The sequence below is a fragment of the Melanostigma gelatinosum genome (genome assembly GCF_949748355.1).
Source record: "Melanostigma gelatinosum genome assembly, chromosome: 23".
Taxonomy (NCBI): Eukaryota; Metazoa; Chordata; class Actinopteri; order Perciformes; family Zoarcidae; genus Melanostigma; species Melanostigma gelatinosum.
Window position 1 is genome coordinate 9,670,480 of NC_136656.1, and position 59,033 is coordinate 9,729,512.

The 59,033-nt window shown below is 45.0% G+C and overlaps 4 protein-coding genes across 5 annotated transcripts; 1 reads left to right on the plus strand and 3 right to left on the minus strand.

Annotated features, from left to right (window-relative positions):
- Positions 1-11,107: 11,107 nt before the first annotated feature.
- plin2 (perilipin 2) lies at positions 11,108-14,543 on the plus strand. The gene is made up of 8 exons (XM_079295473.1): positions 11,108-11,160; positions 11,335-11,383; positions 11,661-11,856; positions 12,237-12,319; positions 12,534-12,774; positions 13,438-13,616; positions 13,726-13,842; positions 13,938-14,543. The coding sequence occupies exons 2-8, from the start codon at positions 11,354-11,356 to the stop codon at positions 14,385-14,387; spliced, it is 1,296 nt and encodes a 431-aa protein (XP_079151599.1). The 5' UTR covers positions 11,108-11,160; positions 11,335-11,353; the 3' UTR covers positions 14,388-14,543.
- Positions 14,544-14,763: 220 nt separating this feature from the next.
- On the minus strand, positions 14,764-16,606 carry cdca9 (cell division cycle associated 9; the record flags this gene model as incomplete). Its single annotated transcript, XM_079295884.1, has 10 exons — positions 14,764-14,831; positions 14,917-15,003; positions 15,229-15,310; positions 15,414-15,482; positions 15,565-15,626; positions 15,779-15,849; positions 15,971-16,022; positions 16,125-16,162; positions 16,274-16,405; positions 16,495-16,606. 10 exons carry the CDS (start codon positions 16,604-16,606, stop codon positions 14,790-14,792), a joined length of 747 nt encoding a protein of 248 aa, XP_079152010.1. The 3' UTR covers positions 14,764-14,789.
- Positions 16,607-18,077: 1,471 nt separating this feature from the next.
- Positions 18,078-42,628, minus strand: dennd4c (DENN/MADD domain containing 4C). Of its 2 annotated transcripts, none has more exons than XM_079295368.1 (33): positions 42,405-42,628; positions 33,069-33,379; positions 30,682-30,934; positions 30,519-30,588; positions 29,571-29,740; positions 29,171-29,412; positions 28,961-29,027; positions 28,764-28,822; positions 27,850-27,994; positions 27,489-27,664; positions 27,235-27,335; positions 26,827-27,039; positions 26,203-26,348; positions 25,541-25,671; positions 25,327-25,459; positions 24,979-25,182; positions 24,747-24,875; positions 24,457-24,595; positions 24,189-24,338; positions 23,911-24,021; positions 23,661-23,792; positions 22,495-23,585; positions 22,167-22,359; positions 21,948-22,045; positions 21,678-21,853; positions 21,412-21,570; positions 21,039-21,237; positions 20,828-20,938; positions 20,582-20,719; positions 20,318-20,435; positions 19,829-19,985; positions 19,617-19,681; positions 18,078-19,433 (listed from the first exon to the last, which is right to left on the minus strand). In XM_079295368.1, the coding sequence occupies exons 2-33, from the start codon at positions 33,365-33,367 to the stop codon at positions 19,297-19,299; spliced, it is 5,712 nt and encodes a 1,903-aa protein (XP_079151494.1). In that variant the 5' UTR covers positions 33,368-33,379; positions 42,405-42,628; the 3' UTR covers positions 18,078-19,296. The 2 variants fall into 2 exon arrangements, with proteins under 2 accessions (XP_079151494.1, XP_079151493.1); XM_079295367.1 differs by having other exon boundaries at positions 24,979-25,185.
- A 1,215-nt stretch (positions 42,629-43,843) lies between these two features.
- haus6 (HAUS augmin-like complex, subunit 6) lies at positions 43,844-49,816 on the minus strand. The gene is made up of 16 exons (XM_079295231.1): positions 49,429-49,816; positions 49,245-49,340; positions 49,073-49,151; positions 48,519-48,651; positions 48,257-48,401; positions 47,400-47,462; positions 47,259-47,316; positions 46,996-47,169; positions 46,702-46,898; positions 46,363-46,492; positions 46,123-46,225; positions 45,959-46,019; positions 45,257-45,398; positions 45,068-45,166; positions 44,774-44,909; positions 43,844-44,580 (listed from the first exon to the last, which is right to left on the minus strand). The coding sequence occupies exons 1-16, from the start codon at positions 49,560-49,562 to the stop codon at positions 43,982-43,984; spliced, it is 2,349 nt and encodes a 782-aa protein (XP_079151357.1). The 5' UTR covers positions 49,563-49,816; the 3' UTR covers positions 43,844-43,981.
- Positions 49,817-59,033: the final 9,217 nt, after the last annotated feature.

Below are 59,033 nucleotides of genomic sequence, written 5' to 3' on the forward strand. Positions count from 1 at the left end.
TCTGGAAGGTTCCCCTTTGCTGCACAAATCAAGGGAATGGAGTGAGAGCAACAAGACCCTCCAAGAATCACTCGAGGTATGTCATTATGTCACCCACAAAGGAAGGCCTATTCCATTTAGGGTTGGAGCCACAGGCCATTTGGCCCACACACACACACACACACGAGTCACACGACTTCCCAACAGCCACGGAAACAAATATAGAGTCAATAGCAATGCAGAGACCCTGACCTGAGAGGGCGAGGATGAAAAGGACATGGCCACCGCATAGCAGAGAGGGCGGTATAGGCGGCAACTGTTGACGGGCCGGTCTCTGGAGCGAAGCACTGGGTCACTCTGGTGTGTGTGTGTGAACAGACAAACGACCAGTGCTGACTCATGCCGCGCAGTCAACGCTTGCACAGATGGGAAAGCTTGTCATGACCCACTTGAGCAAAAAGAAACAAAAAAAGAACGAGCAATTGTTCAGTCTTGATATGTGACAGAGACACGAACCGATCAAACTGAGGTCACTTGATTACACGGTAGTCAGTGAGGGCGTATCACTGTTCAGCTCATGGAGATGATGATAACATGATATATAATGCAGTTTTGGAACAGAAACAAAATCTGTTCATATAGGAGAATTAAGGACTCGTCTACAATCAGTCATTTGTGTTTTTGTAAGGAAAACACAATCAAAAGGTCCTCCATCAGCAGCTTCACACTGATGCTCATGCACATCGGAAGTCCATTAATGTGCCAATTTTGTGATTTTCTTCCCAAGAGGCCTAATTAAAGTGGAACATAATCAAGCCAGCACTGGACAGTGGCCTGGAAAAGAGTTGCAAAGCCTCAAGCGCTTCTCTTGTCACCGACATTCACTGATTGCAGCGTGGACGTGCTCAGCAGGGGGGGGGGGGGGGGGGGGGGGTTGCAGGGTGGCAGCCAGGGTGTCTAAAGCCCAAATCACCTTGAGGTGCCATTTGCACCTGTCGTGGTCATTTACACATGCTGACAGCATGGCATCCCCCGCCCCTCTGTTACAGACCCAGAATCTGTCTTCAGGCCAAACAACTGCTTTGTGTTCCACTCACAAGCTCTCGCCGGGTCGTCACGCAGCACGTGTCGGCTTTTACACAACTTTGTCTGCACGAACTACAAGGCCCTTCAGGAGAGAACCTATTTCGGTGGGAATTAAATGAGTGTGCAGATTTTAGAAGTGTGTTCAATGCTGGACTGATAAGCTGTCGACATTTCAGAGATGACCCTGTCTTATGAAATTTCAGGCATTAAAATGTAAAAGGAAGGACGGTTGCTGTATGTTAATTACGATAGATAAAGACTTTAAATACGCAGAAAATTCACAGTAGTTGAGTGTATTCACACTCACTTTCATAATTTCATAAACCATTTTTATATTTGTAGACAATGCCACACTGTCCCATCACACATCATCTCATCCACTGTGCAGCAGCATTGGACCTGCTTCAGCATCACTGGAGGAAGAGGACGACCACAGAACACTTCAATTCATCCCAAAAGAAAAAGAAAATCAGAATGTGTCCTGTATATATCTGTAATATTAAATCAATCCTGTTTTAATTATAAGCCTTTGCAGTTTGGATATCATACAAATACACACACCCAAAGCACCTTGGTCCCCATTGCTTTACAATAGTAAGGTGTCATTTAGAGTTGAGTAAAAATAATACTACAAATAAAAACATAAAGATAAACAGACAAAATAACAGCGGTTTTGAGGTTCATGGCGCCTTCCTTTCACATGTCCGGTGACTGAACTCAACGTTGTGTGAATGTGAAGCTCACCTTCGCACAGACAGCGAGAAGAAGCAGTCCAGTCGTCCACCAGCAGCCCCCGGTCATCTCTGACGCCGCGAGCGAGATGTTATTTCAAACTGGAGAGACGCAGTAGTGGTTGCCCGCTCTCCGTCCCACTGTCCCACCAGTCTGTCCCAGTCTGTCCCAGTCTGCCCGGTCCCTCAGGGGGAGAAAGAGGTCCGCTCTCGTCTACGCGTTCACAGAGAGAGAGAGAGCGCTGAGAGAGAGAGAGAGCGCGCGCGAGAGAGAGAGAGAGAGAGAGAGAGAGAGAGAGAGAGAGAGACGGCATGACACTTCTCGGTGGCTTCCAGATATTTTGTTTCTCCCCCCCCCCCCCCAGCAAACACGTTGCTGCTAAATTTATGTTTGCATACCAGGCGCGCGCGTCAGGAAAAAGGGGCTCACCCACCTTACATTTCTTAAAGAAACACACTCCCGGTCCCGTTACACACCGACAGGCTACTCGGTGCGCAGGCATGCGGGTGATGCTTGGTGGTTATTCAACAAGTCCACCCGCTGAATTGTGTCCTATTTTTAAAGTCCATGTGAGTTCAGGTGGTTGCATGTCCAATCTTGTTTTTTTTGGGGGGGGGGGGGGGGGGGGGGGAGATAAACAGGGGGATGTCAGGGACAACCTTTTGAACCCATGATCATCTTATTGTGCACAAATACTCTTTTGCTCCATGAGGACTTCATGACAGTTGGAATTTTGCTAAGCTAACCATCCACCTGTAGATTTACAGTACAGACCTCTGACACAACAATAAGTTGAACAGTTATTTTCATGTCAGCTGCTTGTTACAAACAGTTGGCAATAAATATTGTTTCCTTTGTTATGACCCCTCTAAATGTCCAATAATGTGTCAATGTAGATTCAATTCTTTCATTTCAAGCTGCATGTGGTTTCTCTCTTATATCACAATTTAAATCAATCAAAAAAGATGAGCTAAACATTGGCTTGAAACGTTGCTTTGTTAATTATTCGCATACTTACCATACCAGTCGAGGATTTCGCCTACTTTTCACAGCTTTAGATTTGGTCACAAGTATGAAATGCAAGTTATGCGGCCAGCGCTGCCAACCATGTGCCATTTAAGGTCAAGGGGAGTTTTAGCTGAATCAAGCTCTGACTGCTTATGATCAATTGGAATGAAACATTCACACTCTTGGCCTTTGCTGGCGTATGAATGAAATCGGCTGTTGTTTCTGATTTACCTTGATGAGACCCATGTCATTCCGCTCCGGCTCCGGGGGGGAAATAACAGCTCCCTCTGTTTTGGTGAGGATCGTATTTTTCTTGCAACTTAATGAAGGGTCTGCATTGTGTCTTTGGACATGAATGCCTCCCACACCAGCGAGATGCGTTTCGACTGCAGGCCTGACCTGACGTTTTTTCATTTTTCTGAGTACAGTAAATGACTTGTACGAACAGACTGTGACAGAAAAACCTACTTCGCTGTGATTCGATCACATTTCAAATAAATATCTCAGCGATTCAATAAGGAGTACAACATTTTCCACTTCAGCAAGAAAGGAATTCCGTATTCCAGTATAATTGATGGCTGGGGTCGGCAACTCCTCTTCCTTTTGATCCCATGCCTTCATTAAAGTAAGAGACATTAAGTTCTTTGAAGCAGCAGCCCAAAGTGGTCGTGCATTAGGACTTGCGTGTCGCTTTTGAAGCTGTCCAGGGCCACCGTAATAACAATGTCCCGAGAGATTGTCATCTGCCCTCAGCCAAGCTCAAAGGTCTGAGGGCGATGCCCATTGAGAGCCACACAAATAGTACAGGTATGTGTGGTATGAGCCACCTGAATTGCTGCCTGACACGCAGGCCTGAATTCAGCTTAATCTCTATTAACGCGCTGAGCCCAAGAATGTAAATGTTTATTTTCGCCGGGGAAGGAAAATAAATCTTTACCTGAAGCCTGAAGAGGGGGGCTTAGACCGTTTCCTTTCCACCTTGGGGTTAAATTATTGTCTTTAATAGCTCATTGAAATTCAAAGCCAACCCGCTCATGCCACTCATCATGCAAAGGCCACTGTCTTTGAAAGAGCAGGGACTCCGGGAGCCCCCCAGGTTGAACTTTGACCTCCCAAACGGCACCATGACAGCACAACAGACACCCCACAAAGCAGGAGCGAGCGCTGGATAATGCTTGGAGACATGAATAGTTCACATTCACTGCGACTGGCGGCGCATAGCTAAGCCACGTCCTCGTGTTTCAAACGCTGTTGCTCTTATTGATGGACATGTTCAGCTACCATCAGCGGAGTTGCATAATCACTGCCCCGAGCACAAATGTATTTCTAGGGACTCTACCAGCCTAAATAGCGTCTGTCAGTTGTTCGCTCGACAGATCTCATGTGGGAAGACAAATCAGGGGTTTGAGGCAGCAGCTAATGACAGTCTTTGGGCTGACATCTTTTGTTTGAATGCAATGATGGGCTGGATGCTAGATGCTCAATGACACTGTTTCATGCTTCTAGGCCTTATTAGAGGCAGCTGCGTGCGTTTTTTTTACTCTGCAATTTATATGCATGAACACACACGCATGTCGGTATGACTTTACAAGTGCAAAATAGGGCCACGGTATGTACAGTACATGTGTTGGTTTCCTAGCTGAACATACTTGCAGCAGGTCAGTGCCCCCCCATATGAGTAACCTAGTTGTCCCCCTTCGGCTGACACCAAACATAGCTGTTTGATCAGTGATATTTGGCCTGAGAGTCAAAGCGCTGCTTGTCACATGTGTTCAAAGAGAGGGCAGGAATTTGCCGGGTACCAGCGAGAGAAATTGCCCTTCACGGGACACCGGCGGGCTTGTTTTTGCATTAAAGAGGCAGCTAACAGATTTTTTCTTTTTTTTCTCCTGCAAGCAACGGAAACGTCATGATTAAAGAAATACTTTTTGGAAGTACAATTATTCACTCTCCAGCCAAGAGTTAGATGAGAATATCGATAGCAATCATGTGTTTCTGATATGAAGCGACAGCCATGGTGATGGTTCGACTAATTTACCGTGAATACTGGAAACAGGAGGAAACGGTTGGCCTGGTTCCGTCTAAGGGTAATAAAAGTACATCCCAGCAAGTTCACCAATCAACACCTCTTCATGGCAACCTCTCGACACGACTCTTGGAAGTCACTGAGAAGAAATAGTCCTGAATATAACCCTGAAGAAGAAAAAATGAATTGTCGTTTCTACACTTCGGTTTTTGTACGAATCGGGCAAACAGGCTATATCATGCTAACTTGTGAGCTTTAGAGGTGCTAATGAGTGAGTATGTTACCTTTGACAGAGTCAAGCTAGCTCTTCTCCCCTGCTTCCAGTCTTTATGCTAAGCTAAGCTGAGATTTGAGAGTATCATCGATCTTCTCGTCTACTTTCGGGAAGAAAAGCTAACAGTCATGATTCCTCATGTTGTCGAGGCGCCTCGTTATGGCTTCCAGTCCCCCGGCATGCAGTTTACCGCCACTCGGTTACCTTTCCCATCTGCCCCTGATTGCATTGACGGCTCTGTGGAATTTGGCATTTATCAGTATGTGTGTGTGCGTGTGTTTTTTCGTGTGTCTGCTCATGCTTGAGACTCCGGAGGAAACGAAAGCTCCCGCCATTGCTGGGCCACAGTGTCCCGGGCATGCCAGGCTTGCTAAGGGTACAGTAACCTGTGTGTCTGTCAGCGCAGATCGGTTTCAGCTGCAAGCATCGCGATCCATCAGGCATGTCATATCCAGAGCGTGCTGTCTGAGGGCATCATGCCACAAACCACCAGTCAGAAATGTAGACAGTGGGCACAACACTCTTCACATTGTTGCCAACGATCAGTCTGAGAACCCAAGGGCATAATCTGTTCCTTCTTTCTCTCTTTAGGGAAGTATCTAATTACGTACAAATCCCAGCTTGGAGCTAAAACCCCAAAATGCTGCTGGTTGAATATTCATGAATCTGCCTGAACTATCTAGCGACAAATAACTGCCGATGAGTTCCACCAAAGAAGATGAAGGCATCGCACTACACAAATCCACGATTCCCTGTCATCTAATAACAAAGTCAACCTGAGATCTGATGTATCCTCATCAGATCGGATTTGGGTGTCTGTTGTCGAGGGTCATGTAACACTTCACAGTGAATCCTGCTCCTGCCAGTGTGGTTGCCTCAAATTTCAGCATCTTTGTACTGGGCTGCAGACCACTGCCTCCCCATGCAGACCACCTGAGCAGGGGCCTGGTTGGGTGCATGTCGTCTGTTGACAACACATGTGTGTGAAAAAGCAAAAAAAAAAAAAAAGCAGAGAAGGAGAGTGAAATGATAGACAGCTTGGCCCCCGCTGTCAGCTGCCACTCGGTTCCCATGACTCCCTTGGTTCCTCCACACTTCTGCACGCCTCAGGTACTGTTTTGGAGGCTCTATAGCTGAATGTCCGTCTGACAGAGATCGCAAAGGAGAAGGCCGGAGAGAAAGCAGAAAATGAAGCAAGGGCCCATTTCCCACGTTGTTCTTGGCTCCTGTCTGCCCCAGAAGACTTAAGCGAACACTTCCAAAACAAAGAGATTGTCTGTGTAGGTGCCCAAATAGCCAACCCACGCATATATGCACACTTGCACACAGACAGAGACGCACTCACGCTGGGACATAAAAAATGTTATTCTAAATCCTTCTAAGTGCCTATTTAAGCAGCTGTTTTCTGTAAACACTGGCTCCGACAGCAGAGCTCGGACATTTGCTGTTGGATTTCTCTCAATTATATCATAATTACCAGGACTCGGTCTGGTTGTCAGCAACAGCGAGCAGAAAATATAGCTGTGAATTGCTGCCGCTTTGCCAGCACAAACAGCCGGCACCGCTAATCCCAACACGGCTCTGTGGAAATTGCCTGTGGCGGGATGTTGTAGAAACATGACGGGGTCATGCGGGACGGTGTACGACCCACACGACGGATAGCCTTCTGTGGCCGTGGCCTCCCCTCCCATCTGACCCATTCAAAGCATGCGCTTATTGACCCGCCAGACCTTTTTTTTTGTCCGTCCTGAGAAAATCATTACTGAAAATCCTTAAGGTGGAAGTGGGTCAGGGCGTGGTCCCACAGCGAATCTCATTTTAAAGAACATATTGACCCCTTTCTCACACTTTTAACCTTATGGTTGTTGACCCTTGTCTTGATCCTCGCAGTGGGAAATGTAGACGGTTAACTTGGATGTCTTAGCTTATGAGCCGGAGTCATTGTCTGAGGATTACATCCGACAGGTGCACAGAGCCCTGCTTAACAAGGCCCTGCTCTTGTATATTTCTCTATATTGTAGCCATACGTCTGCAGTTACTGGCCTGCTAAAGAACACATAGTCTGCGTAGATCCGTTGTTTGTTGAAGGCTGAAGTAATGGTTATTTCAAGAGGGCAAGCATCATCTTGTTAGTAATTCATTTCTGCATGCACGACCTCTCCAGCTCCGGGGTTGGGCTGAAGCGAAGAAGAAGAATAGCGCCAAATTTAGCAGTGGGGCTACACAACTTTTTGGGGCTATGTTGGTCCCAGATGTTTAAAATTCTGGTGTAAATTCACTCTCACAATAAGAAATCAGCCAATATTTATTGTGCAAATGTAATAAAAATGGTTTAATTCTAAACAGAACAGAAAATGCATCATCTAACTCAACTCAACAGAGATAATCGATAATGAGTGCCTTTCAGCAAACAGCTGCAATCGTGACTGTGTCACCAAAAACATCAGTGACTGTCAATTAAGATGTCCTATTTTGCAAAAAAAACAAAAAGAGATTTTTAAGAATTTGACTATTTTATCATCTTTGATTGGTCCAGCTGATTAACTTTGTTTCAGCATAAAATTAAACAACCAAAGACACTGAACATGTTTGACTGTCTGGCTTTGCTTAAAGCTTACTTTTGGGTGAGAGGGGTCACTGGTAGTGATGATCCCACAGAGAATTATTACAAAACTGCAGCTCCTTTCAGCTGTCTGTGTATCTGTAGTAGTAATAATAATCCCATTGCATCTAAACCACAGCGACTTGTGATGGACAGTCGCAGACGTCGTCGCTCAGGCCACACTGTCTGTTTGAGGGTCGAGTTAACCAAAGCATACCGCTGCTCCAAAGACATGTCACTTTCTTTCTCCTCTGCTCTGAAGCCACATCTTTCTCTCTCTGTCTGTGCTCTTTCTTCACGCAGCGCCTCTGACTGTGTTTAATGCGGAGGTGAGACACTTTCCCAGCAGCCCACAGGTATCCGTTACCCAGCCAGGGGGCCTTGGCATGCTGCCCACAGCCCTACCTGTCTCAGAGGGCACAATAGAGGGATGCCGTGTGAGGATCTCCTCTCCAGTCCTGCCAGACCCGGTAACCCCTTGCTGCCACCTGCATACCAACGGACCCCCTGGGGAGGGAGAGCGCCTCCATGACTGATCTTTCTTTTTATCTTGACTGTATGTAGAATGAGAGAAGCAGTCAAGACTTGGCTCACATCACTGCCGCCTGTGTTCTGTTTGGAACTGTAAATTTGTCTCGAAAAGATGGATTTGCTTTCTCACCTAATTTTCATTTGAGATCGTGTTTGCCCCGCTTGTCGAATATATCAATGTTCCCTTGGATGCATGTCACTTTATTACTTCAATTAAACCAATGCATTCCTAATTGTGCCCAATCATTTTTACCAAAATCAAATAATGAATAATTGTAGCGACTATTTCTTTAATTTCTTGATATATTTGCATGCCTGGCAATATTAGATAGCAGGCAAATAAGTGAACTACAACAAGGGGTGGCATGGAAGGGGAAATCCAGGGAAGATAGGCTGTGAACTTCTTCTACTTTGCTGCCATCTAGTGGCCTAAATCTGCAAATACTAGGAAGTGTGCTTGAACTCAAATACAATGACTTCTGCTCATGGTTGATATCTTCTTATCCACGGAGATCGAGGGACTACAGCTCAGTTAAACAGGTGGTCTTAGATTTGAATACATTTCAGTGTCTGTTCAAATGTAAAAGGAGTATTCATTTTTCTCAGTTCATTGGCACTCTGCTCACACAAAAATGGTCTGTAACTGCGTTCAAAGCAATGAATAAAGAATGAATTCCAATGTGTAGTGCTTTCATTGTGAAATGATCGACTGCAAGATTCTCAGGTGATTTGCAACATCAAGTTAGGACACTGAACTAAAATGACTCTGACTGTGTCACTTTGAAATGTGTTTACTCAGCAGTCAGAGTAGCGCTCAGCCATGTGCACGGACATACTCGACTAAACTTGGTCTCATTTAGCTGTGCTGGTCAAAAAGCTTGGCACTTTGAAATGTTCAAAGTATATTTATTCTTTGAGGGACACATTTAATATGTCTTCACTAAAACTGTTGATTGCTAACCCTTAAAACTGGACATTAAAACACAATCATTTCCACTATTTAAAATATGTTGACCTGACTGTAATCCTTATAAGCCCATCATCATTCATTTAAGAAGGTTTAATATTACATAAAAACTGAAGGCTAATTATTATACCCCTGAAAACCACGGAGTAGAGTTCATCATGTAATCCCAATGAGTCATTATTCTTGATCACGTGGTTGTACTTTGCTTTCCATCACACCACATAAAGCCTGATCAAAGTGATTCAAAGAATATGACGTGGACAATAAAATATGAGCAGATCAATGTCCATTACAACGTGGTATCTCTATGTGTGTGTGTGGGAGAGGCCTATAGTCTGTATGTTACACCATAATACCAACGAACTTAAACTCTTCTTCTGCAGACATTCCTTCAGACAGACTCTTATTAAAAATTAGAGTCTGTGGTTTACTGCAGCCAATATTTTCATATGGGGTCTATTTGAGTCATACAAGGGCTGATAAATGGGCCCAGACGGGTTCATCTACACGCAATCTGATGTGTCAGCCAACTGGAGAATCTGATCTAAGACCATGTTTCCTCATCTGGCGTCCAAATGTGTTGAATAAACGATACTGCCTTAACACTTCATTTACATTTTTAATAACATAGAAATTCTTTGCAGAAATGAAGCACTGGTGCATAGAAAAAAAATAGGGAAGTGCTCTCGAAGTCAAAACAGGGTCACACATCTGGCTCTGATGAGCTACTGGCAAACACAGACCTGTTCATCGGTTCACGCTGATGTATGGTATTTATTCAAGCCGTTAAGTGAAGTCATCAGAAATGTATTAAGTGAGGTGTTAGGTTGGTCACATTTCCTGCATTCATTTAAAAAAGATCATATATGTTCCTCATAAATAGCATGACCTCAAATACACTGGCTGTTTTTGGGGTATTTTCAAAATGCAGGACTTGGTGGCAAACTTTACTGTATGATGTGAATTTCTCAAAGCAGAAAAATATCATCCAAGTCTGACTTCTTTTTAACTTTGAAAATACATGATCCAATTCTAACTAAATCTATCCGATCTAGGATCGTCTATTATCTCTTCCAATGGGTTTTTTTTAAACCATGATGATTGTCTAAGCTATGTAAAGCATATGGCTTCGAGCCATGAAATGAGAGTAAGCCCACATGGGTCCCAAATGATGAGGCCTGTGCCCCACAAAGTCCTCAAAGCTGTGTTTAATAAACAGCAGACATGTCTCCGGGGCTTGTGAATCACAGGGACAATCACAAAGCCCTCAGCTTCACTGTGCTTCACACGTTAGTCGTCTGTGATAAAGTTGATTCATCGCAGATTTGTTTGAGAACACAAACCACTAAAGCACGATATCATCTGAAGTAGAAAGGACCTTCAGCATTGTCTCAGGGCCCTTTTTATGCAGACGGGCCAATTTACCGTTGTTCACAAAAGTTAATAGTGTTTAAAAATGGCAGGAAAACTGAATAAATATGGTCTATTATGTGCACTGTGGCCTCGTGTACACTAGTGCACAGAGAGAAGAAAGCCGGTCCTCTTGTAGCTTATGGAGGTTATGTACTTTCATCAACATAATGTTGTGGTTACTGTAGGACTTTATGTTTTTCAAGTACTGGCCTGTAGCCTACTTGAGCAGACATGAAAAATAATAATGATAATAATCCTCATTTGACCAAAAAAAAAGAAACATGTAGCTGGCTTGTGTAATATTAAGAAATCAGACTTCTGTTGTGTGTCATAGCTTGTGCGCGTGACTGCCGGTCAGAGAGGAATTCCCCCCGACTGAACTTTTACCCGTTCTACCTTTGCCCTAGAAACGTTTCCGTCGCTTACGTCAAAGTGCTGCGCTACATCTCGCGATAATTGCAGAATATAAATACAGCCGCCGTCGTGTTGAAGTTAGTGTCGGTTCAGCTCATTGGCAGTTTGGAAACGCTTGTAAACCACCGGTGAGTCTCTACTTGTCTCTTTAAAGCTACTTTGTAAACGGCGTCACAGCTGTAGTTCATGTTTCTGTAACAAAGCCACGGGACCTGTCATTATACTGTAATAACTACTAATACGGAAGTAATATGCCTTGTTCTTTTGAGTGGAGACGTTAATGTTGTGTTTTATCTCTGTAGGTTTTTGTTTCCAGCAGAAATGGCAGCAGCTACAGTTATCGCAAATCAGGTGAGTTTGCTACGAAGAATCCAATCTAATAAAGGCTATTTAGCCTATTTTGATCATATTTGTTGGAATGTGACAAAAGAAAAAGCTGCTTTTGGCCTTTTAAAAGTAAAGAAACGACTCTAGAAACTAATGTAATTCCATTTATTACATTTTTGAAGTTTGGAAAATTGTCCGGTTTTCTCTATTATTACTCTCATAGAAACAGAAAGCCAGAGCAGCGCAGTAAACGTGTGAATGAGCGTATGTAAGCCTCTTATTCTGTGTTACTCCCTCACAGAACGTGGTGGAGAGGGTGACCAGACTTCCTCTGGTGAGCTCCACCTACGGCTTGGTGTCCAGCGTGTACTCCAACACCAAGGACACCCACCCGTACATCAGGACTGTGTGCGAGGCGGCTGAGCAAGGAGTCCGGACCATCACCTCCGTGGCCCTCACCACCGCTTCACCCATCATCGGCAAGCTGGAGCCTCAGAGTAAGAGCTCTTGTAGTGTGGCTGTTGTTAGATCACCTGCTAAGTCTCCTGTAGACAAACAAGTGTACTGGATGTTAAGACCGAATCTGAAACTGTGAGGGTGATTATGTGCTGACCAGCTGAGTCACAGAGCTTGAAACAGGAAGTTCAGGTCAGACCGCTGGTTCCTACTCATCTTGATCTTTCACCTGTTTTTCCAGTTGTATTCCCAATCATCCTGATTTGAGCCAGCAAAACTTTATGATCCTCAAATCTTTCACTAAAAGGAACATTTATTCACTTTTCTCCATAGTATTTTCAGATTATATTTATCTATTGACATCTTTGTCGCAGCTTGCCTTATTACATCTTGATTTTATTTTTTTTTTGTTTGCCTTCAGTTGCCATTGCCAATGACCTGGCCTGCAAAGGTTTGGACAGGATTGAGAAAACCTTGCCGATACTTCACCAGCCATCTGAGCAGGTATGTTCTGGATTAATGATCAACAGCATGCGCAGTTACATGGTGTCAAAAGTCGCAGCAGTTATAATCAAGCAAAATTGCACAACTTCGGAGCCGAACATTTGATGTGGGTTGATTTCCTGCAGGTTCGGTCACGACCTACGGCCATTTGAACTCGTTCTTCGCCTTTAGTTTAAAAAAAAAAGTATTTGTTCATGATTTCGTCCCTGCCCAGATCGTCTCCAGTGCCAAGGACGTGGTAAACAGCGCTAGGGGCGTTGTGACAGGCACGGTGTCCGGTGCCAGGGACACTCTGACCAGCGTCGTGGACAGGACCAGGGCCGTGGTCAGCGAGAGCGTCAGCACAGTGCTGGAAAGCAGAGTGGGCCGGCTCGTGAGCAGCGGAGTGGGCACGGCCCTCAGCACCTCGGAGAGTCTGGTGGAGCAGTACCTGCCTCTGACAGAGGACGAGCTGGGTGAGACCTTCATCCAGTTTAACCCACAAATCCCATGACTCCATTGTTACTGGTGAACGACAGCCAATGATTTATCTTCCGTTTTAAAAGATTTTTTTTTAAATAGCTTGCCGTTTTGGCTTCAAATGTCCAAATAAGCAAAATATGTAAGGCTCGTGAGAGTAGGCTTGTTTTTCCTGTAACAAGCTGCATCAAAGGTCAGTTATTAACAGGCAGCTGGAGTACATTGTTCAGGGTGGATTTAGTCGAGCTCCCACAAAAACAGGACTTGCTTGCTTAGTAATGCGCTTCTGAGATTCAGAATTTGCATCAGCGGCTTGTTTTTCCTCCATCCTTAAAGGAGCTTTTGTTTAGAGTGACGCAGTGTGCAGAAGTTTATAGCAGACAATCCTGTAAAGCTTTGAGTTTAAATGGATCCGTTTTAAAGGATTGACTGGTGAATATCTCCATTTGTCATGGCGGCAGATACTTTAACATGCAAAACTCAGCAGCAATTCGTAGCAGACAGTCTCGTATTTCATCAATTCAAAAACACGAAGCAGTTATACTTTTACCTGTACCCTTCCAATCTTAAATCAGGATTTTCATAACAAAAACAGAACTCAAAGTAATCCTGTGTTGCATTTTTAATGAGTCATTTGATGTTTCCCTCCCTTGCGACAGAGCTGGAGGCGAAAACTGTGAAAGGCTTCGACGACAAAGAGCCAAGCTACTACGTCCGCCTGGGTTCCCTCTCCACCAAGCTCCGGAAGCGGGCGTACACCAGGGCGGTGGCCAGAGTCAGGGACGGCAAGCAGCAGAGCATGGCATTCATCTCCGAGCTCAACGCCACCGTTGACCTGGTGGGTCTCCTTAGTAAACATAAGGAAGCTGAATATTCATAAACACTCTGAAAGGAAATCTTTTTAAATTGACAGAAAATAAGATTTTTAACATACATATTTTTTTTAGATTGAATATGGCAGAAAGAATATCAACGGGGCTAACCAGATGGTGAATGACAAGCTGACCTCCCTGGCGGCGTGGACGTCCAACGGGCCAAACCAGCAGAACAGTCACAAAGCAGAGGTAAGAAATGTGCAATGAGGTAACATACTTAAGATAAAAAGCACATGCTAATAAGTGCGTCAGGTTATTTATATGGTTTCATCCCCTCCTCTCAGGTTATCGAGTATCGCACCTTGAGCCTGGCCCATTCCCTCACCCAGCAGCTCCAGACCACCTGTCTGGTCCTCGTCTCCAGCCTGCAGGGCGTCCCCAACCACATCCAGCAGGAGGCGCTCTCCCTCAGCCGCTCCGCCACGCAGGTCTACGTCAGTTTCAGCAAGGCCGGCTCACTGGGAGATCTGCCAGACAGCGTGCTGACCACCAGCAGAGTCCAGCTGGGCAAAATGAAAGATTCCCTCGACAACGTCATGGATTATCTGGTCAACAACACGCCGCTCAACTGGCTGGTAGGTCCTTTCTACCCCCGGCTGGCCCCGGAGACGACTCGCGCGCCGGCTTTGCCCTCCAGCGCTCCCTCTGCCCAGTCACACCGAGAGGAGCCCATGGAGGTGGAGATGGACACACTTCATTCCCAGCAGATATCCCAGTCATCCATTACAGCTTGATGTTCAGAGTAATATATTCCTCTTTGTAGGCAAAGGTTTGACTTTACCATTGTTCCATGTCAAACACCACGCTACTTTACTCTTTAATTCTTGCTGAAATCTCGTTTTTATATGCTAGCCAATCTAGCAAAACCTGTAACGCTTTTTCCACATAAACTCTACTGCAATTAAATAAAATACATTTTTTACACTTGTGATAAGCATTGTCATTTTTTAAAGTGGACATACCAGACGCAAATTACACTCACAATGGTAGAATGTTAAGCTTTATTATAGATTAAAAACACTTCTATAAATTAATTGAATTAAAGTAAAACGTTTATAATAATATAAAAATAATAATAAAGTCAATGTTATATAATTAAATAAGAGGAAAGCGTGTTCACAGTGGATCCTTAGTCATCACTGGCAGGGACCTTGCCTTGACAGATGGTTCATCAGACTCTGAAATCCCAAAATCAAAAAAGGTACATATCAAATGTTTAACAAAATACTCGCGTCACATTTAAAAAAAAGGAATGCGTATTACCGAAAGCCTCTGAATCTGGCACCATGCCACGTCATCCAGCACGTCCAAGTTGATATCAGCCTGTGTCTCGTCAGAGAAGCACACACTCTGGGAAGGAAGAGGAGAACACATGCATATTTGGCTAAAATCTAATAATAAGAAATCAGTCTGGCTGGAAGGGTTTCAGTGGTTCATCCAAATGCTTTGAGGAGCATCGTCTCACAAAGCTCGGGGAACCTCCATTGGTTTGAATGAAATAATGAAAAAGCATTGCTTCCTCAAAAGCTGGTACCAAGTGACAGAAATTTTTTTTTAAACTAAAAAAAAAAGTACCTGTCCCTGTGCTGTGGTTACAGTGACGTGTGCAGCAGAGCCCGCCATGGAACAATGCAGATCACCAGCAGAGACGACAGACCTGGGACGCGCACACAAGATCCACACATCACATTTAGTTAAATACATTTGTACATGTGCAACTCTTGACAACAGGTTTTGCTCCACTGAGGGCAGTAACAGACCTGAGTTTAGCTGTGCCATTCGTCTTGGTCAAGACGCTTTGAGTTCTTTTGGCAGAGACTGAAGAGCCCCTGTAGAAAATAAGTGCAGTCTTATATTCCATACTAGTTTACCACACGTAAACACACCAACGCCTTAACCGCCAGTATTTACCTGAGATTTCCAGCGCTGCTACTATTGACTAGTGTTCGAGACCTTTTTGTCCCCTTTCCTCCCTAGAATATAGACAACAATAAAGTAACTAAACCACAATTGGATGCAACTCCAGAAGCTATGCATTTGTTTATATGTTGTGTCGCTCAAAGCACCAAGTTAAAGCCAGTTCACCTCGCTGATGTGTGCGAACATTAGCCGCTACATTGCTTACCTTAGAGGCCTTGGATGAAGGCCTCTGGACTGGTGGGGTGGACTGACCCGGTGAAGAATCTGTTGATTTCACTGTAAAAGAAAGAGAAGATTGGAGTTATAAGAAGAGTTGAATTTCAAAAACAGGATTTTAAACTTTTCACAGTCACAATAAATAGTTACGACCGCTTGGTTTGGAAGGAGGTGGTTTTACCTCTTTTGCTGAGCGCCCTCCTGAGGGGCTGCTGCATCTCCAGGGACTCATTCTGCAACAGGTGATAATCAGGACAGTTATAAATCTAAAAAAAAAAAAAATAAAATAAAAAAAACACCTCGAGATGGCAGCACGCGCGATTTACCGGACTCACCTTCGTGGCAATTGACACCTCACTTGCTGAGATTGCCTCTAATAGAACAGAGAAGGTGGTGAAATAAACAGGACAGGAATGACTCATCATCTTCACTCAATGCTGCTACATAAATGCAATGGACTTGAGTTCTATGAGTGGCGGCTCACCGCTTATTAAATCCCCTATGCGCGTCTTTTGAAGAGAATCGGGTATCTTCATCAGTTCCACTTTGAAGGCCTTGTCCACCGCTGCCAACAGGTTCTCCCTTTTGGCATACAACTCGCTCATACGATCCTGTGCTGTGAGACGGGAGAAATGGCGCCATGTTTAGGACCACGGTGTTGTTTTGATGTGAAACCTGCTATTTGACCTGCAGTCGCTGCCAAACCTTCTTTCTCAAACTGTAGAATGAAGAGATTCAGTCTGCTCTGTCGCATATCCCGGCTCAGCGGTTCATTATGCGGAGTCTTTCCTGCGTTTATCGACCGCTTCTTCGACATCTTGCTGTCCCGTCTTCTCAAAGTTCGCCGTGTGTGTACGACTGCTCCCGGGCCGGTTCGTTAACCCCACACCTGGCTGCACAACGTCCTATTAAGATGTCCATGCGCGTTTCGTCATCACCCTTGAGGTTTTAAGAGCTGCGTGTGTTGCGTGGCGGAAGGATACGCTTCGTTGTTTTTTTTTTATATGAAAAGGGGCCCTTTTGTGTCATCCCTGAGAATTCCTAATGAAGAAGCATTATGACACCAGAAGGATTAGTTTCATTGCATGGGCAAAGTTCATTAACTATCGGGGAAGAAAAATCCAAGAATTAGCTAAATAAAAAGTCATTCATCAACTCTTTTCTTTGTACCCACGGTGAGGATGGGGCCCTACTTTTTGAATACTACATACGCATTTTGGCTATTCCAAGATATTGCACCTTGGCAATTAGTCAACAAGAGCAGCGTCTCAAATGCACCACTAAACAACAGACGCCACAAAATAAAGGCAAACGTAGGCATCTGATTTTCACAGGCTGCAGCCATCACATAAAAATGCCCTGTTGTGGTGTTTGGGATACGGTTTCCATTGCAGTCCTACATGCACTCAAAAAGACAGGAGAAAACAGCTGGCCTTTTGGGAACATCAAAATAATGCTTCTGTAAAGCACTCAGGATGTTCTAGAAAACATCAAGAGTTGAATTTCTAGCTGTAAGATGACTTGATTATCAGACCTGCAGTGACTGCAATATAGATCCTGGGTGACAAGCAAGTGATGGAGGACAAGCTGAAGGAGACTGAGGAAGATGTCATTTAGGAGAGGAAGAGTTGGGAGGATATGAAGGTAGTAAGTACTGACAAACTAAAAGCAGCCTTCAGAAAGATTTTAAAAAATAACGACTCACTGGAGCTTCTCACACGCGGCACTGAACAAAACAAATCCTTATCAGAATAGAGGCAAAAAAATGGATACATTTTGTTTTTCAATCAGTTCACAAACTCGTTTCATTGCAGCATACATGAGTGTAGACATTCAATTCCTTTCCACAGGACGGTAAGAGGTCACCTAAATCTATTGTGACAGAACGGCCTCTTCTGTACATCCTCTGCCATGTGGAGGTCAGATTTACAAAGCCAGTACAGGATGGGATCCCTTGAGACGGATTAAAAGGGGAAGGGAAGGCCGTTAGTCATAGAAACGCTAAATTACACCGTCTGCAATCCAAATGTCAATGATAGAAAAATAAATAATTGAGAATTATGTTTTGTTTCGGAGCAAAAAAACCGACTGCGTGTTAATTGTTTATCTCATCCTCACGCTGGGTTAAGGTCAGGTTGTGATCGATACAGTGCAAATAGAATATTTCACAATATCATCGCTTCTGTACAAAGTCAGTCTCCAATAGGACCATCCACACCCACCTCCCCAACAGCCCATCATAGCACTCTGCTTGCTCCCGTCCATTTTCTGCATTTACTGGAATGTCGTGCTGTGAAATAGTTTCTTTATTAATCAGTGTCAGCAGTACTGAAGAAGCCCCCGTGCAGCATAAAGCTCTAATTGCTACCACTAACCATCAAAGCAATCTCTTCTGCAAAGGGGATACCCAATTAAAAAAAAAACAAAAAAAAAACAGGTTTGTTCTATGCTAGATCAAGGAGCAGCCCCAGTACGTGTGAGTTACAGTTCTAATTCAACATTACAATAAGGCATATTAGCTGAACAAGTGAAGTATATTATTGTTAAAAGACGCAGATATTAAAAACACAAGTTGGATTGAATGCTCGGTCAGCTGTCTGTCCCGGCGTCTTTGTTTTAAAAAGTGTGGGAATCTGTCGCGTCCCGTCAATGCGTTTGTTGTATAATAGCTTCCTTCAATCTGCCGATTTCATTCTGTATGCTGCAGAGATCGCTAATATTTCTTTAAGACCGGTTTTCATTGCAAGGCATCTGGAATGTTGCAGAATCCATTTTTAGTGATTGATAATTCGTGATTGTCCTCAGTCCTCTCCCGTTTACACGTGTGCTTCCAATGCATATTCACACAGACAGAGAGCCGCACTCTGATCCTGTACACTTACAATGAAACAAACGTGAACATTCGTTCAGACTCGGATCACACAAACAGTCAAAGGCATCGAGGAAAAACCCTGCTTTCAGATTTCTCCCCCAAAGTCAACAATATGTACAAAAAGACAGGTGGACATGTGTTGCTGTTATTTCTTTTTCAGAAAGTGCACAAACGAACAATCGGGGTACGTTCACAGTCTCAAACAACTTCGACTGATGTAATGGGGAGACAGCTGGGACAGATTTAGGCAAAGTGGGCAAAAAGGCTACAAGACAGGGAACGATTACACACACACACACACACACACACACACACACGCGATATATTCTGTACAATGATTTATCAATCTATACACCATCTGTAAAGAAGCACACCTCAACTAGTCCCAAATAATTCACTGCAGCTCTCCAAGACATTTACAGAAACAGTCCCTCCTGTAAGTCGCTGCTTAGAGTAGAAAAGAAAAAAAGCAGACGATGGGCATCTTTCAAGACGAGCGGAAGAAGAAGTACCATGTTCGGGCGACTGGAGGCGTTTCAACACTAAATCATTTTGCGCTCACACCCCGGCCCCGCCACCTGTCCTTCCCTCCTGCTGTCGCACTTGACCAGTCAGAATTTTTCTTTTTTTGTGTGTCAGATGACGGGGGTCCCGAAGCATTTAAGGCAGCACTGGACGCTGGGGCTGGGCAGTAGATCGATGCGGTGCAAAGACTTGAGCTGCTCGGCGCTCAGTTCGTCGTAAGCCAAGCGGTACTCCCTGTCGAAGGCCTCTGCAGGTACACGGGGAGATTCACAAAGTCAGAGAAGAGAGAAAGCATAAGACCGTCTGCCTGAAATGTACCTCTTTTACTCTTTGAGGATAGTTCGTAGAGTTTCCTGTATGAAAACCATTAAAAGGCTAAAAGATACAACCTTCAGATGGCGGTGTGATGGAACTGGTTGATTTAACTTACCGACGTCGATGTTCTCCTTCCCCAACGCCACCAGTGAGAGGAACAATATTTCTCTATAGATACTCCTGAGAGAAATACACAGGACACAGAACATGAGGTGTTTTCATGAACAGTACACATATTACATATACATGTCCAAATGCTTGGCGGGAAAAAAAATCTTGAAGAACGGTTAAATTGGACACATTTTTTTAAGGAGGACAAAGACGGACCTCTGCCTCTTGACACCCTCTGGGCGCTGTTTGATCTCTCGGATCAACAGGCTGATTGGCCCGTAGACGTCGTTGGTCTGGATGTTGCGAACAATCGTGTTGAGGAGGGTACGAATCTCCTGGTGGTCCGTCGGAGCCAGCATCCCCTTCTTCTCCACTGGAAAACAACACAAGCGCCATCAGAAAGACTGTTATCCTGTCCTTTTTAGGGAGGAGCCTCTAGTCGTCTGGCCAACAGTGATATTGTGACTTTTATTGCCAAGGTTTCAGCTAATATTAAACCCATAACAGCATACGCCATGTGAAACATTCATATTTAGCTCAATTTGCGACAAATACATCCCCCACACTTCCTTTGTGACATTGCAAATACTTGTCTTTGTCTCCCTCTAGTGGTGTAGGTACGGTAGTTTCTACAAATAAAAAAAGACATTAAGAATCTTCATATAGTGGCATTGAAAGTGTATGATTCTGGATGTCAACACTCACACAAGGTCCTCCAGCGCTGGTAGAGGGGCTCTCCGTGTTCCTGGTGTAGATTGATGTTGTCCCACAGGAGCTGGACGTATACCTGCTTCGTGTCCTGGGACAGTGACGTCAGGGGCAGCTGCAAAGATGAAACCTTTCGTTATATTACGGCAGAAGAGACCACAAATGATCTCAGCGGTCTTGAGTAAATGGTTTAGGACAGGATGTGTTCGATGACTAATAGTGAATGACGAAGAATGACAGATGACCCGTTGAGTCTCTCACCTGTACTCCCTTGTTGCAGTGCTCAGAGGTAAGGATGAGGCCAGGGAGGTGAGTGGGAAGGTCCAGGCGACGGAAATACCAAACCAGGTTCCAGAAGATGATGGGGTGCTGGCTGAGGAACTTGTGGGTGTAGATCACCTGGTTGGACATAGCAGAGTAGCTCAGCAGCTGTGTGGCAAACGTCTGCTGTAAAACCGACTGCAGGATCGCACGCGTGTGTGTGTGTGTGTATGTGGGAACTTTTACCTGATCGCCCTCGTTCTCCAACAGGGTCTCCAGCTCCTTGCGCAGCACCAAGGGGCTGAGGTACGGTACGGACACAGGCTTTGGGTTCGGCCTTTTAGTCCCCATGCCATCCTGACAAACACACACACTGATCATTTTTTCACTGCACTGCAGCTATGGTGGTTTTGGCAAAATATCTGGGGATAGTTTTGTGACAGTAAGGAGGACTGACCGACACCTCTTGGAGGCTGCAGGGCAGGCTGGTGGTGGAGACGCCGTGTCCAGGTCTCTGGGAGTAGTCCAGGCTCTGCAGCGGGCCACCGACACTGTTGCTGCGCGTCAGCGACGTCCCACTGCAGCTCCGCTGCTTCCCCGCTGCCTGGTGCTCCAGGAGACCTAAGGGGTCCGACTGCACCGGCTCTGGAATCGGACTAGAAACACAACAGGCAAAGAGGACTCAGGAAAAGGTTCTGCCACAACAAAGTATTCAGCTTGAGGTTAATACATTTGCATCATCATCATCATCCTGGCCATGGCTTTTTCACATCCGGTGGCAAACTGACTTCACATGTCACAACTTTGAGGGGCTTTCATTTGGAGTGTACCTCTTATGTGCTCCAGGCAGAGTGTCTGGAGTCTCCCGAGGTTCCTCTTCAGGGAAAGCGATGAGGTCTGGTGTCTTTATGTCAGCTGAGCTGCTGGCTGTGGGCTGGGCACTGGTGCTGTGGATGCTGTCTCCTGAGGCACTGGGCTTCATGTAGAACCTGAGCGGGAACATTCTTCAGCCAGTTTGTATGTGACTCTCTCAGTTTTATACCTCATCTTAATATTACTTTCATATAAGTACACGGGAGAAGTGACGGAGTCGTACCCGGTCGTAGTTCGCAAGTCGTGAAACTCGACGTGCAACAAGGGAAGAAAGGCCGTCTGACAGAAGGGACAGTTGGTGTTCAGGTTGGAGTCGTCGGCTGTCCAGCCTGCCATTATCTCCTCGTCGTACACCAGGGCTTCACAAGAGCGGCACTGGGAGCAGCTGGACATCAGCACCTGTCAGCAAGGGAATGTGTCCAACCGGTTAGTTGCGGCCGCGTACGTGCTGGCGTAGAAAGCACAGTCGTGCGGCACAGAGCAGTTCACTGACCTCCAGTGCACAGTTCTGGTAAATGCTCGAGGAGGAAGCGTGATGCGAGGAGCCTTGCTCAGAGACCGGACCCCTGCCTGCTCGTCCAGGAGTTAGATCTGCGGATAGAGACAAAATAAAAAACTTTTTAAAAAACCCGAATTTCACAGGTCAGCGAACATCATCGGGGCCTTTTCTTTCTCTTCCCTCATATACGTGCGCTACAGAATGAGCGCTTACGTGTCTGGTGGGTCCCTCGGCCCGTGTCACTGCTGCCACTGCTGCTGCCCAGGCTGGTGCAGCTCTGGTTGAGACCGTTGGCCACCAAACCCGGGATGACTCCTCTCTCGGGGCTATCATCTGCTTCATGCGCAGCCAGCATGTGTTCATCCAGATGGGACGGGAAGCCGCCGCCACCCTGAGCTTGTTCTTCCTGCGGAGTAAAGTCAGACGGAATTAAAGAGGATTGCTCGAAATCATCAGCGGTGATGAGAAAATCCTGGGGCGAAAAAAAAATGATGCCGCTAATAAAATAAAAAGGAAAAAAACATCCTTTCATAACACTCACCTCGTCATCCGAGTAGGCGTAAGCTGAAGCAACTGCTCCCCACACTTTGCTGGCCACATTTGCCGCCTGTTTCATGCTCGACCGAAGCACATCTATCTTAGGTCCCGACAAGAGGTGGTCCATCTTGATGCCTGAAATGGAGTTGATGACCGAGCCCAACGACCCCCCCTGGGAGGACTTGACCAGCGCCGTCAGCGAGGACGATCTAGGACCGGGGCTACCCGTTGCGCTGCCGGGGGTCTTGGTCTTTGCTGCGAAAGTCTTGGAGCGAGTAACAGTGCTGGGGCTGCGCTTGGGTGTATCGCCTGGGGAGCCAGTTGGAGTTTTGACAGGAGGCACGGGGAGGCTAGACCTGCGCTCCAGAGACTGTTTGGGCTGTGGGGGGTCAGTGGAGTCTCCCTGGGCCTGCTGGAGCTCCATGCTGGAGGACTTCACGCTCAGGGGGCTTCTCAGGCTCATGTACATTTCGATTTCCTCGGCCAGGTTGCGGGACACCACCGCGGGCACGGAGCGCGGCGGCTCCTGGCTGCTGATAGAGGCCGACTCGTCGCTCTCGGTCACCAAGAGGGAAAGTGGGTCAGCACCCACCTCCACGTCCGCCCTCTCCAGGGTCGGCACTCGCAACCCCGGGTCCTCCTCGCTTGTTTCAGTGTGTTTCCTCTCTCCGTTCACCATTTTTAACTCAGTCCCGTCTAGCTCTTCATCCTCTCCCTTCCCTTCTGCTGCTGCTGCTGCTCCCTCTTCCTCTGGCAGTTTCACTAATGTCAAGCCCTGATCGTCTTCAGGCTCTTCCTCCAGGTCTTTAAAAAGTGCTTTGGACACAATATTCGGGGGTGGACTTTGGCCTGCAGAGAGCGCTGCTGCCAGGATTCGGGCATCGGCTCCCATCTGACTGGCCATGTGGTCCACGCCTTTCTCTAGGAGCATCCCGGCGCGGGTTTCAGCGCTGAAGCTACAGCTGCGCTCACCAAAGGACTTCTTCCGCTGCTGTTGAGTCTGGTTAGCCACACCCCCCGATGCCAGCGAGGCATCGTCTTCTGGGAGAGACACGTTATCAGTCTTGCTGTGTCTCCTGAACAGCTTCCCTGTACCTGCAGAAAGCACACAGACATAGTGAGGGTTGTCCTTTCCTTAATTCAACTTAAAGACCTCCTCTTTCTCCTCACCTGCTTCCCTGCCACCATCAAAGCTCCCCGTGCACAGCTTCACAATACTGGGGACAGGCGAGGGGACATCAACAGGACTGGGGGGCTCTGCTACTACTACAGCACTGTCCACCGAGCCAGCAACGTCACCTCCTGGTTATAAACGTACATTGTCAAAAGAACAATGTAAATGTACAAGGAAGAAATGGGCTTTCTATTGCACACACACATTTAAATGCATAAGCACTGGAATGAGAGAAGCTTCCGTTACCGTTATGCTGCGCTCTGGAATCGTTTCTCTGCTCAGTGGACAGGACAGCCGAATGTGAAAGCACCTGGTGTAACTCATCCTTGGAGCCGTAGCCTTGGTCAGACTGCCGTCCTGCGGAGCACACGAATCACACAACCCATGCTGTAACTGCTGTGGCCACTGGCGTCGCAGCCACTCCCAGATCTCAGCAGCGGTCAGAGCCTCAAAACACGTACCAGCAAATGTCGTTTTTTAAAGCCTTACACATGCAAAACCTCTCAACTTGAGTGGATCAGTACCTGTGCTGCAGTGGTTGTCTACTGTGTCTTCCATGCCGTGGCTGTGGACAAACAGGTCGTGTTCCTCGCCGTTGACCTCACCTGAGCTGTCAGCACTTCCGCGACTCAAACGGTCAGCGTCGGTGACTGCTGACCCGCCTATTGATGCTGCTGAAGACAGAAGGACACAAAAGGAAAAAAAGAATGGGTGAGAAACAAGGAAACAGACTGAGAGGAAACGGCAACAGTGTGTCCAATTATCCAGCCCTATCATCATGTACGTTCCCACCTGTGGTGGGTTCCTTCTTGGAAGGTGTTCGGTCCACAGCGTTCTTGAACTGGGCCACTCCACGAAGCACATTACGAAGCTTGGTCCACATAAAGAGGCCACTGCGGTTTCTGCTCGGCCATGGGCTCTCTAAGGCGGCCTGCAGAGGGAGCAGACAGAAGGATGAGGACATGTATAGTGAGACAAGGAGTCTTTAAATTGTCGCTGATGTGGCTTATTGTCGCGCTTACATTTGCTTTGAGCTACAATAAAGAGATATTTTTAGCAATGTAAAAAGTGCTGCAGGTGACCTTGTTGTAGTATCCATATGTGATGGCGTCCGGCTGCACTCCAGCTTTCTTCATCTCAACCAGGACTCGCACAGCCATGACAGGAAGACCCCACACACCACAGAGCTGCATCATCACTCTGTAACACACCTGATAACCAGAGACACAAACATGAGGAAAAAAGCCACAAATAACAACACGAGTATTTCACCACGAGATAAAGACGTTTGAACATGAAGAACTCCGACTGTACCTCATCCAGCACCTCCACCTCAGTGGTCCTCATCTTCAGGAGGACGTTGTACGCCTGCTGCATGGCGCGGCTTTTGGACTTGGAGAGTCGCACGGCTGCTGGCAGGCAGATGAACCACAGGCTGTAGCAGTGACTGAACAGGCAGCGGGCCCACAGCGGGGGGTTGGAGTGGAAACGCTTAGCCATCTTGTATGCGTGCTTGATCTCCTGTTGGACAAGGTGGACATTTAAAAGCATGAATGGTTTGAAGAGTGAACATCTGGTCCCTGTAGGCAGATGTGTTCCAGTGACAGGGCATCGCTGCCGCTTCTGCAGAGTGTGACAGTGTGCACTGAGCATGTTGCACACCTGTTTCGTCCTCTTAGCCAGTAGCGCAGGGCTGCTGGACAGACTGGCCCCCGCTGCTCTGCTGCTGAGCGCTGGGCGGCACTCCCTCGGACGGTCGAACAGCTCCATATCCAGCCTGGGGAAACTTTTATAGCTGGAGGATGAGAAGTAGGATTAGTGCAAGTGCATTTTTCTGTCCAATACAGATTGTCTCCACTACAGGTATAAGACTTACGTGTATCTGGGGGCAGGTTCAGTTCCATCGCCCACTGGAGGTTCGGGGGGCATGACAAAAACAGTGTGTTCACTCTTCTGGGACTCGTCCAGCTCCAACAGTCTCGTGTCCTCAGATGACTCTCCTTCAACCTGCAGCAAGGATCGCATCCAGAGCCTTAGCGATACACACTTGACTTTTACAGAAAGCGACCTCGGGCCTGATGGCAGGAAGTAAACAACTACAAGCGTGACACCATCTATTATGCTTCTCCAGTTAGGCAGCGAAAGACGTTTTTTTGATTCAAGGGTGAGAACATTTATCGCAGGGAGGAAAAAAAGGTTCATCTAAATTACCTTTTAATGTTAGTCACAAACACAGAAACAGCAAGGCGTGAGGAAATCTGATTGCAGTGTAAGCACAGTTTTACCTTGGTGCCCTTGTCTGTGATTTTATCAGAGGGAAAAAGCTGCAAGAAGAGGAAAGAGAGCAAAGGGACCAGAATGAATCGGAGGAAATTTGGGCTTCCTTACCACTCCCAGTGGACCACTGTTATTTTGCCAATAAAACATAAAACAAAGGGCCGTTCAACCACCGGTGGAAGAGGAAAAACAAAAGCAGCAGAAAACCAGAGTACGGTGTGTACATATCGGAGGCCGGCATGACGCCGGTTAGGTAATCACCTTCTCGACACAGTCGTCAAAAAAGGCCAGGCCGGTGTCCTTGTCACTGACAAAGGTGCACTCCTCGATGAAGCGGATGAATATCTGCGTCTTGGTGAGCTGGGAGTAGAACTTCTGGTGGGCTCGGTCTCTGCTTTTGAGAAACCCTGCAGGACGGAGAGGACAGATTGAGTTGTCACGTCTTAAGTTCAACAGAAAGACAACAGCGTTAAGACATGCTGCGTCACAAGCCCTTTCCTTCACTCCATCTGCGTCGATCTCTCACAGTGAAGGTGAATGGAAGCGAGACCGAATTTCCCAGAATCAGACATCAGTGAAGTCTTTTTACAGCCAAGGAGAAAGCTGAGCGATTTGTAAAAACACTTAAGTTGAGTGAGAAGTTAAGATGCTCCTCGAAATAGAAATGCCAATAACACTCAACATTTGGTGAAGCTATCGAAATTAAGTCCGGTAAATAAATGATGCATAGGTTACAAAGCCGGGAAGCTGTCAACGCACCCAGGTTTCTACGGTATTACGCTGCGCATCAACAAAACCATTGCCTAGATATTGATTTCTATGGTTTTACACATCATCCACCTTCATTTCCCCCTCGTTCCACATAGCCGTCAATCTCTTGCTCACCTTGCAGGTCGTAGAGGGAGCCTGCAGCCGTGGCCTTCTCGGAGGGCGCCTGGGTGATGGGTTTGAGGTAGTAGCGATAGCCCCTCAGGATGGAGGCCATGAAGCGAAGGAAGGCCTCCTGGATTTCCATCTCCAGGGCAATCTTCTTCTTTTGCCAGGTGAAGTCCGCCTCGTCCACCGCCGAGTCTTCCTGTGGTGTTTGACGTACTGAAACTATAAACACACAACAGTACATTGAAAATGATGCACATTATTAAACCAAGTACTATTAAGATTTACATATGTAACTATGGATACAAGTATGGAGCCCCGAAACTGACTACATATAATACAAGTGGATCTGTTTTGAAACAGGTAGTTGTCCGACGTGAGGTTTTAGCTACAGGAGGAGGGAGATGCTGTTCGTACCAGTGGCCAGCTGGTGGTGCAAGTTGCTCAGTGCGTTCATGAGACTCTTGCCGGGCTTCTTTGGCAGGTTCTTCCAGTTGCTGTGTCTCTTTTCGTCAGAACTGTAAACCACACAACACCACAATGGCAGTTAGCTGGAAGTAACAGGATCATTTGCACGGTGCTCTTGGTTAAACAAATGTGTTGAACTCTATGAGAGCTGTAAATATACAGTAAAACGCTGGCAGCCACGTGGGTTTAGGATCACAGCCTACAGGTAGATGGTGTTGGTGTCCAGATCCACACAGACAACATCCGGCGGGGGGTCGTAAAGGTCGAAGTAGCGGGAGTCCACGCCCACTATGAATGGACAAGGAGCATTGAGGACGCCTGCTAGGGAGAGCGGGCACAGGGGGATGTAGGGACACTGCCACTGGAAGGGGAAGATCATCTGAGGAGAGACAAGAGAGAGAAGCACAGTTAAGAGCTTTACATTACAAGCTCTGGAGGTAGAAACATTGTGATACTTCAAATGCATTTTGGGGACTTTTAAAGATTTGGACATCCTGTGTTTCCTGAAACTCAATCGGGTCAGTAAGCGCCACTGAACATGTTGGCGTGGTGGATCATACTCACCGCCACCACAGCCTCGGCCACTCCGGTGAGCACGGCGGGCCGGAGTGAGTGCAGCAGGATCTTGCTCTCCAGCAGGATAAAGTGCAGCAGCGTGGCGCAGTTCTCCGAGCCCAGATTCATCAGCAGGGTGCCGTAGTCCGCCCCGCTGACAGGGAGAGAGAGCGCACAGGTGAGATGAGTGAGTTTGTGCAGAGGGTGGAAAAAACAGAAAGCCAGGGAGAGGAGTGTGAAAATAGGGGTTCGAACTGAGTTTGTAACTAGAGACAGATGTTAGATAAGTCGGGCGAAAACAAGGCAATTAAAGTGCTTTTTCAACTTTCAACAGTTTTAATTGTCAGTATTTTTTTGAATCACCTTACACACATCTTAAAATATAACGCAAGTCATACTTGCTTTGTGATGCTCATCATGAAAATCCTCTGCTGTGACTCTGTGCAACCGATTGAATTTGACAGGATGTCCAGTAGTTTCTAATGTCGTTAAGACAATTTGGCCGTTAACTTTCATTTGATCAGTGTGGCAAAGAGTCGACTTGATCCACTGTTTACATCTGCCGTCATCTTGCTGGGGACGGTTTCAGAACCTGATATGACCTTTTAGAAGGCTTGTGAATTGTGACTCAAAAAGGCAGCCACAGCAGTGTTATTTTCCAACATTTTGTTGGAAATAATTGAGCAATTATTCTTAGTTTTAACAAAGGCCTGACAATCACCATTTGTGTGAGTTTTCAATGTAAAAAAACAAACAAACAGCATGCAGAGTTTTGTTTCCATTTCAGCTTGAAATCGAAACTAAATTGTCAATTTATAAAGAATAATTTGAAAGTGTCATCCAATGTTTGAAAAGAAAATGTATTTCAACAAAGTAACTGAACATATTTATTTATTGTAAAATGAATGTGTTGTGCATTGTACCTGAGTGGTAAAGGTGTACACACAGGCTGGGAGAGGACCAAGGTGTCATACACCGAGAGCTGAGAGGAGATAAATACAGAATGTTCACGGAAGGAATTGTTGAAAACTAAATTGTACACATGGTAAGGAATATATTTGACTGACAACATTATTGCAATTGTAGAAAAATGTAAAAAAAATAAAAAAAAACATGTCACCTGGACCAATATTCTTGGCCTCTGAGGGGAAGGAAATGACACATTGTGCATGAAGTGCGAGATGTGCCTGTTGAGAGAAATACACAAAATGTGTAACAAATGCAGCCACCACATTTAACCTATGAAAAGGTGAGCTTTGAGATGTGCAGATTGGCATTAATGTCTCCAAACAACTGATATAAAAATGGGTTGCAAGCAGGTTTTTTTTACTTCTCAATGGGCAGCGGGTGAGGGCCGGAGAAGGAGAGCTTGTAGAGGAACATCAGGAACTTGCGGAAGGACTCAAAGAAGGGCCAGCGGGAGAGCAGGCAGATGCATTTATTGCTGTTCACGGGCCGGTTGGGGATCACCTTCTTCTCCACCGTGGTGAGCAGGCCCAGCTGGATCTTCTGCTTCTCGCTCAACTGGTCCACCGGATGTGGCTCGTAGAACTGGATGGCTGATCCATACACCTGGAACCAGAGATACAGACAGATTCATGACGTCAATTTGTGGTGTTTTTGGCTTCCTGGCCAGTTTAACTTCAATAGAAATCTGTTTAACAATCTTTCAAAAGGGCTTTTCAACTGTAGCCCAATTCACAGCTTGCTTTTGGGTTGCTGCATCTCACCTTTTCACCGGACGAGATGGTTAAAACAAACGTGGAGAAGACGGGCAGAGGGTCAGGCGTGTTCGGTGCCCAACACTCGATCTTGGCGCCCATCGGCAAACAAAACAGAGGGACCGATTCTGACAGAGGAAAAGACTCATAGTCCTCTTCTGGGTAACGAAAGATGAGACCTGGAGAACGGGGGGGGGGGAGAACAAATACTTCTGCTTTATTTCTTTGCGAGGATTAACCAAAAGAGGCTCTAAGAAAAGGGAGATCAGTGTTTTTCAGGTCAGCATGATACTCTGGTTTCCTTTCCAGGAGGTCACTGTTCTGCTTCACGGAGTAAAGTAAACTGGTGTTTGGTGAAATGTCGTTCCAACATGACTCACACATTCTTCTGTGAACATGCGCATTACACAAACAAGCCTGCAGACACAAGTACTGGGTGTGGCAGGAAGTGCCGCTGTCTTGAGATGAATACACAGCCGCCTCACAGGAAAAAGCCCGGACAAAAAGATAAAGCCTGTGTGTGTGTGTGTGTGTGTGTGTGTGTGTGTGTGAGCATGAACACTGATTACACAGCGAGATGTTCCAAAGGCCAATCTGTTAAGGAAATCATTCAGTCAGTGGAACTGTCACACAACAATTTAGAAATGCCAGCTGAAACAAGCAAGAACTATCTCGTGCAAGATCACAGACGCACTGAAGCCAAAGACGCAACAGAGGCCGATAGAGACGGCACACAGAGCTGCACTATTTACAACTACACTGCGTTTTTTCATATCAATACGTCAGAAAGACAAGTTATTATTATGGCAAAACATCTTTGACACCAATTGTTATCATAAAGAGAGTCTATTTACACCAGGAAACAGATGAATGTGTCAGAAAAACATAAAAAAACATAAATAAAAAAAGACTACTGTGAACTTTTAACGTAGTAAACCATCAGAGACTTTTACTCACCAGCTTTGTAACTGATGGAATTGGATGCAGATACGGACTTCTTGTAACACAGGAACACATTGGAGCCCCACTGAAAGGTTAAAAACATAAAACGTGACAAATCTGTTCTCCGAGGACGGACGGTGCACAAGCGCTGTAGCGCAAGGATCACAATCGGACTCACCATGCCACCGTTGAGGTTCTTGTCCACTTTGCAGAAGGTGTGCGGCGGTATCTCCCCTTTGCTCGTGACAATGACGCAGATGTCCGTCACCGCGAGGGAGTTCTGAGGCTGGACGGGCGGCGCTCGGCGTAAGGTGATGAAGATGCGCTGCGAGGTGGCGGAGCTGTTGTTGACGTTGGCGCAGCGGCCGTACGGTGTGGCCTGGATGACCTCGCAGCCCTGGATCAGGCGCTCCTTACCCTCGTACAGCACACTGGTAAACACAACAAACAGTAAAAAAAAAAAAAAACACACATTTTGTGTGAAATAGAAAAATATCATCATTTCAGTGTGTTGCACAAGAAAAAAACCAACAACCAACAGAATGAATAATGGATGTTTTCTGCTGTTTCACAGCGAGGATCAGTGTGTGGTCAGTGCCACGGACCTTCTTCCTAAAGCCTTTAATTGAACCACATTCAATTAATATATTCATCAATTTCCTGCATTTCTGCATTTTACTGCTGTATTTTATTTCTTACACTGTTAAAAAAAATGTTTTAATGCAATGAATGTTCTTAATTGTTTTTAAATCTCCTTTTCTTTTGCATTATGTTTTGATGCTTTTAATGGTTTTATGTGAAGCACTTTGAATTACCTTGTTGTTGAAATGTGCTATACAAATACACTTGCCTTAAAGCGCCCGTCTTCAATGGGTGATGTGATTCAGACCTATTTACCAACTGACTCATTCAAATCCCAGACAGCAAAGGGAAACTTTCATATCAAGATTCTCATATCCAGCTGAGAGAAACATAAATGCAAGAATGTGGATTGCTGCCTAAATGTTTTGTGCAGCACCACACAAAAAGTTGCAGTCAGGAAAGCAATCAGTTTCCCACCGTGTTGGATTTTTGTTTTTTTTGCATGACTGCAGGGCTTCTATGGCAGCATGCGCTCCCATTCCATCTGGACAATGCCACGTGGGAGGCCAAAAGCTGCGATCGCTGACCTCTTTAAAACTAAAACACCCCCCACCCTTTAAAACTCATTTATCTTGTGCAGGCTACAGGGCAGCCATCGCAGATATAATAGTCCTGCAACACTCCACTTATTCTGAAAAGAATGCAGGACAAACCCAGAGAGGCCAGGAGGACAGTTGCCAGCAAATTCTCATTTAGGCATCAAAAAGAAAAAAAAAAAAAAAAAAAAAGCCGGCGTCCTAATGGGTACAGTGAGTCGTGACGCTTTGGAGCCCCCCCCCCCCCCCGGGGCTCTGCTCCACTGGCTTCACTGGCAGAAGGAAGAATGAATGATTTACAGGTTGCACGTTCTTCCAGTTACTCTTTCGGTGGATGACGACCAGCAGGTGGGGACAGGAATCACATGACGGAAGGAGCAACATGGCCAACAATATTTACTGACCTCCTGTGTTGTGGTTCAACCAAAACAGAACGGTTAGGAAGTGAACCACACCATAATGCATTCGATTATAGTCTCTTTGTGATGTCCCTTTTTTGCAGGGACACAGACAATAGACCTGTGAGATCTGTTATTCAGTCTCATTAAACTGCATGATTGATTTTGCAAAAACTATGAAGCATGCTTCTATTTCATCCGCACCACATGTCTGTCTGTTGGCATGCTCGGCAGGATTGCGCAACCTCTTAAAGGAAACACGACTCGACATACGACCTCCCGTCTCTGCTGAGTGCACCGACGGGCTGCAGGGTTTCGTGAGGGGTGTCACGTTGTTCTGTGGTTCAAATGCCAAGTTTTAGCAGAAGGGGAAACGCGTCGTCGACACGTGAAATCAACCAAATGACTCACAGAACGTGGATTTATGCTCAATGCGTTGCAGTCTTTGTACAGCGACGCCAGCTTTAATGAGAAACCTGACTTTTGCCGGGGGATTCTTTCAGAGAGTGAGCAGAGACTGACTGGAATCTCCAGTTTATTAGCAGCAAGAGACACAGAAAGTCCAAGGTGTGTAGAAGAGTGAAACGCCCCAGGCTGTTGCATCATTGCTCTCATTAAAGAGTGCCGAACAGATACAAAGCACTCGCGATGAAACGTTCTTTTGGCTCCTCTGTGAATAAGTAAAGAGCAGTTTTAGCTTCAGGCTTACTGGATTGGATTAAGTGAAACATGACGGAGTTCCCTTTTCTAATGCGATAGAAGGAAGCAATTGTATGAATGGATCGGAGCCAAGAGGCTTTTCTTTAACCCCGCCTCCCAACTGCTCATTCTTCCCTGGCTCACATGAGGAAGATAACTCTGCATTCAGCTTGAAGTGATTTAAATAAAATCTACTTCAATCTCCAAACTTCTGCTGTCCAACTGAATGACTCATACCAAGCTATTATCAAAACCGGACTCCAAACTGTTTACCGATTTGTTTTACTCACCCAACATCAATGAGCGAGGACTTCCCCCGACCCCTCTTGTAGCACAGGAACAGCTCGGGGCTCTTCAGACTGCCATGATTGAGGTTGGCCGGCTGGCCGCTGTAGGTGCTGTCGATGCAGGTGAAGCCCTCGGGGACCGCTTCTCCCGCCGACCGGTTGATGACGGCCAAGTCAGTGATGGGCGCTTTGGGCCCGCTGGACTTGGTCTCCGACAGGTCCTGCTCCAGAGGGGTGGACTTGTCCGTCAGCCCGGCCACTACAAAGTAGTCGGTCACGCGGTGACCCTTGTCCTCGAGCATGGCTGGGAGTACCTGGAAGGAAGAACATAAGGAGGTATGAGATTCATTTCGAAGGACATTCATACACCGGTGGCCTGGAGTCATGAAGGCCGATGTTGAAACAGCTCTTACATCTCGCCACGGGACGGATTACACACAGAATGTTCAGTAACACTGTGGCAAAGGCAACGAAAGGATACGACCGCTGCGCCGCAACGCAGCAAACAAACACAATAAGTAAAGGAGGACTGGATTTGTTGACGTTCACGGACGCTCGTCATTGTATATCACCGCGCTGCTCCGGTTATGTCGAGAGAGTTAAAGACTCCGCTGGCTACAGAGAGCCATGGCAGAGCAGCCGGGCCTGGTGGAATGCTAAGAAATGCCACCGTCGGCATTAATCAAGGAGACACCAAAAGTCTATAAAACACTTGAAATGTGTGTCTTTTGTCATTTTCTAATGAATGTATGCAAGCAATTTCCCAAGTATAGTCAGCGTTTCCGTTTTCTAGTTAATATTTGAGTCATGACACCAAAACGTTGATGACTCAGTCATCGAATGGACATCAACGACATAAAGATGCAGAGTTTCCATTTCGCTTTTCACAAGAAATTAAAGGGCACTTTTATCAATGCGCTGTGCCAATGAAAAGCACTTCACTTATCAAGCCTGGTCGAAAAAACAAACAGAGAGCAACTGGTAGTCTAAGGAGAAAAAAAACAAACTTGAAGCCGACACGTCAAACGTCTTCTTCAAAGGGCTGTTTTAGGGCCAAGACAGGAAGTTCTATTTTTCCAGTGGTGAGTCAGCTGTGGCGGGAGGGGGAAGAAGAAGAAGAAGCCTCTTTGTACGGCAACATCGAGCACAGACAGCTCTGGATTTTCATGACGCAGATTGATAAGTGTCAATTGTAGTTTTTCTTCCATTTCTATTTTGGACTTTTTCCCCACCAGTCAAGACGATTACACAAGCACCGGCATCTTGAAAAGGCAACAAAGTTGTCGTGCAAAGAGAGAACCTAAAAGAATGCACGTGAAGCCGTTTCTAGCAGTGTAGCTGGAGGACGCAGTGCAGGACATCCGCTGGCTGGCGCTGTGGAAGGGGAGGTGGGGGGGGGGGGGCAGACTGACCTGCCTCCGAGGGAAACTGTTCAGCATGACAGCAAACAGCTGACACACACTTTCCACACAAAAACAAAAAAATATTTTTCGAGCCTGCTTTTTTCGATTTCCATCAACTGCACAGCACGCGGTCTCGGGACAACAATGGCGTTGTGTGTGTGTGTGTGTGTGTGGAAGAAAAAAAAAAGTTAAATTCTTAACCCGTATTTGAAAGCCTTATCTGATTGAATGATGAATTTGTTTTTTAGTTAGAAACTCGGCAGATTGCCCATGTGAACATGCCGCAATTGATTTGTTTCAAGTGTACTGCCAGCCTCTCAGCCTCACAGTCAGCCGGTGGCTTTGAAGAACTGCAGCTGGATATTTGCCCAGAATATGGCCCATTTTTTCCCCCTTTTCCTTTTGGAAACAATGTCGTGAAATCAAGAGAGCAGAGTGTAACCTTATGAACACACGCCTTGAGCGGCAAAAAACAATACGGTTTCATGTCATATCCAAAAGCAGAGACTGGACGACTTCCAACAAACAAACATGGCAATAAAAGTCCATCAAGGAAGACTGATTTCGCAGGTAAGGAAGAGAAACATCACACAGGGATCAGCATTGTGTTTTTTTTTTGCTGTGCTCCTTCCAAAAGTAGGACATTTACTCATTCTGAGGAATGTCACTGAAACTTATTTGTTCTTGTAAGTAAGAGTCGTAAAAAGCCCAAATGATTCCAGATGGATGTTTTTTTTCACGAAACAAAGAAATAAAATTTGTCCCACTCCAGGATCTTATTTTATGACGATGCGCAACAGCAATCTGGAGACATAGAAATATTGGAAGACTTAATGTTCAAAAGCAAAATGCTGTTTTCAGACTATTTGCTTTCTGACAAACCACATTGCTAAATGTGTTCTCACCACAGGCTGGCCAGTAAACGTACTCTGATGGTCTACGTGTGTGTGTGTGTGTGTGTGTGTGGTGAATCAATGTCTGTTTATGGCTGAAACAAAACTCGCAACACTGAACACACCTGTTCCACTCGCATATGAATGAGGTAGACCGTTGATGAAATCAATAAATGATTCATGCTTCGAGGTCTTTATGAGATATTTTTTAAGGCGGTTGTTAAGCGCAGATGTCTATGCATGGGACATAGTCCCACACTTACATTCGTGCAAATAGAGAAGCCCACAAACCACACCGAGAGCCGAAAGCTGTGTGGAAGCATCTGGCATCTAACCAGAAGTTAGAGTTCCAGCTTCTCGTACGGGTCAGGCACCTGTTTCTGACACCTGTCGTGCACCGATAACATTTTCTCAGAGGAATACTGCAGATTTCAGTCTCCGTTTCGACTGTAAAAAGTCACACACATGATGCCCAGCAGCATATAAGCTAAGAACTGTTTTTGCTTTGCCAGGGGGCAGCGAAACAAGTGGTTACCATAAGTGGACAAGGCAAACTGGTGAGCAGATAACCTGCGGTTTACACGCCCAGCAGACGTGTTGCAACATTAGCTTTTACTTGGAAGGCATGTATCCTCCCACCTGACGAACACGACACCAATCGTAACCCCTGTATCATGAGTATCGTATCGCTAGATTCTCGCTAATGCACAGCCCTCGGATTAGCAGGTCTCAGGTCAGCAGGAATTTTTGATAATTTATGAATTAACAACCCATGTCTGCTGAGTCATTTTAACCTTTGTCACAAACATTAGCCTCTACAATTAATCTGCTCTGAAATGGTAATATTTTGGTGTGAAAACATCAAGGCTGCGAGTCACACAGCTTCCCAACAGCTCGGGCACAGATCACCACAAAGTGTCACAGCAGGGAACAAAGCAGAAGAAACAAAAAAGAGAAAAACAAACACCAGCCGATCCCTTTGGTCCTGAATGGGCTTTGAACGCTGCCGGTGAATCAAAATGCACTGAGGACATTCATAAACAGTCACAAATGACCACCGCAACACTGCATTGAGTCATGATGTTTCCCTTCTAGGGCCGGTGTTAGCTGTGCACACAACTGGAACACCTTTGTGCCGGTTCCCCTCTGCCTCCACAACACCCCCGACCACATCCATACAAATATCTCTTTGAGACAGCCCGCGATAAACAGCGGCGCTGCCATGGCAACCCAAAACCCCAAACAATGCCCGGGCTGCGAGACCCTGAGCGGCAACTAGTGTTCCTCCGGCTGAGGAAATCGATCTGCAAGTCTTTCAAGGGTACATTTAGTATAGCTGCCATTGTTCTCTGTAGCACAGCCTCAAAAAAAAAAAGGCGAAATAAAGTCCAAGTCAGACCTGAAATGGCAGAGAGGGCTTGTTTTATTGTCTGGCGAGCAAATAAAACACGATAGTGGCCATAAACGGCGGTGGTGTTGACAGTGGATTATACAAAAGAGCATTAAAAGCTATCGTAAACAGAAGGGAGCATAACATGAAGGATTTTTCCGCCCTTCTTGTTCCTTCACTTGTGACAGCATGCAGGGCGGAAAAAAAACAAACGATATTCAGCAACCTCAAGGCATAGGCGGTGAGGCTTCTCGGGTCGAACGGTAAAACCGGTGCGTTACATTGTCACAGTATTAAGTCTCGTGTTGAAACTCGAGCCTCTGCCTCCCAAAAAAAAAAAAAAAAAGGGTTGCGCTCTGCGCCGCCCCTCCCTTCCCATGCGAGAACCTGTTCCTCTGTTAGTCCTGAGCGCCGGCGATCGAGTGTCACGCTCTTTGTCCGGGTTGCAACTCAGGGAGCGAGGTCACTGCGACCCGTAACAAAAATACTGTGAAGCTCGAAGAGGACACGTACGCTGACCCGCTTCCTCAAAAAGAACCGGGCTCGGACTGCCCTGTAGCTTTGGACTCTTAAATACACATTTACATCCAGTACACTGTCGCTTTAAATTTTGCCTGTACACTTACTGTTTGTTTATTCGTCACTAGAATTAGCTCAAGCTAGGTTTGACTTATGATGAGCAGGACTATTTAATGGTAATTTTGACATCAATGGAATAACATACCTTGATATTTATTTCATGATATTAAAGGTGGACTTCATCCACAGTGCCCACTTCTGGCTCAAACCTCGGCCTTAACACTTTGAAGTGATTGACGCACTTTGCTTCAAAAGTCAAACGCTCTTCTCAGAACCATAACTCAAATTGTTTATTAAAAAACAAAGGACATTGCATACGCACTCTTGGAATCAGCGCGACTTCATTATTCCACAGCATGTTTACCAAAAACCGACGTGCCAAATGACAGCATCTCCGAGTATCCGAACAACTTCCTCTGAAAATAACAGCGTGTGGCATGACTAAGAGTCATAAGCCTCTGAATAAAGAGAGTGAAAGCCAAGCAAAAACAGCCGTGCAGGACAGGTTCTTACCATTCAGGCCGTACTGACGTGACGGGTCCACGACTCGCTTGTCTGCTCTCATCTCACCATGTTGAGAGCACCACAGATGCTCCAACCAGCTAACTAGCATAACAGATTACTTGGAATGGTGGTCATAGAAAAATGAAAAGAAAACATTGTTTACATATTTCAGACAAATAAATAAAGCAAACAACATAAACTGCGATGCTCTGGTGGGCAATTTTTACCAGTTGTGGGAAACAGAAGTACAAGTTTGTTGTTTGCATCTGATCTCTCGAGCTGCTCTGTGATCAGCATGCAGGGGACGGAGGCCTGAACTGTTTATACTGTGAGAGAAGGCAACATAACTTTGGAAGGTGTGCTGGAATACAAGGAGATGCAATGAATCCCTGCCTCCAGTACAACAGCCTATTCTTGCTGAAATCAGGAACCAGGAGTACAAGAGGAATACATTAACATCTCAGATTAGCAAGACCAAGCGAGAAAGTTCCGCTTATCATCGAAGGTATTGCATTTCTTTTTAAAAGGTTGTTAAAATCGGTGATCACTCTAGTTTTTTAAAATCCTGAGCGGATCGTTCCTCGAGGCCCCTGATTTCCCTGCACTGGAAAGTCTTGTTCTCCGACGGCGGCACTGGTCTCAACTTGCTCGCGGTACCAAATTCAAAAGAAGGACCGAGACATGAAGGGGACAGAGACCGGGGCCGACGTAAAAACAGAGATTTCTCTATTTAAGGACACAGACTGGAACACCCTTACTCCATCCCCCCCATGGTGCGCCCCACAAATGATCTCATCCTTTTCACACAAAAGAGCCTGGAGGCTAGTTCCCCCTGGGGTGAAAGAGCCTGCCTGCCTGTGTTTGTGTGTGTAATGCTGGACAACAGACAGTGCCGTGTCTGTCCCGGTTATTTCAGAAAGAGCAAACGCCATGCAGATCCACTCAACAGCTCGACTGAAACAGCAGCTGAGCATGACACACGCACAGTTGTCATGCACCGAACCCCTGGGCCACTGCAAATGAGAAGAAAACGCAGTGTTTACAGAAGCGCGTGCAGAATGCATTAATTATACCGGGCAGCGGGCCGACCCCTCGGGTATAAATAGGACAGGCCGATCCGTCGAACCAACCCTCTCTATTGTGACAAGCGTGCGTGTGCTTCTCTGCAGAAGGAAAAGATAATTTTATCGAAGCTGTAACCGCTTTCAACACATTACCCCCGCTGACAGCTCCTGCAGCACCGGCGTCCGCCTCAAGTGCCACTCTGTACCGCCGCGCTTTGGAGGGTCCGCAGAGCAAAGTGGTCCTCCCTGCCACCTGTCATCACAGCGGGGCCATTAGTGGTGAAGGCCGAAGGCCGTGCGAGAGGTTGCCAATGAGGTGACGAAACCTCCATTTACTGGAGTGGAGCGCGGGTTTGAGGGGGAGATGAGCTCAAACCCAAGCCAGTTGCATTTGCTTGTGTTCATGTGGTGCAAGGCGAGCTACAGTGTGTGTGTGTGTGTGTGTGCACATAGTTGGCTGCTAAACTAGTCTGTAAAAACGAATGGAATGAGCGACATCGGCCTTCAGTTTACGACACAGAAAATAAGTCTAAATGCTGACAGAAGCGTGCTCAAGTGCATTTGATAAAAAGCAGAGGATTTATTTAACTGTTCAATATTTGCTGTTCAGAGTGTGTGAGAGGTGGAGCATTCACAGCCTGTGTTTTTTTGGGGGGGGGGCTTCAGATAAGCCTGTGTGATAGCCTGTCACTATCATGTCCATATGCTAACAACCTCTCTCTCGCTCTCTCTAGCTCTGCACGGCCCGCACAAAGCAAGAGGCCAAGGGTGAACAGATGCTAAAACGTAAAATCTAAATTTCATTTCGGGACTCATGATAGCCATCAACTGCCAAAGTTTGCTGCTTTTTTCGGGGGATGAGCTGTTCTGCTTGAACTGAATCACTGTCCTGATATATGGAACTGTACCGTAACTAAACATGTTCACATTTAAGAAATGAGATTACTTGAAACATAATTCTCAAAACTGTCCGTTAATTAACTGAACAACCGTTTCAGCGCGAGAACAGACATCCACTAAAGCCCATCACGCTGTTCCCCTTTCAGGCATTCATCTCTATGCAACGCCACTGTTTAGTTTCATGTTTTGTCAAGACAACATCAAAGCAGGCCGAAGCAACAAGTCACGAGCGACTAACAACTGAAGCTGAAAATGTGCCTTTTCTTCCTTGTTCGCCGTGGGTCTGTAGTTTCACCGAACACGTGATTTAAGACGCAGGTGTGCTTCCAAGAGAAAGTGAACACACTCGATCCGAAACACGACAAAACAACCAGGGCTGGTTAGACGACGAGAGCTCAGAGCAGCGAGGCTCAAGCGGAAACGTCACAAGACCGCCTCCCTCCTGGAGCGTGACAGCCCGGCGGACAGAGAGCATTCTTTCCACTCTAAGGAGAGAGGGCAAACTCATCGCCCTCACCAACTAGCTGGGCCCAGAGCGGCTCGGACCCGGGCCTATCGAGAGAAGACCACTCAGACACCAGCTGGCACATCACACCAAAGTACAAGGGTCAGAGGAAGGGAATAGGTTACCTGAGAGGAGGCTTTTAACCGGCTTATGAGATCCTCCTTGTTGCTCTTTGGCTAGACACGACTGTCTGGAGTTAATATGTCTTAAGACGTGCAAACGGGCGGCTTAAATGCACCGAGGTGTTTCAGGTAATGGACTCGGCAAGACAAGAACTTGCATCGTCAGCAGTCTCGGCAGTTATTTCTGGCTAATGAGGCAGAAACACCAATTTAAAATGTTGTTTTTAATACCTCTTCATGGAGGAAGGCCTTCTTTGCACCGTGTAGTAATAAATATACATGTGACCATTCACGGATAAAACACTTGAAATAGTTGTAGGAGTCGAGGTGTTGGAACGCGGAGTTGAAATGTCAGCCAAAGTGCAGGTGATGAATTGACGAGGAGGTATGAACAGTCACAGTTGTGGGAATTGGAAGAGCTACCCGCGAGTAAAAGGGTATGAAGTGTGAGTCAAAAATAATAAAGTTGAAGTGTCAATGTAATGTATTCAAGTGCTGAGTAAAGTTGTCAGTTCAAGTGAAAGTGCTAAAAAAAGAAATTCAAGCCCACACAGAAGTTGCAATGTCAGCCAAAAGAAAACGTAGGTGATAAATTCGCCTTAAAGTGTCCATTTTATAAGTGCAGACACTGAAATATGATGTCAGTTGAAGTGGTGGCTGACGTGTAAGCGGCTGCATTACCGCTTGAGGAGTGGGACATAAAATCGGTTGAGATGTTAGTTGACTGACTTCACTGAAGAGCTCTGCGCTCGTGTATCACAGCAGACATTTCAGAAACGGTCACATTTGTTGCTCTTCGGGGGGGGGGGAGGAACACTCCTCTCACTGAACCACTGGGTTTTCTCACACCCGTCAAAATCCAACAAATGTGACTTTTAGCCTAAACAAGCACCGAGTCCTTAAACAGCCCCGCCGCTGCTGCTCCCTTTGGCCGATCTACTTCCCTTCCCTTTGTCACCTGACAGAGCCTTTGAACGCCCCGGCGGTGGTGACAAAGTGCAAGTTCAATGTACACAAAGCCACAGTGAAGCCGTGACCTACTTTCTACCCGCTGCAGCAGTTAGTGGGAGGCAACGGTCAACTCCACTCCTCTTTTCCAGCCGCCGTCAGGGCCGAGCCAAGGTCAAGAAAGGCATTTCTCTTCTTCTGATGCTGTGTTTCCACGTCCGTCAACCGCCCCGGTGCCGACGCGTTCCTGCACGAGCAATCCTGCGGTTATTCAGTTATGAAGCGGACATTCCTGCAGCCACCTCAGGTAGCAAGAAAGAAACTTTAAATATGATCAGTACAAGAGGAAGTGCCATTCTAGGCCCTGCTGGGACTTGTGCCTAGACTCTAGTAATGCTGTGGTGATTGGGGGGGGTTAGTTAGTCTGCTGCTGGCTGGCAAACAGTCAAATGCTAAGGCGTCGATATGTGAGCACCTCCACAACAGAGGCATCTCACGCATCTCTGTGTCCTAGTGTTAGGGCCACACAGACGCAGACTTTGCATATTCAGAGAGAAATCACTGGGTAAAAAAGCGAGTCACGTGCCACTGGAGCTGGTCAGCAACTGTTCCTTGGCTTGCAGACACCTGCAAGGTTAGACAGGCTCCAGGAGAGCAGAGTCTGATTATCTGGCGTCAAGTAGGGGGGAGAGAGGAAGAGGAGGAGGGGAGGTATTGTATTCCCAACTGTTGCATCCGACCTATAATCGGTTCAACTTTCGAGCAAGAAGCACACATCACCACACATAACAAAATAAATGTCCTCCTGTGTATCAGCCCGTGCAGTGATACGTGGCTGCCTCCCTTTCCGCGGTTGGAGAACACACGATGAAAGGTGTAGAGGCATATATATACGGAAAATATACGATATGTTTAACAGGGGAACTTATACTCACACGCAGCTTAAATAGTTAAACTTCTACGTCTTATTCTCACGATAAACTCTGCAAAGGCTCAGCTCTCTGCACGTTGAAACATGTAAAAACACTTACCAGCTGTTTACGCTGCAGCGAGAGACAATGTTGACATGTAGGCAACTTGCTGTTTTTTTTTTACCCGCTTGGTATATTCCGTATTTCTACTTCTGCAAACAGGTTGAAAACGGCACGGCGGTCGCAACAGAAATAAATAAAAAGGCACTTCGAAAACACTCCTTTGAAACTTTGCTGGACACTTCTTCGCCACACTTTCATCTGAAGTTGTCGGCGGAGTTGGGCGCCATGTTTGAGACTGCGCTGATAGTTTTGTTGGTGGGCTTTCTTCCTAAACGTCTCTCTCTCTCAGGCTGGACCCGCCCACAGAGGAGGAGAGGCCACAGTACGGTACTTGCAGCGACTGACGGAGGCTGGCCTCCGGGAGCGCTGTCAAGCCAGCCGACATAAAACCAGCCATTTCCGATCTGCCCTTTCAAAGTAAACATGTGGGTCGCAGTTTTCAGAATAAAGTAATTTATTTTGTTTAACACAAAGGGACATTGTCAATTATGTACTGTTAATTATAATATGGTAATTAATAGTATTGGTAGTAGAGGCACTACTTACTAACACAATTACAATATATATTGTATAATACATTAGTGTATGTTATGTGTCTTGTTTTATTAATTCGTAAAAGTTGTTTTGCTGTAACGTGAATTTCCCCTCTGGTAATCAATTAAGTGACATTTTCACACTTTCTACAATGAACGTGTCTCCTGTCACAGGCAAAACACCTGTTATGATGAGACTGAATGGTGTGCAGCATGCAACAAGCACAGTGCAGCAGCTAGGCCTTGACATCTGATTTAATGCCCAATTCACCCTATATTTCAATATAGTTGGTTCCAAATATATACTGTATTTCTACCAGTTCATTTTAATAGGGTATGCAATATGCAACACATACTTAACATGCCCCAAAATATATAATTCAAAAGGCACATTTTATTGTGAAGTCTACGCAGTTAGTCGTCCTGGTTGTTATGACATGATCCAATGCGTAATCCAAGACTCATGTTGGGCTGGTGGCTTCATATTCAACACAAGCCATCATTTTAAAACCTAGCAAACCCTTTTGTGAAATTGGTTTCAGATACACAGCATCAATCCTAGAGTATTTTTTCTTCTTTATTTCTAACTGTAAAGTTCCTTTCATAGTCATGGTTGCATACCTACATTTTATATAATGTAAATACTGATTCAGAACCATGTTAATGCAAATAAAATGTTAGCCGTAAGAGGCAGGCTAGCTTTTCAGGAATACTCTTCTGTGACCCGATATTTTAATGCACAACCCGATTTTGGAAATTAAAAGGTTTCAGGAGTTTGGTCGCTCTCTTCACAAGCATAACAAGGAAGTAAACCCTAAATTATGGTTACACAAGTAAAAAAAAAAAGCCAATGAGCCATATGTCACAATTTTATTAAAGCAGTTCATGTCTTACTATTTTAAATAAAAGAAACAAGCACTAAAAAGAAATGTATGAAAAAAGGTTATTTTACAGCTATGAACAAATATTACATTATTAAAATCAGAGTAGACGAGGCTGAAAAGTGGTTTTAATATGAATGTATTAAACACTTCATGTCATCTATATCGGGGAGAACGTGATCAGTTGTGGGAGGCTGTACTCCTGCTTCTTCGGGGGTGAAGGCGTCTCCAGTGCGTCTAGGTCCAGTGAGAAGACCTTGTCTGTGGCTTCCACTGACTTTGCAGGCTCCATTTGCCAGTCTCTGTCTTCTGTCGGATCACAGGGTTTCTGGTTAAAACACTCGGGTGTCCTCTTCCTGCTTTCCATAAAGGAGCCATTACCGCACTCCTGCTGGATCTGAGCCAGATGATGACTCGTGGTCAGTGGCCATTGAGTGTCCTCGGTCTTCAGGGAGGGGATCAGGAGCTCCTCCACTTCCTCACTCTTCATGTCCACCGATTCGTCGTCGAGGCTCAGCAGACTGTCGCAGCTCGGCATTTCAGGGAGCGTTTCGTGGTCGAGGCTGAACTGGACCGCACTCGGGCTGTCGAGGGCTGTGTGGAAGGTGTCCCACAACAGAGTGGGTTTGTGGGAGACTCCCTGCTCATCGAGGGGGGAGAGAAACTCCTTCACGCTGTCGTTGAACTTCACTAATCGCCCGATTTTCTCAGCTTTGTCTTCCTCAACTGCCTTGCGCCAAGAGTTCTTCACATCCAGAACTTCAGGAAGAAAAAATTTATTTCACCAACTGATGGACCACCAAACATTCACACCATGCCAGTTTTATGAGACTGCATTCTTTAGTTATGCCATTCTAAATAAGCTCATCCCTTCATTATTTTCCCTTGATGGGTTTGCACAGACTTTCCCTCAATTTAAGGCGGAGGGCAAATGCTTCAGCTCATTACTTACTCAAGCTCTCAGGTGTGCGTGCCAGCTGCTTTCTAGTAGAGAAGGGATCGCCATGAAGAGTGCCTAGAAGGCCATCCAAGTCCAGACCTTTGACTCGGCCTTCTGCGGGACTGGCTGTAGTTACAGCATCTGCAAACTAACACACACACTATTCAGGACTGTGTCACTATAAAATCCTCGCCCCATATGTGCGTCTGATGGGGTCACTACCCGCCTCATTCCAGACTTGGCTATCGACACACACACACACACACTAATTCTAAGCTCCTGTGTAGCAGCCTTTACAAGTCATACCTGATCAGCGAGGTTATCACACTCCATGTCTAATATTGTGATCTTGGTCCTCATTGGAGCCACCTTCTGGTGAAAATGGACCGTCTTCCTCACACTGGCCTAAAAACCAAGCACGGCATTGTTAAATATGGTTTAACGCACAAATTTCAGTTCAACTCAAAACAGAGATCAGCTAAATATACTACTAGCCTGAGGTGGTGGTACCGATGGAGCCTTCAGAGGAGGAGAGGACGGTGGGTCGAAAAGCCAGGCGAGGGAGCTATTCGCTTGCGACGACGCATGAGTGGCGACGACAGGACTTTCACTCCTCGCAGCTGGAGCACGGCCAGAGCTGTTTCAAAGACAAAAAGCTTGATTTGTTATTCAGTAACAGTTTGCACACTGCGACGCACCGTCAAGTGTCATTCCCCCCTCCCCATTATATTTCCCTCACAATGCAGTGAAGCTCAGGTACAGTGGCTGTAGGCAATCACAGCTCACTATGCAGCCTTGGCACATTGCCAACTCTGAGCCAAGTCGCCCCGCACCCGTCTTCAATTCCACTGATGAATGGATGAGTGACTTCAAGGACAGGCTCTTATTTTAGTAGCTTACAATGTCTGCAAGTAAACCGAGGTTTGATTACACCTCAGAAAAGCTGCTTTATTTCTTGTGATGTGTAATACGGTTCTTTTTAGACCCAATGTCTACACAATGACACTACCAAGTCATGCAGAATTAAAGAGTGTCTGCTCCGTATCTGTCCGTTGCGATTTCTCTCAATTCGCCTCGGTCATCAGAGAGCATGGATGCTGTAGGGAGGACTAGTGACGGACAGAGCACGGCTCAGGACTGCCCAGGTATCTGCCTCCCATCAGACGACAATACACCAAAACTACTACATTACATTACCTCTTAAGGTTCGTAGGACTTGGTGGGATGCCCTCTGGTGATTTACTCTCTGCAGGCTTCTCTGAAAGATTTTAAGAAACATGATTCGAAACAAAAACAGACCCAAACTGTGTCAGACCCAAATGAACGCATGCCTAATATGTATGTAATCAGATTTTGCTAACCAAGAAGCGTTGCAGGGTACTGAGAGAAGACACTATTTCTGTAGACAGCTTCAGCCGCCGGTTCAAAAGACAGTGGACCCATTGGTGAGAGGAAGCCCAGAGCCTAAAAACAGTAAATTAAATATTAGACATGAAACTAGAGTGAAAAACATTTTGGCACCATCTGCGATTGGGTACACGATTGCCCTTTTAAAGTACATGGACTATACTGTGACATTAGAAAGACGGAGGACCACTCACAGGATCTTCATTCAGAAAAGAGACGAGGGGAGTGTCTTTCAGGGTATCCATCCACTTCCTGTCCCACGCAGCCTCCAACTCTCTGATGGTACTCTTGACCTCAGGAATTTGTTCCTTGGAAATCCTCTGTCTTGGAAAAATAAATTGTAAATACACTGGTTCTCAACTCATCTATCCCTCAGTTAACAAGCAAATACCATTTAGATTATTCTTCCCCATGCGTACAAATATTCCAACTATCGCAGTTTCCATATCACAAATGAAAGAACCTAAAAATGAAGATGCATATTTGAGAAAACTAAAACAGCAAAGTTACAGCACACGTGGGTCAATGTATACCTGATGAGGTGAAGGTTCCACAGCGCTCGGGCCATCTGCCGACATTTCTCCTGCAGTTGCTGAGGACTGAGCTCAGGCTTTGGGGCATGAGAGACGCGACCGCGCTCCTCCCTCAGGAGCTGCAGCGAGTGTTTCATCAGCTCCAACACGCACAGGAGGTTCAGCTGGCCGGTCTCATACACATTCCCTGAACTCAACTGGGAAAAACACACACAGTCAAACCACAGCTACGGTGAGACTCGTCAATGTGATGCTGAGTAACAAGAGTGAACCGACTCAGATTTTCATTCCTACCGGATGTGGAAGCTGTTCAATTCTCTCTAGCAGAACGCGAGGAATTCTGAGCACTCGATCCGTCCCGTCCAGGATGTACTGATCTACATCCCCCTTCAAAACACTTTCCATTACATGCTGCTCCTCTTTGGTAGCTGACAGCATTCCATCAATGTCTGACCACAAGGAGCGCACCTTAAAGACAAACAAGTACACATGTAAGCTCCAGGAAAAGTGAACCGACGCATTTAGGTTTTGCAGGAAGTTTAACAAACATTAAATACCCTTTTGGTCTTCTCAGCTAGAGGAACTCCCTCCTGTGTCGAATCACTGCTGTGATGCCTGAAAGTAGGAGGACAGATTGAACTACTGGACTCAGTCATAAGTACTGAGAGGAGGGGGGAGGGGAGGAAAGTCATACATACTTTAGTAGCTCATCATACTTGGCCCCCTCTGCTCTTATGTCCCTCATAGACTTCACCAGGAGCCTTCAAAAAAGGGAAAACAAAAAAAAACTGCTTAAAAAAAAAAAAAAAAGGCGCAGTAGAAACCAACTTCCATGTGCAAAATAAACCTTTCCATGGCATGTTTAAAATGCAAACTTCGAGAATCTTCAACATAATGTTGCTGTCTGTACACATTTCAAGAGGCCCTTTTCCCACCAGACATGTGGCCTGTGATAGCAGAAACAGCTGGCTCACTGACTTCATGTAAGGGAGCGGTCGTTAACTAAATTAGTTTCAGCTTTGATTGTCCGGCTATGGCGAGTCAAAGTGACACTGATTGCGAACACCTGCTGCTGCCAACTGGCCTCGTTAACCAATTAGTTCACAAGAAACAGGTGGTGATTGAAACAAATATCCAATTAAAGATATAACGTCAAGAGCGATGACAAAAGACTCCAACAGAAACACCCCATTGCAGTGATAGAAAATAAGATTAATCAAGGTAAACAAAACAAGAACAGAATAAGCAATAGAAATAACATGTCCACCTACTGAAAGCAACAGGCAGCGAATACATTAAACATGCCTTTTGAAATAGTTTTTTCCCCCAACATGGTTATTCGTCTCAAGTTAATTTTATTTGAATTTTATTCAATTTTGTTGACTGAAAAAAACTGAAATTGATTTTCTACTATGTGCATTGACACTTATTTTTAATGCCAGACTTGAGCAAGTCAGAGAAATTGGATTTCATAACCCGACAAGTGGGATGTTGATACGATTGACTGTAGTAACGTTTGTGAAGTCTAAGGCTTTCTGGACCACGAAGGACTCACTGTGCTCGTCTCTGGTACTCGTGAAGAAATCGATCCTGAGATACTGCAGCCTTCAAAAACCTGGTATGGATCAGGCTGAGCCTCTTCACGGCCAAGTCCAGGGAGGAAGCAGGCATCGCTGCAGCCTCAGGAACCCAACTGTCATCTGACAATATTCAAGATTATGTGATATTAAAAATATAATTTATCATATTTAAGTCAGATTGTGTAATTGAGCAGTTGGTACCATGCAAAAATTAGATGGTTTTCCAACTAGACCTACCCGTGGTGAGTGTCTTCATTTCTTGCAGCATGACGTGATTGGCCAAGTGAAGCATCATACTGATAAACTTGGGGCCCCCAGGTGAGAGGAACAAGGATGCTACCACTTTGGATCCTGCGTTTGCAGTTTCATCCTACACACAGATTAAAAATAGACGGTCGAGTCACTAAATTATGCAGTAAACCAAACAACAAGCTCTGGTGTCAAATATATTTTCTTTCCATTTTAGATATTTGACCAGTGATGCAAAAAACCCTAATCTACATACAGTGCTGGTGAGACAGGAAGTCTAATGTTTACATCTACTGCAGCAGACAAATGTCTATTTATGGCCCTTTTTGTGTTGTACAAAAACTACACAAACATTCATAGTACGTGTGAAAGGAGAGGATGAGAGTGAGGAGCAGACATGGGTGAAAGGAAAGCCGGGAAGGAATTAAACAAAGGGGAAAAAAGATGGACACAATTTCCCCTTTATGAGGCCATAAATGAGGTAACGTTATATAGTCTATAATAAAGTTTCTAAAATGGACATAACAGTTAAACACCCTTACCATTATTTCTCGCAGCCAAGCGCAGGTAACTTTGCGGAACTCAGCATCTGCTTTGTGGCTCAAAACAGGCCAGCAGTGCCTAACCAAAAACCACATTTTTTTTATTTTTTTTGACAATAAATAACAGGCAATTTTATACATGAATAGTAAAAAAGATAATTCCTAACTTTACCTGTATGCCTCATTAAAACGTGTCTGGTTGAGTCTCTCCAACAGGAACTGGGTGACTATGTAGAAGGCATCTTTGTTTGGTTTGTCGAACATATTCCTACAGGCCACACAATAAGTTAAGTTAGCAAACATTAACTGTTAATATCACTGTATTCATATGATAACGTTATCCAGAATAAACTCACGGTCCCAGGTTAATGTGTTTAACATTGCTGGTGTGGCCAGCGATGGACGACACTGCAGTGTCTGGTGTAAGTCCGAGCCCAACAAGAGAAAACCAGAGACATCTTCCACTCTTCTTCTGCAACGGGTTCGCCATTATTCCGAGATGGAAGAAGCAACGTGCGGGGCACAAAGCCAGCCCGGCTAACTTAGCTTCGCATTAGCTGCTAACAGTTAGCTACAGAGTTCACTGTTGGCTAACGTGTACTAGCTTCCGGACTTGTTTGGAGTTTGTCAACATAACTAACGTTTAACAAACTGCTAAATAATCAACAAACACTACAAAGGAAAAGTCACGAGTGTTATACGAGTAGGTCCAGATAAGCTACATTAGCTTTCACACGTGTTAAAACTAAATCTCACAAAGTTTAGTCAGGAATCAGGAATAAGAAAGCGTAACAGCAAGAACACAAACCGCCAATTTTGTTTTCCAATAGTCACCCGGATGTTGTTAATAACTACTTCCGGAGAACGAGCAGAGGAGAAAGCACGAGTTTCTGTTATATATTTGGTGCGTTTATTTCTGTTACGTCATATAAGAAATATATTTCTAACATGTATAACACAGGCACTCTAGCACAATGTAGAGGACGAAAAATTATAGTATTGCAAATCACGTTTAAATCTGGTCTAAGCATGAACGTCTTTTCAACGTCTACAAATACGAAAAAACTTTCACCTTTGAACGTCTATTCAACGTCGGGCATAGATGTCTTTTAAACGTCTTTTGAACCAAAAAATGCTCACTGGGCTGTGTGTTGTGGTGGAAATGTATCATATGGTTCTTTTAGTTATAACTTGTCTCACTTAAACCTACATATACCAGCCTAACCCTGTTCCCACGAAAAGGCTGGGAACCTGGCCTTGGTGGGTGAAGCGGCCAACAACATCTGTGAGGGGGAGGGTGAAGGGAGAGGAGACGAGATAACGCGCATATATACTCTGCTTTGTCTTTTTATTGTTGTTAGATCTCCGAACCATCCGTGGGGAAAGAGCTCTATCCATTCAGCTGAATTATTATTGAAGTGTCTGTTCATTAAATATGTTTTTAGTACTTTAAGAAGTTCCATCGTGATTATTTCTCACAGAGAGGTGAAAGAGATTTTTTTTCCACCACATGTCTCAATTCAGGGGCTGCATCCTTCGGAGGACCCAGCGGTCCTTTGAGGACCGTGAAGGCTGGACCATGCGGTCTCCGAAATGAGACGGCCTACGCTACAGAGGACTTCCTGTTTCCTGCCTAGGATGCCTGCTCAGAAGGATTACTGTATACAGATATTAATATACTGTAAAGGTTTTAGTTGTAATCTGTTTTTCAATCATATATTCAACAATTCATTCATAGTTCTTTTTATCATATCGTTTTTCTAAATTAATAATCAGTTAATAATTCAACCAGTTGCTATGTTAAATAACTAATTTTCAATCATTTATAGTTCTTGTAAATAAAATGTATTTATCAATAACTTTTTTATGTCATTCACACACCTATATACATACATATATATATTCATAAATGTAAATATAAATTATAATAATGATATGAATTAATTACGTTCCCACATTGTTTCCCCCTTATTCATTAACGTCACAGCTTGTTCCCTTGCACCTACATGTATGTGTCATCAGTTCTGTACTAGTTAACAATCAGTAAATATTTAAATTATTTATGATTTAGTTATAATTAAATTGGGAAGAATTATGCTGCACGTTGGGGCAGTAATCTAAAGCTTTCCCTGTTTTATTTATATCAACATGTAATATTATATTTATCAATCCTTAACAGTACTAACAGGCTTTGAGTCAAATGAAAATCAAGGAGATATAAAATGATCACTTGCACAATATTTATTGTATATTAATTGTCGTACATTGTCAGATTTTTCAATTATATCAGAAATATGATGTTTCCAATAGAAAGACACATTTTGAAAGTTTGTCACATTTATTTGTATTGTGCTACTGGGGGGGGGGGGAGGGGCAGGGAGGACGTCACTCGCTGGGTCTCGGACTCACTGGGGTGCTGAGAGTGGTTCAGTGGTCTGTGGTGGGTCTCGGTCTTCCTGGGATGATGGATTTGGAAGACGTGCACTCTCAGTTGCCCCAGGAGTGAGAAAAAAAAGCACAGAGGAGTCCTGCCCTGTGAGACACAAACACAAGAGATGAATACTTTTAACTCAACGATACAACCTTTACATTGTTCAATGATGGAATCTTATGACTGATACTTCTGTGGTCTTCGTGAGGGATTAATTACTCAGCCCACTGAAAGAAAGGCGACCACCGCTCTCCATCTGGTCCTGTGGTCCTCCGTCCTTCTCATCTGGTCCTCTGGTCTCTGTTGTCTAGGAGATCCAGGATGTTGCTTCCTGTGTTACAGCCATCGATACCTGAGTAAAAGAGACTTGGAAAACTTTTCAGAACGTTAGTAGTTTTTACCACACCTCTGTCTGATACAAGCCAACATTTGGAGGTCACAGCAGTACGCCATCAAGACCAAACTTAAATTGTATCAGAGCAGTGTTTTATCCACCCTATTGTACGGTTCTGAATGCTGGAGAATGACGCAAGAATATCTCAACAGACTATCAACCTTCCACACCAAGAGTTTAAGACGAATACTGCACATTTTCTGGCCAAACAGCATTTCAAATAAAGAACTGTATGACAAATGCCAACAAGAATGCATGGCGACCATACTAATGAGCAGAAGATGGGGATGGATGGGACATGTGTTGAGAAAAAAATCCTGCTGATATTACAAGAACAGCCTTACATTGGACACCAGAAGGGAAAAGAAAAAGAGGCCGACCAAGAAACACACGGAGAAGAACTGTGGAGAAGGAGATGCAGAGCCTAAACCACTCACGGGGCACCATCCAGCGACTCGCCCAGGACAGACAGGAGTGGAAGACTTTTGTTGGTAAAATAAAATCTGTTTTACCAGATTCTGTGTCCTGTAGTCTTGCTGTTGGGTCAAGATCTTGAACTCCCGTGACAGAATCTTCACTGCTCACTTACTCTGCGTCCAGCATCAACCATTTTTCAAATGGAAAATAAAGAAAGAAGAGCTATTTAAAAGCTCTGCTGCAGGATGCTGCCTATCGCCAACCCCGCCAGACGCAAGGGAAGGCTGTCTGGTGCTTTATCAGTCCTGCCAGACGTAAAGGTTTTACAATCCTGCAGCAAACATGCTGTCGGTCTCAATCCGAGTCGTGAGTAAAGTGAACAACCTGTCAGGATCCCTGTCTGACCCGTTGTGTGTTACCCGTGTTCCCCCTGCTCTCCTCTCCGGTGTCGATCCGGAAAATGGAAAATCAAGAAAGAAGAGATATTTAAAAGCTCTGCTGCAGGATGCTGCCTATCGCCAACCCCGCCAGACGCAAGGGAAGGCTGTCGGTCTCAATCCGAGTCGCTGTCTTCAGCCGGCTGCCAGTATCTTCTGGGTGGGGGGAAGCTGAGGCCTGAAGTGGAGGGTGGAGACTCTGGAGACCATCTGCAGTCATCTGCCCGGCTCTTCTTTGTGGGGGGACCGAAGGCTGAAGTGGAGGGTGCCGACTCCCTGTCGTCCTCTTCTCTGGTCCTCTTCATGGAGGATCCGAGGCCTGAAGTGGAGGGGGTCGCGTCCTCGTGGTCGTCCTCACGGGTCCTCTGCCTCTTCACACTCGCCTGCTCCGTGTGGTCCTCTTCCCTGCTCCTCTTGGTGGACTCTTCTGACCTCTGGGGGACTGGGGGCGGAGCATCTTGAGGACGGTCCACAGCAAAGCGTCGAGCGAAACGAACACGGTCCTGTTCATGATCATCTTCCTCCACATCGTCCACTTCCGGCAGGTCATCGCAGGAGTCATCGTACCCGGAATCGTTGCCGTCCTCGTCCTCCTCGTCCTCATCCTCGTCCTCCACGTCCCTGAAGACCACCTGAAGCAACTCGCGAACATGGCGGAGCATCTCAGCGTCACCCACAACGACGAGCCCCCTCTGATTTTGTACACCCAACACGAGGCATTCCAACTGATCTCGAACCAGGCCGGGCTGCACCTGACCTCCACCCACCACGCCTGGCTCCACCTGACCTCCACCCACCACGCCTGGCTCCACCTGACCTCCACCCACCACGCCTGGCTCCACCTGACCTCCACCCACCACGCCTGGCTGCACCTGACCTCCACCCACCACGCCTGGCTCCACCTGACCTCCACCCACCACGCCTGGCTCCACCTGACCTCCACCCACCACGCCTGGCTCCACCTGACCTCCACCCACCACGCCTGGCTCCACCTGACCTCTACCCACCACGCCTGGCTCCACCTGACCTCCACCCACCACGCCTGGCTCCACCTGACCTCCACCCACCACGCCTGGCTCCACCTGACCTCCACCCACAACGCAAGAAATCAGGATTGGGAGATCACATACTTGGTCATCGTCGTCGAGGATCCTGATGACTTCAGGGAGGCCGTCTTGTGCAGGACGTTCCACGACGTAGTCGACACCAGCTGAGAGGGAAACATTTAAACTGTCAGGATTTCTCATAACATGAAATATTTCTGGATTACATGAAGCAATAATCAAAGTTCAAATTAGAAAAGACGACAGAGCCATAAAGTAACTCAGTACAGTACTACACAACTCACATAAAGTCCCCAACACACAAGAGGGTTCACCTTTAAACATTTATAGCAAACACAGTGCAGCTCTGCCTCTGTTAGTTTGAACACATAACACAACTATATTAATAATGATAAAAGCAATAAATATTATTGTTGTCGTTATAGATATTATCCTTATTACTGTTATTATTATATGTCCGAAACAACAGAGTAGGTGAGAGGAGCAGCTGGCCACGCGCTTTTACGAACGGGCTTTTCACACGTTTCTGCTCTGGATTCAGATTCCAGCTGCTAATCAGTCAGTCAGCAGGTCAATTAACGACTGTTGAGTACTCGTGAGCTCTGGACAAAGACGTGTATTTTGCATTTGTGTGGACGAAACGGTGAATGGCTTGCAATAAACAGCGTGAACGTATTTGTTGAACTAGCGACGCACAGTGAAACGTGTCTACATTAATCCAACATGACGAACCTCTTGAGTTTATAATTCATTATTCTCCTGGCTTATGAGTTGCATATCACAGCGCGTGGAGGAGATGCAGCACGCGCACATGCAGCCCCGTACAGTTACTTAACAGATCGCTCTCTTGTCCCTCGAAAACCAAATACCACAACAACGAGCAAAGCGCATCTCAAAGCTAAATGTTAGAAAAATAGTCTATGTAATATGATGCCGTCAAAGGATCAGATGTTTGTTCAATAACTCAGGTTTCAACAGTCAAACCCACTCAGGGACGCATCGTGTCCTGGTTTGATGACGTAGGCTACACCCAGACGCTCGCCTTTAACCTTTCCATATGGTTACCATGGTTACCAACTTCAGCATGTATTTAGCATTTTATGAAAGTGTTCTATTTTCAGAAATATACATTTTAATGTTAAAATAGGAAGATTTGATGCCTTCAAACCAAAATAACTGTGTTTAATTAAACATCTACACTATTGTGAACACATTCCACAGACATCCAGCAACATTTACGACATTATGTCACTCAAATAATCAGTTTATACGAGTGTCTGTTTCCGACAGGCCTGATAATACAGTGTCAACTGTTCACCTTTCACTGATTTCTAAACTGAGAATGCTTTAAATGCTTTGAAGGGGGTGAATCAAAAGAAAAATGCTAAAATAAATGTAAAAGTTGACTGACCCGCACAGGGACGAGCCATCTCTCACAGCACACTCCCCGCAGGTGCTCTTGCTTCAGCCAAAGATCGTCAGGCGCTTCTGTTGTCCACGAAAGTAGCGATCTAGCAGTTTCTCCAACAAGTTTTGTATCCAGTAGCTTTTCTCAAGAAGTTAAAAACTCAAAGAGTAGGCTCTCCACGGTATGTACAAGAGTTGTTTACGCTCAAGTCCAAGTGCAGAGTGAGGATTCGAATGTTCTGAGGCCTTAAGTAACCTCGGTCAGGTCCGTTTCCATGGCATTCAGTGACGCGCCCGTGAGTGAGTGGCGTGCGTGTGATTCGCCAAGACAGAAAGAGAGAAATATAAATTATTTTATCTTATATATAATATATTTTTTATTTGATTTATACTAGTTATAGTAGTTATACTAGTTTTTATTTTATCTTTCAGTGCAGCTATGGGTTGTGGGGGGGGGGGGGGGGGGGGGGGGGGGGCTGGCCTGCCGGGGATACCGGGGAAATCCCCGGTAGGCCGACGGGGTTTTGGGCCGATCCAATACCGGCTCAATACCGTCCATTCCTAACCGGCCCTCGCTCTGAGATCGCAGACCCCAACTATATTCTATGCTTCACAGAACACGTTAAATTGACTCTAATACTTTTTTTGTGTGTGTGTGTGTTTTATATTATTGTGAATATTATTATATGATATATATATATTATTATTATATTATACAGCATATTATTATATGATTTATATATTATTATATTATACTGAATTCCCTGTGTGGGTGACACAAATAAGATGTCCCGACGTGTTTGTCAAAGTGTTATTTACTGCTTTTTTCATGTTGGAATAAAAGTTAAATATTGAACTGCAAAGTGTTTGATACCTTAATTGTTTTGCATTAAATCATTCTGGGATGTTTGCTGAAATTGATTGGATGTGGCACAGCCCTACAGAGAACATGTTCCACCAGCTGCCACTGCTTATAACCATCTGATACTTGCCCTGAGTTAAGCATATTCATCTCGCAAACTATACCTACCATGGAGTGTTACAATCGCGAGTATTATTTTATTCAATGTGTCCATCCAGGCAAATTGGTGGATCCAAATGTTGTAAAAAAAAAAACATATGATATAATTTCTTTGTAATCATCCAAAAATAATGTTAAGTATATGGGTATTTTTCCAAGTAGGCCACTGACTGGTCGATACGTGCGATGCATTGAGTGGGCAACGCGCCGTGTATTGAGTGGGCCGGTCTGAAACTCCCGGGCCACTTTTCCCCCCCAGTCCGCCCCTGAATACAGTGACAATATATGACAAGTCTTGTCTTTAATTTGAGTTCCCACTATCATAAATAGTATAAATGGACCATGTTTACCCATATTTCTGTTCCATAAGACCATATATGTAACAAAACGCTTATTGTATTGATAAGTGTTGTTCACCTGCTGTGGAAATGCTGACTTAAACAAGTCTACTAAGATCAGGTTGCGTTCGTAAATTGTATTCCAATATTCAATTAAATTAAATTCATTTTGAATACTTCCATTTTGCACCTGATGACACAGCTGACCTGCATCTGTCAGTCAGAGACGTCACTAAAAGAGAAAAGGCATGTCTCGCTGGAATTTCCTTGTCTTAAATGTGAGTGTAAAAAGAATACATTCTGACAAAATATGCAATTGTATTAATACTGTTGGAGCTATTTATTTGATATTGTATTTTGTTATTTCATTTATAAGTAGTATTGTTTAATTATTGTAGATGTTTCATATGTTAAGATTATTTTTCTCTTTAATAGTAATTTGTTTAGTTCTATTATTTTTTGGGTAATTACTGTGGGCACCTGTTGCTATTTAAACGAGTAGAAAGATAGGACCAGCATGCACCGGGGTGGGCGTATAGTTTTTACCAGCTGCACAGCAGCATTACACTGCACAGGACAGGAGAGACAGCACGACAGGAGTTTTGTGAATTCGTTTTTTTGCTTGTTTTATTTGCTTTATTTAATAAATACATAAAAATGGAATCCTGCTTGGACATTTTACTCTCTTCTGGCTGCGTAAGGATACCGACCACGGTGCATCACTGGCGTTTGATTATTATTTGTTTAAGTTTGATTTAGCCGACAAATGGCCACTACAAATACCATTTTAAAATTCACACAATTTGAAAAAATTATCCACAATAAATACTACCTTCCACCTGGAAAATGTCTAAATATCTGGTACTTCTGGACATTTGATTTCCATTCTGTAAAGGTTTTAGTTTTAATCAGTTTTTCAATCATATATTCAATAATTCATTCATAGTTCTTTTTCATAATATCGTTTTTCTAAATTAATAATCAGTTAATAATTCAAAAAACTAATTTTCAATAATTTATAGTTCTTGTAAATAAAATGTATTTATCAATAACTTTTTGATTTCATTCACACACCTATATACATACATATATATATATTCATAAATGTATATGTAAATTATAATAATGATATGAATTTATTAAGTTCCCACATTGTTTCCCCCTTATTCATTAACATCACAGCTTGTTCCCTTGCACCTACGTGTATGTGTCATCAGTTCTGTACTAGTTAACAATCAGTAAAGATTTCAATTATTTGTGATTTAGTTATAATTAAATTGGCAAGAATTATGCTGCATGTTGGGGCAGTAATCTAAAGCTTTCCCTATTTTATTCATATCAACATGTAATATTATATTTATCAATCCTTAACAGTACTAACAGCCTTTGAGTCAAATGAAAATCAAAAAGATATAAAATGATCACTTGAACAATATTTATTGTATATTAATTGTCGTACATTGTCAGATTTTTGAATTATATCAGAAATATGATATTGTTTCGAGGACGTCACCGTACTCACTGGTACTATTTCTCAATGAATCTTTAGAGACAAGAGCCTGTATTGCAATAAGGCAGAGGACAGTTAAACACAGCAGCAGCAAAACAAATGTCAACAAACGTGTTTATTAACTTGCAGTAACACATATGCACATACTTTATATTTTTTTGCTTGCAAGGCAGTCACCCTCCCCTGCAGGATTATTTTCTCCAAAATTGTCCAAATCACATTGAGTAAATGATGAAAAGAGAAACACGTATCAATAATATTCACACAAGGATGCAAACTTAGAAGATTGACACATTTTACACAGCAGAATACACACAAATTCATATAGAAATCATTTACATGGATGTCTTATTGTGGGTTTAAATAAATAAAAGAAAAAGGTGACAGTCACAACGGTCATCTGTGTGACAGCAACAATAACACATCAGAAGTGTATTGTCCTCTCCACTTGTCCTATTAGTAAAGGCTTTATGATGAGAGCTAATTTCACTGTAACCTTAAGTACAAGATGGTCAAATGGAGATATTACAAATGGACTAATGTCTTAATTTGGAGACAGTTACGGGAGTGAGGGATGAGGAGGTAAGGAAACATGAGAACACCAGGGTAGGGAGTGAGGGATGAGGAGGTAAGGAAACATGACAACACCAGGACACACATGAGAACTCTGTCAAGCTACATATTATGCAAAGTGAACATCTTTTCTTCTACATAGCTGTCCTCAGTCTCATCTGCTTAACTTGGTCATGGAGGCATCAACATGTAATAGAGATGTTAAATTAACAGTGAAAACTCATCATAGCTTAATTTAACATCAGTATTCATAATTACACTTCATGTTTACTTCTCCTGATCTTTACCTCCTATAACAAGGTCCATAGGGGCATCTCAATAAATGAACATGTTATATTATATAAGTGTTATTTACTGATTGTTTCATGT

Bases quoted from the DNA above. Each gene is read 5' to 3' on its own strand.
- plin2 (XM_079295473.1), top strand. From the start codon at position 11,354: ATGGCAGCAGCTACAGTTATCGCAAATCAG. The intron at 11,384-11,660 runs GTGAGTTTGCTA...ACTCCCTCACAG, and splicing joins CTACAGTTATCGCAAATCAG to AACGTGGTGGAGAGGGTGAC. The intron at 12,320-12,533 runs GTATGTTCTGGA...GTCCCTGCCCAG, and splicing joins TTCACCAGCCATCTGAGCAG to ATCGTCTCCAGTGCCAAGGA.
- dennd4c (XM_079295367.1), bottom strand. From the start codon at position 33,367: ATGCTCGAGGACAAGGGTCACCGCGTGACCGACTACTTTGTAGTGGCC. The intron at 25,672-26,202 runs GTGATTACCTAA...TCCTTGCTGCAG, and splicing joins TTGACGACTGTGTCGAGAAG to GTTGAAGGAGAGTCATCTGA. The intron at 25,460-25,540 runs GTAAGTCTTATA...CTCATCCTCCAG, and splicing joins GAACCTGCCCCCAGATACAC to CTATAAAAGTTTCCCCAGGC.
- haus6 (XM_079295231.1), bottom strand. From the start codon at position 49,562: ATGGCGAACCCGTTGCAGAAGAAGAGTGGAAGATGTCTCTGGTTTTCT. The intron at 48,652-49,072 runs GTAAGGGTGTTT...ATCTGTGTGTAG, and splicing joins CTTGGCTGCGAGAAATAATG to GATGAAACTGCAAACGCAGG. The intron at 46,899-46,995 runs GTAGGAATGAAA...TGTTTTTCCCAG, and splicing joins TTGAACAGCTTCCACATCCG to TTGAGTTCAGGGAATGTGTA.